The sequence below is a fragment of the Oryctolagus cuniculus genome, chromosome 19, assembly GCF_051225735.1.
Source record: "Oryctolagus cuniculus isolate XC-2025 breed Fujian yellow rabbit chromosome 19, ASM5122573v1, whole genome shotgun sequence".
NCBI lineage: Eukaryota > Metazoa > Chordata > Mammalia > Lagomorpha > Leporidae > Oryctolagus > Oryctolagus cuniculus.
The window spans coordinates 10,262,648-10,323,595 of NC_142885.1; the positions used below are offsets into that span (position 1 = coordinate 10,262,648).

Sequence of the window (60,948 nt, forward strand, 5' to 3'; positions counted from 1 at the left end):
AGGGAGAAAGTGTTCCAAAAGAGACTTAGAGATGACGGGAGATGGTTATGTGCCAGATGCTAGAGAATTGGGTTCCAGGAGCCTAAGAAAGCTCTAGTGTCCACAGGCTACATGGTGAAAGCCCGGAAGCCCAAAACCTAAACTTACAGGTTACACGGTAAGATTAGTTAAACCCGGAAACCCAGGCCCATAACCCACTGGCTACACAGTAAATATCCGGAAGCCAATGGATGCAGAGACGTCTGCCACAACTTCTCCTCTAAGTCAGGCTACGCAGTAACACTGGTTAAACACCAGTTAAATCTGAAAGCCCAGGACTCGCTGCCTCACTTCTCCTCTTTTCTCTTCCAGAAGGGAAGTTACTACTGTTCTGCAGGACTCTCCACTGTGATGTACGGTGTGATCCCCAGACCTTATGTACGGGATGACTGTCCTTTTCTGTAATGATGCCTGGCCACAGTATAGGGCACCAAAGAGTATAGCCAGAATAAGAGGTTAAACTATGAAATAATGTGACAGCTAGATCGATTTTTTGGTGTGCATGATAAATGGGCAGAACTCCCCTTCTAAACCAAATTGAGGGAATTATAGGAAGTTGTATTGGTGACCTCCAAAGTATACAAGCAGGTCACCACAATTGATCTTACCTAAAAGGTCATAGCTCTCCTCATGGGCACGGTTTTAACTTGCAGGAAAATACTAAGTGTCAGAATTTGCCCATGACCAGTTTTCTAGCTCAACCTGCTATTAAAGAAATCTTCAAAAATCAGGGTTGTGTTGAGCACCCCTTGACTGACATCATAGAGGCTGCTTCCATGGTCCACTTTATTAGAGACCAGGAGAATGAGGAGCAAGCTAGCAGCAGGAGCAATGTAAGGATAGGCAACAGGCCAATCAATGGCTGCTTCACACGGTGATCTGCGGTCAAGGAGACCCAGCAAGGCCAGTGCGCCCCAAACAGCACCTGTTTCCAATATAAGAAGCCAGGTCATTGGGCAAGCAGCTGTCTGACAGAAACTGCCTCCTGTCAGCTCTGCCAAGAGCAAGGCCACTGGACAGGGAACTGCCCTGGGTGTCGAAGGACTCCTGGTTCAAAACCGCAGACCCTGTGGCCCCGAGTTAAAAAGCCTTTGGCTCTGCCCAGCCTCTGCCCAGCTTCCAGCTCCAGCCACTGCTATTGAGGGGATGGCCTAGGGTCAGTGAAACATAAGTTGCCTATTTGTACCAGCCTCCTATTCAGCTCTCCTCCTAGTCCAGCCATGTAATGCAAGTCAACAGGGTACCTCCCTTAAAGGAGATTTGCATCTCTTACAATTCTCTTCCAGCACCCCATGGATAGGTCTGGGCCTCACACACCCAGCCAGGCCTTAAAAGTCTATCCAAATAGTATTCAGCTTAGAAAGTCCTCCCTATAAGTTCCTAAAAACAGGGCTTTCAGTAACAGCTAACTCAGATAGTCCTGCACCTATTTGGACAGGTCCTCACTGAGGACTTAAAGGGCCTACCTCTTGAGGGGGGTGCACAATAATCCATAATGTGGATGGTTAAATGTAAATGATTTGTTAGTCTGTCTCCTTTCCTAGTCTGAGACTCTAGTCTTGTACATTGGCTTAACTTCCTAGCAAAACTAGCTACTAGGTATCCAGAGGAAAACAAAGCATAGCTAGTCCATTAGAGTGTTGATTATTTTATTTTTTTATTATTTTTTTATTATTTTTTATTTATTTATTTTTTTTTGACAGGCAGAGTGGACAGTGAGAGAGAGAGACAGAGAGAAAGGTCTTCCTTTGCCGTTGGTTCACCCTCCAATGGCCGCCGCGGCTGGCGCGCTGCGGCCGGCGCACCGCGCTGATCCGATGACAGGAGCCAGGAGCCAGGTGCTTTTCCTGGTCTCCCATGGGGTGCAGGGCCCAAGCACCTGGGCCATCCTCCACTGCACTCCCGGGCCACAGCAGAGGGCTGGCCTGGAAGAGGGGCAAGCGGGACAGAATCCGGCGCCCCAACCGGGACTAGAACCCGGTGTGCCGGCGCCGCTAGGTGGAGGATTAGCCTAGTGAGCCGCGGCGCCGGCTGTTGATTATTTAACCCTTATCCTCACCCCTGGGGAGAGAAAACCTGCCCCAGAGAGGATATGGGCCATGCAGCAAATTCCTACTTCTGCAAACTTCAGGCAGTCCCAGCTTTTCTCTATCAGGTTACAGGTTCCTAGATACAGGGAAATAGCACAGTTCCTAAACCAGGCTCTCAACAGGCAGCCAAAGCAGAGCCCCCTCCTTTGGGGGAAAGAGTAAACCACAGCCTTTGCTCAGCTAAAGGATGCTATGACTGCCAAATCCAGAGACCCTCCCAGCTGTACATCACTGGGAGGCAGGAGTCACCTTAGGAGGGTTAACTCAGGATCTGGGACCTGTTAAACAACCTGTGGGCTACTTTTCTAAAAACCTTAGACATGACTGCACAAGGATGGCCTCCACTGCCTAAAGATAATGGCAGCAGCTTCCTTGCTGACAGAGGAGGTATCTAAAATTACACTGGGACAAGATATCGCCCATTATACCTCACATCAAATAAATTCTCTATTGGAGCAAAAGGGCTCTCACTGGCTCACAGATAGTAATAATCTAAAATATCAGGTCCTCCTTCTAGAAAACCCTCAGGTAAAAATAAGGCATTGCTCTACTTTGAATCCAGCTACCTTAATGCCAGTTCCAAGGGAAAATGGTCCCCTCCACTCCTGTATTGAGACTATAGACTTGATCTCCGCCAGCAGAAGAGACCTAAAAGACAGCCCCCTGACTAACACAGATGAAGTTTGGTTCATAGATGGAAGCAGCTTTGTCAGACGGGACCTGCTTCTCAGGGTATGCAATAGTTATGCCACAACACGTTATTGAAGCTCGTGCTCTGCCCCCAGGAACTTCTGCTCAGTTAGCAGAACTGATCACCTTAACCAGAGCTCTAGAACTAGATAAGGACAGGAGCAAATAACTCCCAGGGGTCTCAACCTCTACCTTTATTTAAACCAAAGCAGCGAAAGGGATCTTACCCCAGGGAAGGCTGGCAAATAGATTTTACAGATGCAACTCTGTCAAGGCTATAGGTACCTGCTTATACTTATAGACACCTTTACTGGATGGGTAGAAGCCTTCCCAACCAAAATTGAAAGAGCTCTGTGGCCAAAACTCTCCTGAAGGAAGTTATTCCATGCTTTGGTCTCCCCAAATCTTTATAAAGTGACAATGGGCCTTCCTTCAACTCCCAGATTACACAAGGGATTGGTAGGGCCCTAGGAATAATCTGGCACCTTCACTCTGCATGGAGACCTCAGTCTTCTGGTAAGGTAGAGAGAGCAAACCAGGCTCTATGGAAAACATCACAAGGATAGAAATGTGTGCTTGGTAAGGAAGGTTAAGAAGGAAAGAGTTTTTTTAAATAAGGAAAGGACATGGTTTGTAAGAATGACTTCATCCTAATGGCTAGTTTACTCTAGACTGGAATGGAAATGATGGAATGTTTAAAGTAAGTTGAAGAGGGTGTGTGGAAGTCACAGAAGGTTATGAAAGAAAGAAATATTGGACATGCTAACTGCTGCTCTGAGAGGTATCTGTGCCATGTTCCAGGCAGACTGTTGTCTCTGGGTCAATCAGATTGGACAGGCACAAACCCAAATTCATGCTTTTCCTAGACAAAGCCAAGCATCTTCAGGACCAGGCCAAGCAGGGCTGGGATTTCTGGACTGACATCTGGTCATGGAAATCCTGGCTATTTCCTCTCCTTGGCCCAATAACTTCTGTAATCTTGCTGCTTCTCTTTGGACTGTGTGTTTTTAATGCCCTTGTTCATTTTGTCTCTAACAGGATAAAAGCTGTCGAACTCCAAATGGTCATCAGACAAGGCTTCCAGCCCATTCCATTGGACGACCTGAGCAGCCCTCTGGACCAAGCAGGACAGTCTTTCCTAGGCCACTGTTGCACACCATAAAACAGATAGCAACAGGAAATACCCAAATCCTCCTCAACACCCATATGTCAACTTTGAAGAAGCTACAGAAAACGGCACTCCATCCATAACCCCAAAGAAGAATTTTGGGTATTTGCCTCTTGAGGGGGGAATGTTAGGTAGGCAGTTAGATATGAGCTTCTGTGTGTGTGTGACAAAGGAATAAAGAAAAGACGTCTATGTCCAGCATATGCATCTGCATCTGCATCTCAAAGTCATCCAAATAACGTTTCTGGGGCAGCCCAGTATTTGCATCCTGCCCTGCCCCTTCTATCCGATAACCAGCCAGGTGGGGGTCCCCACCCCTTCTGCCTGATAATCTTCCACAATCTCCCAGATGCAGCCCAGTATCTGCATTTCAAATACCCTGCTCCAAACCTGGTCCGGATCCTGGGTTAGGACTGCACCAGCTAGGCTTCCTCCTGTCTGATACCTTCAGGGGAAAATTCAGATAGGAGCTTCTTAATATCTACATCCATAAAGTCCTTTGTTTCTGGAGGAGATGTGTGAAGACAGAGACCCATCTCCTTAAACCCCTCCCCACCAGCCTCAACCGGACTGGTGCTCAGTCCCCTGCATCTCTGCTGAGTCGCCTGCCTGCCTGCCTGCCTGCCTGCCCAGGTGTAATCTCTCCACTCAACCATGTAACCTCGTTCCTCCCCCCAGTCCCAGTGACTGGGCACTCTCTCTCAGGTCCTGTCTGGAGAGGTGTACATCTATTCTTATGCATGTCCCTTCCCTAATAAACTTTGCTAATTTACTTTTCCATTACTCTCTGTCTCACAGCTGAATTCTTTTTTGTGTGAAGACAAGAACCCTGCCATTCTCCGGTAACAAGTCCACACTCAGGAATACTGCCCTTAACCTTGATGAGCTGGGTCAAGCTAGGTCAGGAATGCAGACATCTGGGACAGAAAGGGTGCCCAAAGGGTGGACTTTGGGAGCACTGAGGGCACGGGGAGGTGGAGCAGTCGTGCTGTGGATCCTTCATCAGACATCAGACAGCAGCGTCCCTGTCGGCTCCACTCCATGGAAACCAGGCTGGGTGGGAGATGCTCAGTGTGCAGGGGCCGCGTGGGCATGGACGCAGGGTGTGCAGGGAGGCAAGGAGAGCCCCCCACACATTAGGAGAGACCAGGGCAGAAATGTGGTGAGCTGGAGATGGGAGAGAGGAACCCAGGGAAATGGCCAGCAGGGCTGGAGATGACTCTGAGAGGCTGAGAGTCCCCTCTGAAGGGAGGCCACCAGGGCGGGGTCAGGCCCACGCTGCACACTCAGAGGGCTCGAGACAGCCCCAAGTCTGGGGAAACTGCACGGTGGGCAGTGCAGTGGCCAGCGGGAAGCTGGCTTCACTCCCGTCCCAGCAAAGGAGGAAGCACAGAGGCTTTGTCAAGGCCCGGACTGCAAGCGCTCCCAGGCCAAGGTGCTCACCCACCGGCTGTTTTCTTTGTTGTTTTCCCCATTGCCTTAGCTTAGAGGATAAGGAGGCTCCCACAGGGACAGCCTGGCAGGTGCATGGGCAGAGAGCCAGGGCCTAGGGCTGCGTTTGCTTAGCACTAAGTGCCCTGGCCCAGCCTGAGAGCCTGGGTGGACACCAGCTCTGGCTCCTGACCCAGCTCCTTGCTGATGACAGCGGACCAGCTGCCCTGACTGGTTGCTGTCACTCACAGGGAGTCCTGGGTGGAGACACCGGGTCCTCGCCTCAGCCCCAGCCCTGAAGCTGCTGTGGGCATTTGTGGATGACCCAGAGGATGGGGGCTCCCACAGCCATGGGTGCCTGAGCCTCTCAGATGAACACTGCATCCATTTTTACAAGAGCCAAGTGAGGACACAGAGCGGCCAGCAAGAGCACTGAGCTGTCACGGGGCCTTGAAGGGTCCCGGAGGGACGACGGGGACAGAAATCCACAGTGCACAGGGGACGGCAGAGTGCACAGAGCTCGGTCAGCCCAGCCACGTCAGGACCTGGGGCCTCTTTTCCCAGTCCCGCCCTCGCGGGCTCCCACACAGCCCCTAGCAAGACTCAGGGAGGAGCGGGGCCACCCTCACTCTGCTCCACTCACTCTCCCCAGCCCCACACCAGGCCCAGGCCCAGGCCAGAGCCCCTGCAGCCTCCTTACCAGGGAGGGCGAGATTCGCACCCTGTTGCCCAGAGTGGACACTTGATTCCCATCAGAGGGACGCACTTCCATCAGCAGCTTCAATGACCACAACGCTTCTCGCCCGGGTGACCTAGAGGCAAGGGCACCGCCCAGCATTGTCCACGGGATGAGGGAGAATTGGACTGGAAAGGGAAGGATGAAGTAGCTGCCCAAGACATCCCACACGTGCTGCCTGTTGATGTCTCAGGTGCAGACACAGAGCTCGGTAGCACGGAGGATGCTCTGTCCACACCCACTGTGCTGAGTGTCCCCTTCTATGTCCCTGTTGTGAGACCTTGGTCCCCAGGGAGGCAGGCAGGGGAGGTGTGGATCCCTTGGTGGGAGGAGCTGGGGTCGCCTGGGGTCATTTGCAAGAGGCCTCAGTGACACCAGGCTCTCTGTCTCTGTGTGACCTGGTTCCAGTGGAACTTCAAACCTGCCACTCTCCATGGAGGCATGAACATGACCTCAGTACCACTGAGGCTGAGATCTGAACTTCGAACAGCGTTTCTTAGCAACTAGCTGTGACACCAAACTGATGAAGACTTACTCTAGGACCATTGGTCTCAGTAATGCCACGCCGGCAATGATGACAGCAAGAGTGGTTGTAGGAGTGTCCCTGGCTCTTATCTCTGCCCATCTCAGCCTTTATTGGAGGGACAAAGCAAGGTAGGGAGGAGTGTATCAGAGCAGAGGACGTGGGGTCTTAGTAGAAGGTGAGGTGGGTGGAGGCAGGGACTCCACAGCTCTCCTTGTGCTCCTCAAACAGCCGCTCCAGGGCGTCCATGTAGAGCCTGTGGTAGTGGTCAACTTGTTCCTCGCTGGGGCTGCTGCACTGGGGCACGGGGATGGGGCCGCCCACTGCAGGGGAGGGAGACACGGGTGAGCCAGAGCTGCCGCTGGCCGTGCCACCCACAGGAACCTCCTCCCTGCAGATGGGGACTCACCCACAGTGGTGATGGGCACGGGCAGGGGAAGCAGACCACAGGACTTGTGCGAGAAGAGACCACGGCCCCAGAAGATGCAGGGAGCTATGCTGGTGACCCTCTTGCAGGTGACCTGGCACAGGTACTGCCAGGAGCGTTTTGAGAAAGCCTTGCACCTGAAGGTGTCGTTCTCCCCAAAGGAGTACACAGGCACCAGGGAGGCCCTGGGAGGGGCGAGGAAGAGACAGGACACTTCTCAGGGTCTGGGTCTGCCCTGGCAAAGCCCTTGGGTCTGTGAGTCCCTCCCCTGTCTCCTGAGGCTACTTCCCAAGGTCATTGGAGACACATGACCGTGGCTGCACAGAAAGTTCTGGAAGGAAGCCTCAGCTGTCCTGACCAATGGCTGTGTGGTGGGCTTGGCGTATTCCTGTTCTCACTCAGTGTTTACAGCTGCAGCCTGGTGGCAAGGCAGGCATCAGCCCTGTGTACAGGTCAAGGTCAAGTCCAAGGGTTCCCCTTGACGTGGACTTGGGAGAGAACCCAGAGCTTCTGAAACTAAGGGACACAATGTTTGAGTCCACAGGGATGGGATATGGGACGGGGCACTGCAAAGGTTGAGACCCAGGTCTCAGGACTGACAGGAACCTCCATGTGCAAGTGACACTGCTCAGCACTGGGGACCCACAGCCCCACCAACAGGGACCTGCTGTATGGGTAGGGAGAAGCCATCCCGGTGTCGAGAGACCTGAGCCCACGCACCCGTGCCTCAGTGCCAGGCGCACAAAGCCTTTGCGATTCAGGAGTTCCAGGCGGTGCCGCCTTCGTGCCGTGTACAGGGCCTCCTGGGCTCCACCAGGCACGATGACCACTGCCTGGCCCCGCTGGGGCTGAGACAGTACAAAGTCCAGGCTGTGACGGCTCGCAGGGCGCAGTCCTGTGTCATGAGCAGTGGGAGCAGTCACCACTCCCTCGGTGGCTCTCAATACCCTCCCCCACCCGTTAGCAGGGAAAGGGGAGCCCTAACACTCCATCCCACATCTCATGCCCATGTCCAGCATGTCCAACAGTCAGGGCAGGTCCAGGGAGCCACATGGGTGCCTCAGTGGGGGTGGGGCACACTCTGGCCTGGAGCCACTTTCTCCCATTAAGAGTGAGGCTCACCACCAGCCATGATGTATTCTCGGAACAAGGGGACATAGAAGAAGATGGCCATCATGGCTGTCCAGGGCTGCAGTCCCGGGAAGAGCCGGGAGAAGTTGTTGCTCTCAGTGAGAAAATTACTGAAGGCTCCGGTGCACATGATGCCGTGGGGGTGGGATCCCAGCACGTAGTTCTGGCTGGGGGGCAGCTCTGCTGTCTTCACCAGCTGCAGGAGAGGAGGGAGGCAGAGAGGGGAGGCAGCAGCTGCAGGTGCTGCCTCTGCCCCCTGCTGACCTCAGAGGTCATGGCCCTGGGATGGGGTCAGGTGCACCTCTCCGCCCCTGCCCCTCTGTGAGCCTAGGCAGCAGGTCTCAGGCTGCAGACAGGGAAGGGGGAGCAGGTGCAGGGGAGTGGGGTGGGGAAGGGGGAGGAGGCGTCTATGTGGAGGGTGACCCCTCACCTTGATAGGAAAGTAATCCCTTTGGTATTTCCAGATGGCCCAGGTTGTTGGCCACACAAATCGCCTTCCCCCTGCGGGCAGAGATGCAGCTGGCAGAGTCCCCGAGGTACCCTCCCCATCGCTCCCCACCAGGAGCCTGCCCAGAGCTCACCTTGGCTGGGTGTGTCCCTGTCCAGGTAGAGCCACAACATGTAGAGAACAGACAGGGACCAGAGCCGTGTGAAGAGGAGGTGGAAGAGAAGAAGGAAGAAGAATGGGACTGGGTTAAAGTGAGAAAGAAAAATGATTTCTCATCAAAACTGCAGGCTTCAGCCCAGCTTCCCCTCCCTGCACCTGCTGCAACACTGGAGGGGGCACGTCCTGGGGTCCTGTTCCTGCCCCTTGCCACCGTTGTCCTGAGCAGGGGCACTGCCCTCCTCCCTGCAGCCCCTTATCCCCTGGGGCACCCAGGCAGCGCTGCCTCCCCACCTCTCACCTGAGTACAAAGTCAGCACAAACTGCAGCGCGCCCAGCTTTTCCAGCCACTCCTTCTGCAGGGTCTTCGCCTTACGGCTGATCATGGGGCGGCAGTGCACGGGTGCTGTGGAGTCAGCCATCCTGGTGCCACCATCCTCCTGCAGGCCCCACATGCGTTCACAGGTGTTCCTTCTCCCAGAATCCATGCTGTGGTCAGGGAGATGTCTGTGTCTGGAGCCCCTGAAGTGCCCAGGCTCCCTTTGGGACTGACCTTGGCTGTCTTGGTCCCTCAGTCTTGGCTGGTCCCTGGGAGGAGCTTGGAGGAGAAGTGGGAGTATGGGGGAGGGATTGGCAGCTGTAGCTGGGAGCCTGGAGCTGGGAGCCAGTGTACAGGGAGTGGAAAAGCAGAAGCCCCGTTGTCCCACTGGGTCTGGGCCCAGGCCTAGAGTGGCCTTTGCTGGACCCTATGCTGACCTCTTGGGGGTCCCAGGGAATGTCAAGGCTTCCTGGGTCCCCGGCACAACTTTGACCTTTTGCAAAATACACCCGCAGGTCTCTTCCTACTGTTCCTCCTACGCCCTCGCTGCGGTCACCCAGGGCTCTGATTGGGACCAGAGGTCAGGGACAGTGTGGGTGTGGACCAGGTGCCTGCTGGGGAAGCCAGAGCTCCCCTGTGCTCCTAGAACAGCTGTGTGGTCCTCTCTGTCGATTCCCTGCAGTCGTCCACCTGCGCCCAACTTCTGCTGGCATCGCTGCACCGGGATCTTGTTCCCACTGTGGGTGGGTGAGCGGTTGGTGGCAGTAGTGTGGCGACACAGTTTAGGGCTGGGCCAGTTGCCCACGACTGGCCCCATCAGCAGGAGGTCAGGCCAACAGATGTAGGAATCCGTAAGATGGATGGGCTCCTCTCCAGATAGAACCTGACAAAGAGAGCCCAGTTCACATTTAGGCTGAGGCTTTTATGGGGATGGGTCTTGCCTTCCCGCCTTTTCTCTCCTCCTCTCCTTCTCCTCCGAAACAAAGGACTTGTTGGGTGTAAATACAAAGAATTCCTGTCTGACTTTTCCCCCCTGAAGTCATCAGACAGGGGAAGGCTGGCTTGGGTCGCCCCGCCTTAGAGGAAGGATGGTTATCAGGCCAGGTAGAAGGGGCAGGATCCCCTGGAAGGTCATCAGGATCCGGGCAGGAATTGAAGTGTAGATACTGGGGCTATACCGGGAAGGTTATCGGGATGACTTTGAGATGCGGACGCTGGACCGCTGTAGATGTCCATTCCTTATGCTCTTGTCACACACACATAAGCTCACTTCTGACTCCCTACCTAACAAATTTACAATTCCCTTCTAATTACAGACCCCCAGGTCCATGGCTCCGAATTTGCCTCCAGCACCTCCAGGGACCACTCGGGACCAGCATGGACACCTGGCTGCCTCAGGCCGGGACAACAGACAGGGCACAGGGGCCATGGGACAAGAGCAAGGAGGGCCCTGGGAAGGTTTGGCTGGGACCAGAAGCCGCTCCCTTGCCGCAACCGTGGGAGGATGAGGAGGCTCTCACCCTGGGACGTGATGGAACCAGCAGGGCAGCAGGAGCAGGTGCAGCTGCAGGCCAGGGAGGAGGTGGGAGGGGCTGAGGCCTCCAAGCAGAATCCTCTGCACCAGGAATCTGGGAGGAAGTTCCTGTTCCAACTGGGCCGTCCTCACCAGCTGGGTAGCCAGGTGCAGCCACACCCGACCCAGAGGCTGAGCTTGGGGGATGAAGTAACTCCCCTGAGGCCTCTCCCCCAACCCAACAGTGTCCTGGCACCTTCACCGAGATGGGGAAGTAGTCCCGGAAGTGTCCCCAGACGGCCCAGTCCTGGACCCAGGCAGAGCGGGTGTGTCCCTGTCCCAGTACAGCCAGACCAGGTGGAGGACCCCAGGGGTCCAGGCCCGGCTCAGAAACACAAAGATCAAGGCCACCAGGCACACCTGGGCTGGAGGAGGGGGCCCACTCAGAACCCAGGAGCTGCAGCCGGGTGTCCCCTCTCTCTGAGTGAGAGACACAGCTTCCATCCGCTGGTTCACTCCCCAAATGGCCACAACAGCCAGAGCTGGGCCGACCCCAAGTCAGGAACCAGGAACTTCTTTTGGGGTCTCCACGCGGGTGCAGGGGCCCAAGCACTTGGGCCATCTTTTCCTGCTTTCCCAGGCCACAGCAGAGAGCTGCATCGGAAGTGGAGCAGCCAGGACCTGAAACAGTGCCCATTGGGATGCCAGCACCGCTTTACGCACTCTGCCACATCGCCAGCCTCCGCTGCTTTGAGCAGCTTCCCCTTGTGACCCAAGCTGCTGGCCCTGCCCCCTGGACCTGCTCCAGTAACCCACACACCCGGTGTCCAGCACCTCGCGGTACCCAGTCACGGGTAGGGGGGCCGCAGGAGCTGGGCGAAGCTCCCCTCCAATGTTTGGTCAGGAGGAGGGAAGGGCCCCCGCCAGGGAAGGGGCGGGCTCTGGAGCGGAGAACCACCCTGGGGCAGGTGCACAAGCCTGAGTGATTTACTAAAGGCCTCCAATGGGGAGCAGATGGGAGCAGTAGGGGCTGTGCTGCGGGGTCTCCCCTCTGCTGTTTTCCCTGCAGGGGCACATGGCAGTGGGGGGGTACAGTGAAGGGGTGGGGGGGTGAAGTGCAGGTGGTGGGAGGGGGATTCCTGAGGAAGCCATCTGTTGGCAGGTGCCTCTGGACATGGAGTGGGGGGCAGGTACAGGTGGCGCCAAACAGCACCAGAGGGATGAGGAGGGCAGCCAGCAACCCCGGAGGGACCCCAGTGCCGTCCTCACTTGGCTCCAGGTCTCTGGCCACAGAGGGGACGCGGCAGGATGCGCAGCCCATTTCCAACAGGGGGTTGGTCCCAGCTCAGTCCCGCACCCCGGAATACTGCCCTCAACCTTGATAAGCTGGGTTGAGCCAGGGCCGGAATGCGGACATCCGGGACAGAAAGGGCGCCCAAAGGGTGGACTTTGGGAGCACTGAGGGCACGGGGAGGCGGAGCCAGGGGCGCAGTTGAGTGGTGGGTCTCCCTGTGGATCCCTCCGCAGACATCCGACACCAGCGGCCCTGTGGGCAACACTCCATGGAAACCAGCTTATCGTGATTGAGTCAGGCAGCAGGGGCCGCGTGGGCATGGGGACAGAGGCTGCAGGGAGGCACGGAGAGCCCCCCACAGCAGAAGAGACCAGGGCGGAAGTGCTGGGAGAGGAGATGGGAGGGAGGGAGGAACCCAGGGAAATCGCCAGCAGGGCTGGAGACGACTCTGAGAGGCTGGGAGCCCCCTCTGAAGGGCGAGGCCACCTGGGCGGGGTCAGGCCCACGCTGCACACTCAGAGGGCTTGGGGCAGCCCCAAGTTTGAGGAAACTGCACGGTGGGTAGGGCGGTGGCCGGCGGGAGGCTGGTCTCACTCCTGTCCCAGCAAAGGAGGAAGCACATTGGCTTTGTCAAGGCCCAGACTGCAAGCGCTCCCAGGCCAAGGTGCTCACCCACCGGCTGTTTCTTTACTGTTTTCCCCATTGCCTTAGCTTAGAGGATAAGGAGGCTCCCACAGGGACAGCCTGGCAGGTGCATGGGCAGAGAGCCAGTGCCTAGGGCTGCGTTTGCGTAGCACTAAGTGCCCTGGCCCAGCCTGAGAGCCTTGGTGGACACCAGCACTGGCTCCTGACCCAGCTCCTTGCTGATGACAGCGGGACCGGCTGCCCTGACTGGTTCCTGTCACTCACAGGGAGTCCTGGGTGGAAACACCGGGTCCTCGCCTCAGCCTTGACCCTGACGCCACTGTGGGCATTTCTGGATGACCCAGATGATAGGAACTCCCACGCTGTGGGTGCCTGAGCCTCTCAATAAACACTGCATCCATTTTTACAACAGCAAAGCTCAGCTACCGCAGAGGCCATGATTAGAACATCTAACAGAATCTCTTAGAAATTGGCTTAGAGACCGAAACTGAAGAAAACTGACTCTGGGACCACTGATCTCAGCCCTCACTCAGTACTGCCACACCCGCAATGATGACAACAAGAGTGGTTGTAGGAGCATCCCTGGCTCTTATCTCTGTCCATTTCAGCATTTATTGGAGGAACCAAGAAAGGCAAGGGGGAGGATTCCAGTGCACAGGGCTTGGGGTCTTAGAAGAAGGTGAGGCGGGTGGAGGCAGGGACCCCGCAGCTCTCCTTGTGCTCCTCAAACAGCCGCTCCAGGGCGTCCATGTAGAGCCTGTGGTAGTGGTCAACTTGCTCCTGGCTGGGGCTGCTGCACTGGGGCACGGGGATGGGGCCGCCCACTGCAGGGGAGGGAGACACGGGTGAGCCAGAGCTGCCGCTGGCCGTGCCACCCACGGCAGCCTCCTCCCTGCAGATGGGCACTCACCCACAGTGGTGATGGGCACGGGCAGGGGCAGCAGACCACAGGAGTTGGGCGAGAAGAGACCACAGCCCCAGAAGATGCAGGGAGCTATGCTGGTGACCCTTTTGCAGGTGACCTGGCACAGGTACTGCCAGGAGCCTTTGGAGAAAGCCTTGCACCTGAAGGTGTCGTTCTCCCCAAAGGAGTACACAGGCACCAAGGAGGCCCTGGGAGGGGCGAGGAAGAGAGAGGACGCTGCTCAGGGCCTGGTCTGCCCTCGCAAAGCCCTTGGGTCTGTGAGTCCCTCCCCTGTCTCCTGAGGCCACTTCCCAAGGTGTTTGGAGACACATGACCATGTCTGCATAGAACATTCTGGAAGGAAGCCTCAGCTGTCCTGACCAATGGCTGTGTGGTGGGCTTGGCGTATTCCTGTTCTCACTCATGTTTACAGCTGCAGCATGGTGGCAACGCAGGCATCAGCCCTGTGTACAGGTCAAGGTCAAGTACAAGGGTTGCCCTATAGATGGACTTGAGAAGAGAACCCAGAGCTTCTGAAACCAAGGGACACAATGTTTGAGTCCACAGGGACGGGATATGGGACGGGGCACTGCAAAGGGTGAGATCCAGGTCTCAGGACTGTCAAGAACCTCCATGTGCAAGGACACTGCTCAGCGCTTGGGACCCACAGCCCCACCAAAAGGGACCTGTAATTCGCATATGGAGAAGGCAGCCAAGCCTTGAGGCTTGCTGCCCACTCACCCGTGCCTCAGTGCCAGGCGCACAAAGCCTTTGCGATTCAGGAGTTCCAGGCTGTGCTGCCCTGGGGTTGTATACAGGGCCTCCTGGGCTCCCCCGATCACGATGACCACCGCCTGGCCCCGCTGGGGCTGAGACAGCACAAAGTCCAGGCTGGTAAGGCTCACGGGACGCAGTCCTGGGTCATGAGCAGGAGGGAGCAGTCACCACTCCCTCAGTGGCTCCCGATTCCCTCACCCCACCAGTTAGCAGGGAAACGGGAGCCCTAACACTCCATCCCACATCTCATGCCCATTTCCAGCATGTCCAAGAGTCAGCGCAGGTCCAGGGGTCCACATGGGTGTCTCGTACGGGTGGGGCACACCACATCCTCCCACACAGAGCAGGGCTCACCATGCATCATGATGTATTCTCGGAAAAAGGGGACGTAGAATAAACCAGACAGCATGGCTAGCCAGGGCTGCAGCCCCGGGAAGAGCTGGGAGAAGTCATTGCTCTCAGTGAGGAAATTACTGAAGGCTCCAGTGCTCAAGATGCCGTGGGGGTGGGCCCCCAGCACATAGTTCTGGCTGGGGGGCAGCTCTGCTGTCTTCACCAGCTGCAGGAGAGGAGGGAGGCAGAGAGGGGAGGCAGCAGCTGCAGGTGCTGCCTCTGCCCCTGCTGACTTCAGAGGTCAAGGCCCTGGGATGGGGTCAGGTGCACCTGTCCACCCCTGCCCCTCTGTGAACCTAGGCAGCAGGTCTCAGGCTGCAGGACAGGGAAGCGGGAGCAGGTGCCTGGGATTGCAGTGGGGAAGTGAGGTGATTGAGGCGTCTCTGTGGACAGTGACCCCTCACCTTGATAGGAAAGTAATCCCTTTGGTGTTTCCAGATGGCCCAGGTCCTTGGCCACACAAATCGCCTTCCCCCTGCGGGCAGAGATACAGGTGGGAGAGTCCCTGAGGCACCCTCCCCATCTCTCCCCACCTGGAGCCTGCCCAGAGCTCACCTTGGCTGGGAGTGTTCCGGTCCAGGTAGAGCCACAACATGTAGAGAACAGACAGAGGCCAGAGCCGTGTGAAGAGGAGGAGGAAGAGAAGAAGGAAGGAAAATGGGACTGGGTTAAAACAAGAAAAAAAAATGATTTCTCATCAAAACTGCAGGCTTCAGCCCAGCTTCCCCTCCCTGCACCTGCTGCAACACTGGAGGGGGCACCTCCTGGGGTCCTGTTCCTGCCCCTTGCCACCGTTGTCCTGAGCAGGGGCACCGCCCTCCTCCCTGCAGCCCCTTCTCCCCTGGGGCACCCAGGCAGTGCTGCCTCCCCACCTCTCACCTGAGCACAATGTCAGCACATAGTGCAGGGCGCCCAGTTCTTCCAGCCACTGCTTCTGCAGGGTCTTCACGGGGCGGCGGGGCACCGGGTCTTGGCAGATGTCCATCCTGGTGCCACCCTCTGCCTCAGGGCTCCAGGTGGGGTCACAGGTGTCCCCTCTCCCAGGGTCCAGGCTGTGGCAAGGAGATGCCTTGTCTTGAGCCCCTGAGGTGCCCAGGCTCCCTCTGGGACTGCCCTTGGCTGTCCTGGTCCGTCCGTCTTGGCTGGTCCATGGGAGGAGTGCAAATAGATGTGGGTGTAGGGGAGGGGTTGGCAACTGGTGGCTGAGAGCTGGAAGCTCATGTGCAGGGAGTGTAGAAGCAGAAGTCCAGTTGTCCCACTGGGTTTGGGCCCAGGCTGAGAGTGGCCTTGGCAGGACCCTCTGCTGACCCGGTGGAGGTCCCAGGAAAGTTAAGGCTTCCTGGGTGCCCTGGACAACTTTGACCTTGTGCAGAAACACACCCACGGTCTTTTCCTACTGTTCTTCCTATGCCCTCCCTGCAGTCACCCAGGGCACTGGTTGGGATCAGAGGTGAGGGCCAGCGTGGGTGTGGACCAGGTGCCTGCTGGGAAGCGAGGGCTCGCCTGTGCTCCTGGAACAGCGATGTGGGCCTCTCTGTCGATTCCCAGCAGTCCACCTGCACCCAACTTCTGCTGGCATCGCTGCACTGGGATCTTTTTCCCGCTGCGGGTAGGTGAGCAGTTGCTGGCAGTAGGGTGGTGACAGAGTTTAGGGCTGGGCCAGTTGTCCATAACAGGCCTGGGGGGCAAGGTGCAGGTCCAGGTGGGCCACCCATCAGCAGGAGGTCAGGCCCACAGGGAGCTGCAGTCAGACTCAGGGTGTGAGTGAGGGGGAGGCTCACGGATGGGCTGGGTGGGCGTGCAGAAGGGCGGTCAGGTGGTGGCAGAGCTGAGGCAGGGACAGGCTGGGCAGCCGCTGTGGCTCATCCTAGCAGGCACACCTGGGATCCCAGGGGGTGTTTGGGAACTCTGGGAGAGTTCAAGAGCAGACAGGTTCCAGGGAGGGCCTAAGGTAGCATGGGCATGGCTGAGCCCCTTCCCCCTCACCCCCAATCATAGCCACTCCCTGGTCCTGCCACTCCTCACCTGTTCCATTGCCAAATTTACAATCCCTGCTAATTACAGACCCCCAGGTCCACGACTCTGATTTGCCTGCAGCACCTCCAGGGACTGCTCCGGACCAGCATGGACACCTGACCACCTCAGGCCAGCACAACAGACAGGCCGCTGTCTTGAGCACCTTCCTCTGTGCCCTCCCCCCACTGCCCTGACTCCCTGACCCGCCCCCTCTATTTCCATCCCTCTGCTGCCCTGCACACTGGAGCCATGTGAGCCCCAGCAAGGAAGTGTCATTGCCACCTGAGCTCACGGAGCTGTGACCTTAGGATCTGGCAGAATGACCAGGGAGGGGCCAGGACCTGGGGGATGGGGAGGGGGGTTTGAACTTGTGGGGGGGCGGGTGCTCGGGCTCAGTGGGGAGCCGGGCTAGGGCGGGGCTATGTACAGGAGTAGCCTGAAACCCTGAGCTGCCAGGAAGTGGCCCCAAGACTCTGGACTTGGGGGAGGAGGATTCCCTGGGAGCAGTCTCAGGGCCTCCCCCACTGTGGGAGTCCTCAGCACATCACAGAGTGTCACTTCTTCTTCTTTAAAGATTACCTTTTGAACAGCAGGATTAGAGAGGGAGAGAGAGAGAGAGAGCATCCATCCACTGTTCACTCCCCAGATAGCTGCAACAGCTGAGGCTGGGCAAGACCAAAGCCAGGAGCCTGGAACTCCATCCGGGCGGGTCTCCCACATGGATGCAGGGCCCAAGCACTCGGCCAGCCTCCACTGCTTTCCTAGGCTTATTAGCAGGGAGCTGGATCCCAAGTGGAGGCAGTGGCCACACCCCCAGCAGGTGCCTCTGTCACACACCCTCCTAGCCCCAGGGCGATTCTCTGACTACATTCACCTCCTCAGAGAGGACTGGGGGAAGGCAGCTGTGCCCTGGCTGCGGCCCCTCCCCAGGCCCCACACCCCCTCTCCTGTGGGGAGGAGACAGGGGAGGCAGCCAAGGGGCTGGAGGGAACCTGGAACACAGAGGGAGCCCGTGAGGCCGCCCCACGGAAGGATCCCCTGAGGTTGGGGTGGGGGCGGAGACTGGGAAGGTGGCCTGGCCTGGAGGAGGCGTGGGGCAGCCACAGAGGGGCCGCGGGAGCAGAGGGGCTGTGCTGCAGACCCGGGGACATGGGAGGGAGACTCCACAGGGAGCGAGCTGCTTGGCACCGGGCCCTGGGGACAGGTGGGAGCGAGAGGGCGAAGGAGGGGCCAGAAGCCAGGGTAGCCATGCGGCGCCTGAAGACAAAGCGTCTACCTGGGTGCTGGGTCCCCAGGCCCGGGCAGTGGACCTGGGGGGAGCACCACTGCTCTTCTCCTTAGGGGGCGGTACCCAGATCTCAGGCCCTGCCCCCGAGAAGCCGGGTGGGGGGTAGGGGGGACGGTGCCCGCGGCTGTGGTCATCTGGGAGCCCCGCGGGTCCAGGGAGGATGACGTGCGTCTTGTCCTGGGTCCTGACTGGGACTTCGGATGCCAACGCCAAATGCATGACCCAGCTCCGTGGGGACTAAGCTTGGGCTTTGGTGGCTCAGCGTGCAGTGCACACAACACCTGGGCGTGGGGCCGTGGCTGTACTCAAGGCCGGGAACCCGAGCGGTGGAGGGAACCCCGCAGAGGGGGGCGATCTGGGGGACCTGGAGTGGGCGGGACTTGTGAGGGTAGGGGCCTCCCTGGTACTGGGGGTGGGCAGTGTCCCGGGCGTGGCGGAGGAGGAGTCAGGGCTCCATCCTTGCTCCCCGCCTCCTGCCGGGGGACATCTGTCTCCATCTGAGTTCCGCTGGCTGAAGTGGGAAAAGGGGGGCCTGGGGCCCCAGTGGGTGCGGCGCTACTGCTGCTCTAATGATGGGGTGGCCCAGGCTCTCAACACCTGCGGGGCTGCTGCCCCACCCACAGCTGAGAACGCGCACCTGCAGTCCCCCTGGTCAGAGCAGCTCAGGGACAGACACAGCCCCTTGCTGGCTGTCAGGAGGAGGAACGCTAGGCCCAGGCTGGCCAGGAAGGAACAGACAGGTCACTCCGCCTTGTCACGGAGGATTTCTCCCGTCTCTGATTTCCGGCAGTGTCAGCGCACCGCACAATTCACGCCACTGCGGCTGGACGGGGTGTGCTGCTGGGCTGTGGGACAGCCCCTCACAGAGCTCAAGACTCCCAGGACAGAGTCACTAGTGGCCAAAGGGAGAGGCAGTCAGATTGTAACCCCGCCCCTTCCACCAGAGCCCGCCCCTTCTGCAACCTGACTCTTGGGTTGCTCCAACATTCCCACTTCTTTCCTGGGGTGAGCAGTGTTGCAGAGCAGCCCGGACCCTGCTGGGGACACCTCATCCCAGACCAGAGTTCCTGTGCTCCACCGCCGCTTCCAGCTGGTGCCTCCCTGCGTGGCTACATGCCGATCCAGGTGGAGTCTGGGCTCCAGGATTCAGCCTGGCCCAGCCCTAGCAGTTGGAAGCATTAGGGGGGTGGAGCAGCCAAAGGGAGGACACTAAAACTTGTCTGTGTGTGTTGTGTGTGTGTGATGTGTGTGTCTGTGTGTGTTGTGTGTGTCTGTGTGTGTTGTGTGTCATGTGTGTCTGTGTCTGTATGTGCGTGTGTGTGTGTGATATGTGTGTGTCTGTGTGTATTTATGTATGTTTGTGTTGTGTGTCTGTATGTGTGTATGTGTCTAAGTGTGTGAGTCTAAGTGTGTGTGTGTGTGTGTGTGTTTCTTTGTGCCTTAAAAAAAATGGGGACTGTGTGAGATCAGTGCAGGACGCCCCACTGCCCATGATCCTGCCTGGGGCCTGGCTTCTGACCTAGATGTGTGTGTGTGTGCCTGATGATGTTCCTGGGCTGTGACAATGGACAGGAGATAACAGTGGGACACAGGTCCCAAGGGGAGGCGTGGCGCAGGAGCTGGGTTACACACTGAGGGCCAGGACAGCAGCCCAGGAGCTGTCACAGGGGGAGGACACCTGTCCGTGAGCCCCAGCCCCTCCACCTACTGACTGTGACCTTGACCAACCCAAGCCTCAGTTTCCCTCTGGTGACAGGGGCCCGCCACTTCAGAGTCCGGTTTCCTCTTCAGCTCTTTTGAAACCACAACCCAGATGAGTGCACAGAGTCCAATCACAGACAGACACCTGAGGGTCGCTCGGAAGAATGCCAGAAATGCAGGAGGCTCACGGCGCAGGCAGCGCAGGGCTGAGAACAGGCGTCTCTGATCTTGGGCACAGAGCTGCCACCAGGGCCTCCCCACCCTCCACTCGGCCTTTCTCCCCTTTCCCCTCCCCCCAGCCCTGAGCAGGCTTCTAGAAGACTTGCTGGACAAAGAGGAGAGAGGACAGGGAGGAGAGGGAGCCTGCAGAGCCAGTGGGGGGATGGGGCCAGCAGGCCACAGCCACAGGGGCAAGAGGGGGCATGGGTGTGGGCGTCTGTGCAGCTGTCTGGGGTTCTCCGGGCTTGGACAGCGAGAATCTCCCGGGGCATGGGTCTGAGCCCAGGGCTGGTGCTGTCCCCTTCCACCCACCACCTGTGCCAAGCCCTACAAGCCTTGGGGTAGGCTCCCTGCTCTTTGTGGAGGGTGCCCCAGGGCATTTGTTGGAGTCTGAGCTAAAGGTGATGGAGGCTCCTCAGCCCCACCCAGAAATGCAAATCACCTACCTAGGAAAACCTGTTGGACCACAGGAAACTCTCCCCAGCTGAGGAAACTCTGCAGTTCCCTGTGTGTTTCTCCCATTGTGGTCCCTAAGCAATGGCTGGCACCTGGCTGTCCAGCCTGCTGCTCCCTCGGGAGCACATGGCAGCAGTCACTCTCACTAAGGAGGGACCCTCGCTACAGGATTAGGCGTATGTCCTTCTTGCTGGGTGTCCAGCAGGTGGGCTCCTTCTCTGGTGAATCATCTCACCACCCAGGATTGTACCCCCTGTGGGTGTCTCTCATGCAGCTCAGCTTGAGCAGAACTGAGAAGCCCCACCCAGTGGTCTGTTTTAATAGGTCAGGAATAAAGCCCCCTGGCTCCTGTGGACATCCTTAGGTTTCAGGAAAGGGGGCATTTTGATCCACAAGTGACAGGACAGAATTGTGTGGGGGCTTAGTGGCTTCCAGCTCAGCAGACCTAGCCAGCTGCCTCCCTATCCCGCGTTGTCCCCACCCCAGAGATCTGTGGCCCTTTACCTTAAGGGAGTCCAGGGGCACAAGATTCCATCTTCTCTGTCTACTCCCCGCCAATCAGGGTCTTGGTCCCTGTCTATCCCAGGTCCCAGTCTATCCATCTCATCGAATGGATCTGTCTCCTGAACCAGAATTTTGTCCCCAGTTACTGCCAATGGCCGTGGCCACCACACGTTCCTCTGAGAAGCTGTCAAATTCTGAAACACGCCCATCTGCCAATTTGCAGCTGGGATTCCTCATAGGAAAGGAAGACTATAATCCATTGCTTCCCAAGTAGTCGGAGCTGATACCCTGTCCCTGCCCGCATTACGTCACCACCTAACTTGGAAGATTCGGAACGCCTCTTTCAGCGAACCTACTGGTGTTAGGGTGAAAGGGAGAGACTCCCGGGATCACTGCACCTGTCCTCCCTGTTCTATCAGGGTGTAACACAAGGCTAGCAGGTTGCCCATGGCTGCCTTAGATGGAGCATCCACAGACAAGTACTTGCCGTCACACTGGCCTCAGGTGGGGCTCGGTGGCCCCAGGCAATAGACAGGTTGTTTAAAATGGCTTTGTGAGGCCTTGCAGGAGCTTCCACTATTAAGACAGAAGAACTCCCTAGGGCGTCTTCCTGCTGATAGCGGCTTCCTGAGAGAAACAGGAGAAGACGTGGGTGGAACGGGTTGGCCATGAAGCGCAACAGCCTGACCACGATAGCAGCGAAGGCTTTACTCGTCTGTTTGCTTGTTGAGCGGCATCTGAGGTCTGTGGTTGGCTCACACGAGTAGGCGGCCTTGTCCTCCGTGTGCATCTGTGGGACTCAAGGGGTAAAAGTTTAATCCTTGACAAATGCCCCAGCTTGGAACAGCCTGTCACTCGACTGCCGGAGGACTGCTCAGCGGCACCTGGTGAGAGCCCCGCCACTCGGGCTGCAGCTGGCCCGGGAGAGCCTTTTCCGCTGGTCTCTCATAAGGCTGCGTCTCCTAGTGCCGGCACTGGGGCTGCTGGTGACTTTTGGGGTCTGGCCCTGGCAGGATTTTGCCCCCATGCCCCATCAGAACCTTTCACCGCTGACCTAGATTGATAACCTGCTTTATCTAATCTCCAGTTCTGAGTCAAAGGTGTCACAGGTGACAAAGGGCTTCCCATAGTGCATTTCAAACAGCCGAGTGGTGACCAGTCTCAGGTGCCATTCTCATCCCGGGGAAGGGTCGTCTATGCCATGTGTCTGAGGTGTCCCAGGCCATAGCAGAGAGCTAGATCAAAAGTGGAGCAGCCAGGTCTTGAACCCGGCAGCCATATGGGTTGTCAGGGCTTCAGGCCGGGGCATTAACCTGCTGAGCCACAGCGCCAGCCCTTCTCCCTCTCCCCTCCCCTCCCCTCCCCTCCCCTGCCTCTCCCCTCCCTCTCATTCTGCCTTCCCCCTCCCTTTCTCCTTCCCCCTCCCCTCCCCTCCCTTCCCCCTCCCTATCCCACTCCCTCTCTCCCTCTCCCTCCTCCTCCCCCTCCCCTTCTCCCTTTCCCTCTCCCTCTCCACCTTTCCAATAAAAATAAAACAAATCTTTAAAACTTAAAACAGCAACAAGAGGACGTGGCAGCCAGTGGCGCCCTCTGTGCACTGGAGACCTGAACTTGCTGATGGGGAGGAGGAGGTGTCAATACTCAGGTGTGTCCCAGCCCCACCTTTGGAAATGTGTGAGGCTGGGCCGTGTGTTGCTTTGGGGTTAGACAACCAGGAGCTTGGTTGTCCTCAGTCCCTTGGGTGACCCTGGAAAAGTGACCAATGTGGTGTCGCTGTCCCTGTGATGGGCTGAGCAGAACTTGCCTCCCCAAAACTCAGGCAGGTGTGGAAACCGTCACGACTGAAAAGTTGCTGGATTAAGGCTGAGAGGTGATCTGATTGTGGTGGGCAGGAGGTGGAGCCGGTGGGAGTCTGCGGGTCACAGACCGGGCCTTCCCTGGCCCAGTGGTTCTCATGAGAGGGGTCCTTAATGTTGGAGCTCAAGTTCTGCCTAGCTGCAGGTGCTTCCCGCCAGCCACGGCCTCCACAAACAGCTGACGCTGAACCACAGCACTGAGCTGCAAGCTCCTCCCAGGTGTTTAGTTAAAATACTGGAGTGAAGACTGATATGAGCCCAAACGCAGAAATAGATTGGAGTTTCTCCTTCCTTCATCATAACTCACTGAGCTCCTTCCATGCGTCAAGAACCGAACTAAGTGCCAGAGGTACAGACAGCATGTCGGACTGGCGAGGTCCCCCCTGGATTTCAGCAAGTAGGCCCCTCAGTGTTTTGTGTGCTGTTCGGTTCTATGAGGGTGAGCACAGGACACCTTCCTACGCCCCTTCCTTTGTCTTTGTCCTCTAAGTGACCCCAGGTTAGGCACACACCGCCCAGAATTGTACCCCACTTCTCAGCTCCTCCTTTTACTTTCGGTTCGCCCAGCGAATTCACATAAGGACTGATCATCCCAGAATTCGGAACCAAGTCATCTTCCCTCACTCGAGAGAGGTGACGCTCTGGAGACACTGCGTGGGCATACGGCCTTGACCTAACGAATCAAGGAAGTCCCCCACTAAGCACAGGACATGGGTATGATCTGATACACCACTGTCTGTTTGTCTAACGTAGGGAACCCCTGCACAATGCCATCAGCCACTGAGGTGCTAGGAATTTGTTTTGTTATGGCAGCAGTGCTGTGGGTGTCTTTCCTTTGGCTAGAGTTGGCGTGGCACGCTGCTCTTAAACACTCAAACATGGGAAAGAGACCCCCCTCTCAGAATCCCACACAGATTACCAAACAGAGTGAATCTGTGAGTGATAGGAGCCTGTCACTCCAGCCTCTGCCTCACATGCAACAGTTTATGACTTAGGGAGAAGGAGCTCAGACTGTGAAAATCACAATGTAGCCAACAATATAGCCAACAAGGTAGCAAACAAGGTAGCAAACAAGGTAGCAAAAAATGCAGAAAACAATGTAGCAAACAAGGTAGCAATGCTTCGTTAGCCACTCCCCAAATACTTGTGGGGTAAACACAGACAACCTCAAGGCAATAACCCATACGAGGTCATCCCATCCACACCCAGTGAGGATCCCCACATTTGTGACAGTCCCCAGGCACCCCAGGCTCTCAGGGCAGCCAGTAGACCACATCCCTCCCACATGTCTGCCATAAATGTAGGAGTGGATGCAGAATTCAGGCCCTGGATTCCAATGCCGGTAAAAAGGCTTCTGCTAACCAAGGGTCGAGCATATGCTTGTGTCTTTCCAGAGAATGCGGGATGGCCCATTTGTGTACCAGCCAGAAACATCAAGCCTGCAACTGACAGCCAACCAGAACCAGCTGAACAAGGCTGAGAGTCCGCCTTGGTAGCAGACGCACCTGCCCTATCATCCTACCCTAAGAAACTGCCCATAGCCACATCCGCTACTGCTTTATACCCCCACTAGCTCTGGTCAGCCACTCAAACAGCCCACAGCCTGTGTGCGATCACGCCATTCCTGATAACCATTGTTCCTCATTCCTACCCCTATCTGAGAAAGCACTCCTGTGGTCTCCTGTTTTGTGTGCTGGTTTGTCAATGACAGGTAAGATCCCCTGGGGGCAACCTAAGACAGGCACAGCTGCGTACAGAGACCACATGGAAATGGGGTCAACAATGGTATGGCCAAGAATCATGCCTCCCGTTGCTCAAAAATAAATGAAAAGGGGGAAATGTGGTGGAATGAGAGGGCCATGCCAGGATGGCCGCTGGCATGCAAGCATCAGTTATTCAGCAATGGCTTTAAAACCCACCTGCAACAGATGGCTTCTGATACTGCCTGGCAACAGGTTATGATTGGTTAGAGCATAAACTGCCCCTTGACTGGATTGGCTGCCTTGGCTATATAAGCTGCTGTACCAACTGAAATAAAGGAGACTGCAGGCTGCTCGCCTCTGGCCCGCTTTGACCCGACTCCCGGGGTCTGTGTGGTGACTCCGCACCTCTCGCCCCCACCATGCTCCTCTTCTCAGAACAAATCAACCACAACAGCCTGGGTCTCGGCAGCAGAGCCAGAGGGAGGGGAGGGAGGGAAAGGGAGAAGCTCATATCAAAGCGTGCAGGAGCAAGGCCTGGTGCCCTGAGTGCCCGGATGCAGAGACCCTCAGGAGGGCAGGGGTGAAGGTTCAGGGCTGGTAGGGGGAAGGGCACTGCAGAGAAACCCCAGGGACCAACGGTACCACCTGCCACAGTGCTGCACCCCTGCCCAGGGAGCGAGCACACACTGGCTCTCCCAGGTAAAAGATTCAGATAAGCAAATCAGCACCTAAGGGAAAGAGGCAATGGGTGGGACCCCAGGCAGCAATTACCATGGTCCTCTCCAGCAGCCACAACATGGAGCCTTCCTGGGGCATTATGGTTTCCACAGTACTTTCCCAAGGTGTGTCCCAACTGACTGCTGAGGGCTGAGCTGGAGCTGGGTCCAGGAGGAGCCTTGGCCTCTGCCTGCTCACCTGAGCAGCTTGGAAGGAGCCAGGTGGAGGGTGTTGTGCTGGGAGGGAGGCGCCAGCCCCTGCCTTGCCTTGGCCTGAAGCCCCTGGCCTGCCCAGGCATTAAGGAACCTGGAGCCCTTGTCTGTGTGCCACAGAGGGGATGGGCGGAGTGCCAGGGAAGGAAAGATGGGGTGGGTGGGAGTCCTCCCCTCCTCCCTGTGACCCTGGGAGCTCCCTGTCCCCACCTCACCCCAACCCCCACCACCAGCCACCTGACCCCAGATGCCAGGCTCCTGTAGGAAAGAGCCTCCTTGGCCAGGGCTGTGGCATAGCAGGAAAAGTCGCCACCTGCAGGGCCACCATCCCCTATAGGCACTGGTTTGGGTCCAGGCTGCCCCAGTTATGATTCAGCTCTCTGCTATGGCCTGGGAAAGCAGCAGAAGATGGGCCCAGTCCTTGAGCCCCTGCACCTGTGTGGGAGACCCGGAGGAAGCTCCTGGCTTTGGATTGGCGCGACTCCGGAACTTGCAGCCATCAGCAGAGTAAATCAGGGGACCGAAGACCTCTGTCTCTCTCTGACTCTCAAATCTGCCTTTCAAATAAATAAATAAAATCCTCAAAATTAAAAAAAAAAAGAAAAAGAAAGAGCCCCCACCCCTGTCCCTTCCTGAGAGCAAGGAGGGGCGAAGCTCTGGGCAATCCCCCCTCTGGTCTGTCTCCCTTGGTGCTGCCCCTCCCCTGCACACCCCCACACCCACACCCTCCTCCCAGGGTCAGCCCAGACTGACAGAGCCAAGACTTCCAAAGATCAGTCTCAGAGGGAGCCTGGACACTTCTGGGGCTCCCAATCCATGCATCTCCCCAGCCACTGCCTGGACCCTGGGAGAGGGGACACCGGTGACCCCACCTGGAGCCCTGCAGGCAGAGATGGCTGCCAAGATGGACATCTCTGCAGCTGCTGTGTCTCCTGGCCTTTGAAGCAGTGGCTGGAAGTAGTGGGCATCTTCCATTATGTATTTGCTTTTCTGTTCCTAGGTGAGAATAAGGGGGAAGGAGTGGAGGGCTCTGCCTGGTTAGAGGGCATTGGAGGGAGGATCGCATTGTGGGAGGCTTGGACACCTGGGGACTGGACAGGCCATTTGCCCCTGCAAGGGGATCCCTGCAGGTGGAGGACGAGAGGTGTGGCTGCATAACTGGGGTTCCTGAGAAATTCATTTTTCTTCTTCAGTGTTCTCCCGTTCCTTTTGCTGTGGTTCTTCTCCTCTTCCTCCTCTTCACACGGCTCTGGCCTCTGTCTGTTCTCTACTTGATGTGGATCTACCTGGACCGGAACACTCCCAGCCAAGGTGAGCTCTGGGCAGGGCTCCAGGTGGGGAGAGATGGAGAGGGTACATTAGGGACTCTGCCAACCCCATCACTGCCCGCAGAGGTAAGACAGATTGTGTTGACAAAAAGATGGAGGATTTGGAAACATCAAAGGGATTACTTTCATTTCAAGGTGAGGGGTCACCTCCCCAGAGAAGCCTCCTCCCCCTTCCCCACCCCACTCCCTTGCACCTGCTCCCCCTTCCCTGTCCTGCAGCCTGAGACCCACTGCCTAGGCTCACAGAGGGGCAGGTGTGGAGAGGTGCACCTGACCCCATCCCAGGGCCTTGACCTCTGAAGTCTGCAGGGGCAGAGGCAGCACCTGCAGCTGCTGTCTCCCCTCTCGGCCTCCCTCCTCTCCTGCAGCTGGTGAAGACAGCAGAGCTGCCCCCCAGCCAGAACTACGTGCTGGGATCCCACCCCCACGGGGTCATGAGCACTGGAGCCTTCTGTAACTTCACCACCGACTGCAATGACTTCTCACAGCGCTTCCCAGGGCTGCAGCCCTGGCTAGCCACACTGGCCGGCCTCTTCTACCTTCCAGTCTTCCGAGACTACATCATGGCTAGTGGTGAGCCACAGGCTAAAGGGCAGGAGACAGCCCCTGGCCAGGGCGTTCTGCACTAGGACTCCACACCTGTCCTGAGCACTGGCAATGCTCTCCTTTAGCACTGGGTGGGCTGGGGTTGGAAAATGAGATGTGGGGCTCCCCTTCCCTTGCTAATGGGTGAGGTGAGGGACTCGGGAGAGCCACTGATGGAGTCGTGACTGCTACCCACTGCACATGACACAGGACTGCGTCCCGTGAGCCGGCACAGCCTGGACTTTGTGCTGTTTTAGCCACAGTGGGGCAAGACAGTGGTCATTGTCACTGTACACGGCCCCAGGGTGGCACTGCCTCGCACTCAAAAAACACAAAGGCTTCGTGTGCCTGGCGCTGAGACACGGGTGAGTGGGCATGTAGGAGCGGAGGCTGGGCTGGGTCCCGGGTCAGACCTCAGAATACCTGCAGCTGACATAGCGCTCTCAGGAGCCGACAGCACACCCTGCACCAGGACGCACCTGTCGGCCCTGATGCCACCTTGTCAGACCTGGCTGTGCCCACTTCTCCTCAGTGAGCAGCCTCAGATTGACACCAGCAAGGACGTTGGGCCCAGAGCCCTGGGTTCTCCTTGTGACCCTGTCTCAGAGACAAAGCCATGTTCTTCACCTTGACCTTGACCTGTAACAGGGCTGTCGCCTGCCTTGCCACCAGGCTGCAGCTGTAAACACTGAGTGAGAACAGGAATATGCCAAGCCCACCACACAGCCATTGGTCAAGACAGCTGAGGCTTCCTTCCAGAACTTTCCGGGAAGACATAAGAGCTTCCAGACCTTGGGAAGTGGCCTCAGGAGACAGGGGAGGGACTTTTTGCCCCCAGAGTGCCAGTGTGTCCGTCTAGGACACTCAGCAGCGTCCTCTCTCTTTCTCGCCCCTCCCAGGGCCTCCCTGGTGCCTGTGTACTCCTTTGGGGTGAACGACACCTTCAAAGGTATGAATTTCTCCAAAGGCTCCTGGCAGTACCTGTGCCAGGTCACCTGCAAGAGGGTCACCAGCATAGCTCCCTGCATCTTCTGGGGCCGTGGTCTCTTCTTGCACAACTCCTGTGGTCTGCTGCCCCTGCCCATGCCCATCACCACCGTGGGTGAGTGCCCATCTGCAGGGAGGAGGCTGCCGTGGGTGGCACGGCCAGCGGCAGCTCTGGCTCACCCGTGTCTCCCTCCCTGCAGTGGGCGGCCCCATCCCCGTGCCCCAGTGCAGCAGCCCCAGCCAGGAGCAAGTTGACCACTACCACAGGCTCTACATGGACGCCCTGGAGCGGCTGTTTGAGGAGCACAAGGAGAGCTGCGGGGTCCCTGCCTCCACCCACCTCACTTTCTTGTAGGCTTGGTTCAGCCTCCCTGCTGAACCCCTGAGCCCCGTGCACTTCGACCCCCAGCTCCTGCCTTGCCCCGCCCCTGCTATAAAAATCCATTCTGCCAGTGAGCAGGGCAGGTACAAGCCACCCAGCCTTATTCTCTCCCCCTCCACCCAACCTGTCTGATAAGTCCTTGTCTGGCCTTTGGATGCAAAACCCTGAGCCCAGCCTTTGCGGATCTGTGCTCAGGACGGACTGTGGCGCTGGGACAGGAGTAAGGAGCTGCTGTGGCCAGGCGGGTGCGCCCACACCGTGCTGCAAGGAGCCTCGTGGGCGCCTGCCTGAAACTCGGCCGCACCCCTGCGCCCGTGGGGCCTCTCCAGGTTTGGGAGAAGGAGCTCTTGAAGCAGTGCCTGAACCCGCCAAGCTGCTGGCTGTGCTGCGCGCCACGAAGTGCTGGGCCACCGCGGTTCCCAGGCCGCCTGCGCCCCCTGCTGCCCTTCCATGCCCATCCACTACACCTGTGAGCCCCAGACTGGCCCTTCAGCTCAAGCAGTGTCCCAGGAGACAGGCGGGGTCCCTGTCGCGCGCCGGCCAGGCAGGTCCCCGAGGTGGTCCTCAAGCCTCGCTCTCCCGAGTGGTCCTTTGGCTACTGCCCCAGTGCTGAACTCTGGCCCTGCCTCTCCTGGCTGCAGGAAGGGGCCGCTGTGGTCCCTGCAGCGGCTGCGGTGACCTCTGTGCAGAGATGCGGGCGTGCAGGGGCTGTAGGCAGCTGTGTGAGGAGCCCGGGGCGCTCTACCGCCTCCCTGTGGACAGGCATCTCCTCCTCACCTAGCCTGGTCGGAGTCTGGCCCCAATGGGAACCTTCCATGCTGGGTCTGGTGTGGGGGTGGGTGCAGAGGGCCTGGAGGTGAGAGGGCAAATTAAAAGGTGGAAAGAGACAGGATGAGTCTGTGTGTGTGGTGCGTGCAGGCTCCCCGTGGAGCCTTGAAATTCTCAGACCATGGCAAAGAGGTCAACACACAGGGTCCGAGCATCAGCTGGCTGTGCTGTTCTTAGCTGACGGGGAAGACATGGGGACCTGGGGTCTGCCAGAGGAGAAGGCGGACAAGGGGCAGGTGGCCGTGCGGGTGGCCTGGACACCCAGGCAAAAGGACAGGGGTAGGACCACAGGAGACGCCACTGCCCGGTGGTCTCTGCAGGCAGGGGTTGTGGGGGGAGCTGGGTGCAATCACCAGGCTCCCAGGGGAATTCACTTGTCTTTCTCACCGTCCCCCAGGCTCTTGTTCCTTCTTTCTTCTCTTCCTCTCCTCTTCACACGGCGCTGGTCTCTGTCTCTTCCCTACCTGATGTGGCTCTGCCTGGACAGAGCTCCAGGTGGGGAGAGGTGGGGAGGGTGCCTCAGGGACTCTGCCAGCCGCATCTCTGCCCGCAAGGGGAAGGTGGTGGGAGTGGACAAGGAACTGAGTGATGTGGAAACACCAAAGGGATTACTTTCCTATCAAGGTGAGGGGTCACCTCCCCAGATACGCCTCCTCCCCCTTCCCCACCCCACTCCCCTGCACCTGCTCTCCCTTCCCTGTCCTGCTGCCTGAGACCCACTGCCTAGGCTCACAGAGGGGCAGGGGTGGAGAGGTGCACCTGACCCCATCCCAGGGCCTTGACCTCTGAAGTCAGCAGGGGCAGAGGGAGCACCTGCAGCTGCTGCCTCCCCTCTCTGCCTCCCTCCTCTCCTGCAGCTGGTGAAGACGGCAGAGCTGTCCCCCAGCCAGAACTACGTGCTGGGGGCCCACCCCCACGGGGCCATGGGCACCAGGGCCTTCTGTAATTTTGCAGCACCTCCCAGGATTGCCCTGTGCTTCAGCCATGGCTGGCCTGGCTGGCCGGCTTCTATGTCCCCATGTTCTGGGAGTGCATCATGCCTGGGGGCGAGCCGTCCCTGAATGGGAGGAAGCAGCCCCTGCAGAAGCTGTTTCTCACCACAGCAGGACCCTCTCCCTGCCTCCAGACTGAGGGACCTGCCCGGAGCCCTGACTGTGCCGTGCGGTGGGCTCAGGCTGGGAGCTGGAGGGTTTGGGGCTCCCCCTCCCTGGGCTAAAGGTTGAGGTGGGGGAATAGGGATGCCCAGAAGGGGCAGCGACTGCTCCCACCTACCTGGCCTCAGGACTGCGCCCCGTGAGCCGTCACAGCCTGGACTTTCTCCTGGACTTTCCCCAGCTATGGCAGATGGTGGTCATCCTGATATGGGCGCCCATGGGGCCCTGTCTGTGGCACCAGGGCAGCTCTGCTTGGATCACAAAGGTGTCAGTCGCGGGTGGGTGGGTTTGCAGGTCCTGATGCTGGGCTGGCGTCCACTCAGCCCCCTGACCTCCCAGTTCCTGTAGGTGGCACTGCAGGTCCCCAGAGCTGAGCAACTGGACAGTACTGTCAGCTCTGGTGCCTTCTGTGATACACAGTGTTTCAGGCTCCCAGGCTCTGTGCCACCGCTCTGAGCAAGACCCGGTCACTCTGGAAAGAACAGGGCCCTAGGGCTTCCTTTCTCACCGTGTATGAGGCAAAGCCTTGGACTTGACCTTGACCTGCACACAGGGCTGACACCTACCTGTCTTGCCACCAGGCTGCAGCTGCAAAGACTGAGAACATGAATACACCAAGCCCACTACACAGCCATTGGTCAAGACAGCTGAGGCTTCCTTCCAGAAAGTTCTCTGCACAGTCATGTGGGAAGTGGCCTCAGGCATCAGCTATTTGTGATGAGAAGGAGGTTTATTCAGCTCACGGTGTTGGAGATTCAAGGTCATGGTGCTGTAACAGCTCAAGTTCTGGTCAGGACCTCTGGAGTGTGGTAGGTGGCCATTACAGCAGAGAGGGAGAAGAAACTGGGCCCTGCAATTCCTTTCTTTTTCTTTTTCTTTTCTTTTTTCTTTCTTTCTTTCTTTTCTTTTCTTTTTTTTTTTTTTTTTGACAGGCAGAGTGGACAGTGAGAGAGAGAGAGAGACAGAGAGAAAGGTCTTTTTTTTTTTTTTTTTTTTTTTTTTTGCCATTGGTTCGCCCTCCAATGGCCACCGCGGCCGGCGCGCTGCAGCCGGCGCACCGCGCTAATCCGATGGCAGGAGCCAGGTGCTTCTCCTGGACTCCCATGTGGGTGCAGGGCCCAAGGACTTGGGCCATCCTCCACTGCATTCCCTGGCCACAGCAGAGAGCTGGCCTGGAAGAGGGGAAACCGGGACAGAATCCGGTGCCCCGACTGGGACTAGAACCCCAACATTCCTTTCTAAGGTGACTCCAGCACCTCCCACCAGGCCGCAGGTCTTCAAGGCACACACACCTCCCTGGGGACCGAGTTCCCGACACACAGATGTTGAAAGGGACAGAGACCACGTGGAAACCGCAGCAGAGCCTGTGTGTGGTCAGGGCATCCCCCGGCACCTGCCTGTCCTACTCAATCCCTGGCACCTTGTCTGCGCCTGGGACTTACACAGAAAGAACATGTGGCCGTATCATGGGAATGCCACTTGGTCGTCCACTGTCCAACAAAATCTCTTCTCGGGAGATCTTCCCCTCGTCCCTGGGCCAGCGTCCAGGCGGCCCTCTGGCTTGTCGGGGCCATTCCCGGGCGATGAGCTCCACGGCCACGCCAGCGGCAGCCTGGGGTCGCTTCCTCTGCTTAGAGTCCATGCTCCACCCTCGGTCCAAGGCTGGGACTTTGCCCTTCACGGCAAGGGAGGCTGCAGGATGCTCCAGGGCCTAGGAGTGGAGCTGTGGAGGGGGAGAGCAGAGAAGAGGATGTTTTTAATTTGGGGCGCACAGAGAGAACCTGGCAGACAGCGGCCGCGGGAGCGCCTACCCTCCGGTTCACTCCAAACGCCCACAAGGGCTTCAGGCAGCCAGGCCTAGGGGAGGACCTGGTGTCTCTGTCCAGGATTCTGTGTGGGTGGCAGGAATCCAACCATGGGAGCCATCCCCCTGCCTCCCAGAACCGTCATTAGCAAGGAGCTGGGTGAGGAGCTGCATGGGTGGGGGTGGAGCCAAAGGAGGGGCGGGGCCTCTCTGTGGGCTGGGGGGAGGGTGGAAGGGCCTCAACCTGCATTCCAAGCCCAAGGAGCCCTGGGTGAGGGGTGGGGGTGGGGAGGGCTCAGCAGGAGGGAGGACAGGACCACAGAAGTCAAGAGGCCCAGCTGGGACAGAGAAGCCAGGATGACCCCGCTGAGGACGGGAGCTGACCTGAGCCCAAGCCAGGCCCACGTGGGAGCTGCCTGGGGTTTGGGAAGCCAGCAGGGCCAGTTGATCCAGAAAGTGGGGACATCACGTCTGAATGGCCAGAGCAGGACACCCGGAGGGAGCAAGCTTCCTGGTTGAAGGATCCGATTGGGGGCAGAGGCCAAGGCAGGAAGCACAAGGGTGCTGGAGGTCAAGGCCGGGCCCTGCTTCTGGGAGAGACTCATCCCTGAGTGTGTGCCGCAATGTGGGCTGCTCAAGACAGGGCAGAGGACTTCCTGGGGGCCAGTGAGAGGAGAGACAGACAGACAGACAGAGGTGGACACGGAGGGGGAGGCCACACAGAGGCGCCGGGGTTCCTTTAGGAGAGGCCCAGCCTCACACCCACCGTGAGAAGGATACTGGGGTTATATATATTTTGTATTTTTTAAAAGGTTTATCCATTCACTTGAAAGGCAGAGTTACAGAGAGGAAGAGCCAGAGGCAGAGAGAGAGAGAGAGAGAGGTCTTCCATCCACTGGTTCACTCCCACGATGGCCACAACGGCCAGAGCTGCGTCAATCTGAAGCCAGGAGCCTCCTCCAGACCTCCCATGTGGGTGCAGGGGCTCCAGCACTCGGGCCATCCTCCACTGCTTTCCCAGGTGCATTAGCAGGATCTGATGGGAAATGGAGCAGCTGGGACTCAAACGGCGCCCATGTGGGACGCTGGCATTGCTGCAGCTTAACAACTCTGGGCCCAGATTTTTAAAGAATCCTTACTTTAGAGAGACATACAGAACTATTTACCGATGCAACGAGAGAAAAATCTGCAACTGACTGTAAGGTGGTTGGGGAGGTGGGAGGTAGCTACAAGGCGACCAGGACAGCATTGATGGCAGTGGATCATCGCCGACGCCACAGAGGGCGTACCGGGGCTGCCCTGTTCTGATGCCTCTGTTTCTAAACAGATGACTCATTTTAGATGACAAAAAAAAATACATACTGTGCATAACATGGTGTTTTTGAAATCCATGTTCTCTCCAATTGTGTGTCAAATATATGCCCAACCAATTTTTAAAGATTATTTACTTATTTGAGAGACACAGACAGCGAGACACACCTGTCTCCCATCTGCTATTTTCTTCCTAAAATGCCCGCGACATCCAGGACTGGCTCAAGGCTGGGAATTCAGGCCAGGAACTCCAGGTGGTTGCTAGGAACCCAACTACTGGGGCCGGTGCTGTGGCATAGCCGGTAAAGCCGCCGCCTGCAGTGCCAGCATCGTGCATGGGCGCTGCTTCGAGTCCTGGCTGTTCTACTTCCAATCCAGCTCTGCTGAGACCTGGGAAAGCAGCAGAAGATGCCCAAGTCCTTGGGCCCCTGCACCTGCATGGGAGACCTGGAAGAAGCTCCTGGCTCCTGGCTTCTGATTGGCCCAATTATGGCCATTGTGGCCAACTGGGGAGTGAACCAGCGGATGGAAGTCCTCTCGCTCTCTCTCTTTCTCTCTCTCTGCCTCTCCTTCTCTCTCTGTGTAACTCTGACTTTCAAATACATAAATAAGTCTTAAAAAAATAGAAAAAAGGGAAGCCAGCTACCGGAGTCACCACGGCTGCCTTCCTGTGGAATCCATCAGACCCCTGGCAAACCACATCGATATTGTCTGAGTAAACCAGCAAGGGGAGAACACGACAGCCGCGGTGGCCTCTGTGTCCTGGAGACGTGAACCTGCGGGCTGGGGGATGGGATGTGACATTCCAGCTGTGTCACACCGCTCCTCTGTGGCTGGCTTTGGGTTGTGTTAGGAGCCTGGGTTTCCTGTATCCAATTGGACGCCCTTGGGGACGTGGTCAGCCAGGTGTCACTGTCCCTGTCACCCCGTGAGCAGGACTCATTTCCCCTAAAGTCCCGCAGAGCCTGCACACCAATGGCTTTCTGTCCACGGTTGATGCATGAGGGGTGGAGACGTGATGTACAGTCATGCTGACTGGACGACAGGTGCAGCCACCTACAGATAAGGGAGCTGTGGCTCCGGGACTCAGCAGGCAGGGGATGGCAGCCGGGACATCGCTCTTCTGCCAGGCTCTGCAGCTCCCTTTCCCGCGGGGCTCAGGGGAGGCTCTCGGCTCTCACTGGCTGCGGGCCAGTCACCTAACCCTGTGGTCTTTGGTCTCCTCCTTAGCTGCTAGGACACGGGCTGGGAAGATGGCGAGGCCTGCAGAGCCCGAACCGGGGAGGCAGGGGAGGGGAGAAGGCTCAGTTCAAAGTGTGCAGGGACAAGTCCAGGTCCCCTGCGTGCCCCTGCAGAGACCTTCAGATGGACAGGGTGAAGGTTCAGGGGTCACAGGGAGAGCGGGGTGGGGCGGGGGGAGGGTAGTGTGGAGGATCGCCAGGGACCCACGGCACCCCTGGCCCAGGGAGCGCTGAGCACACACTGGGCTCTCCCAGAATAAAGCCCCAGCGGGCACAGGCCACTCGCGCTGCAGGCAGAGCCACCAAGGACGTCCCAGCCGCGGAGCGCTGACCCTCGCTCTGTGGTTCCAGTTGCAGTCAGTCCCCAGGGCCTGTCCCCCACTGACTGCTGAGGGCTGAGAGGGCAGGGGTCCTGGGTTTGCGGGCAGAGACCCCGACTGTGGCCCTCACCACCCGCGGGGTCTCCCCCAAGTCACAGAGCCTCCCAGAATCGGCTTCCCTGCCTGTGATGACCCAAGTGTGCCTCCTGCCATGCGGCGAGGACCAGGCCACATGCCTGATTGGTTGATGGAACAGGAAGTGGGTGAACTGTGAACCAATCAAATAATTTCCAGATGCAAAAGCTGAGGGGTCTGGTGAAAGGAGCGGGTTACAGTCTGATCGCCTCTCCCTTTTTGTGTAAGGTTCATTTATTTATTTTAAAGGCACAGTTACAGAGAGGGAGGGAGAGAGAGAGAAAGAGAGAGACTGAGAGAGGGAGGGGGGGTGAGAAAGAGAGAGAGAGAGTTCTTCCATCTTCTTCCATCTGCTGGTTCACTCCCCAAATGGCTGCAATGGTCAGAGCTGAGCCAATCTGAGGCAGGAGCCAGGAGCTTCTTCTGGGTCTCCCACAGGGCTGCAGGGGCCCAAGGACTTAGCATCTTCTACCGCGGGAGGGTCCTGGGCTGACCTCAGCAGCCATCACCACTCGGTCACGTCCACAGCACTTGACAGCCAGGAAGGGGCTCTATCCATCCCTGAGCCGCTCTGACCAGGGGGACTGCAGGTGCGGGTTCTCAGCTGTGGGTGGGGCAGGCAGCCCCGCAGGTGTCGAGAGCCTGGGCCGCCTATATGGGAGACCAAGCTTATGCCGGAGCAAGCCCCAGCCACTGAGGGTGTTTAGGAAGTGAACCAAGAGGCAGCAGATTCACATCAGCATCAGCATCAGCATCATCATCATCTCTCTCTCTCTCTCTCTCTTTCTGTTTCACATCTCTCTCTGTCTCTCCCCCCTTCAAATAAATAAACTAATATTACAAAGATGCACAATTCCCACACAGTGCCTGGGTTCAATACACACCTCTGGCACCTGACGCTCATAACTGCCAGCTCTGAGCTAAGCAGCAGCCTTGCTTCACAGGGGGAGCAGGGGCCCAGGAGGGGGAGACGTCTCCCAGGTCCCGGGGCACAGTCAGCTCTCCTGGCAGGAGAATGCAGGGTGCTGAGACCCACCCCAGGCGGCCCCTCTGCAGCAGACAGGACGGGGTGGCAGTGCCTGGCCGCACTCCCTCCAGAACCAGCCTTTATTGGAGGGGAGGTCAAGGCGGGAGCTGGGGTCGCAGTGCACAGGGCTCAGGAGCTGAGTTGGGAGGCTGAGCCAGGCCTAGAAGAAGGTGAGGCGGGTGGAGGCAGGGACCCCGCAGCTCTCCTTGTGCTCCTCAAACAGCCGCTCCAGGGCGTCCATGTAGAGCCTGTGGTAGTGGTCAACTTGCTCCTGGCTGGGGCTGCTGCACTGGGGCACGGGGATGGGGCCGCCCACTGCAGGGGAGGGAGACACGGGTGAGCCAGAGCTGCCGCTGGCTGTGCCACCCACGGCAGCCTCCTCCCTGTAATGGGCACTCACCCACGGTAGTGATGGGCATGGCCAGGGGCAGCAGACCCCAGGAGTTGGGTGAGAAGAGACCACGGCCCCAGCAGATGTAGAAGGGCAAACCAACGATCTTATGGTAGAGTGACTGGCACTGGTGCTGCCAGGAGCCTTCGATAAAAGCCTTAGTTTTAAAGATGTCATTCTCCCCAAAGGAGTACACAGGCACCAGGGAGGCCCTGGGAGGGGCAGAAGAGAGAAGACACTGGTCAGGTTCCGGTCTGACCTCCCCCAAAGGGTACCTTGGGGACGGCTTGTCTCTCCTGTTGCCTCCTGAGGTCACTTCCCAAGGTGTTTGGAGACACATGATCATGGCTGCACAGAACATTCTGGAAGGAAGCCTCAGCTGTCCTGACCAATGACTGCAGTGGGCTCGCATACTCATGTTCTCACTCAGTGTTTACAGCTGCAGCCTGGTGGCAAGGCAGGGATCCGCACTGTGTAGTGGTCAAGGTCAAGTCCAAGGCTTTGTCTCCAAGATAAGGTTACAAGGAGAACCCAGGGTGTCTGGAACCTGGAGCCCTGCTGTTTTCAGTCTGAACCTGCCCTGTTTAGAGCGGTTAGGAGCCTGGGACAGGGCACAGCACAGAGAAGGCACGCAGGCTGGAAGGAACCTCTAGGTGCAAGAGGCGAAACCCTGGGGACCCACAGCCTCACCTGCAGGGGCTGGGACGCCTGGGCAGGGCAAGGCCAGCCCGGCCTTGGCACCTGCATGCCCACTCACCCATGCCTCAGTGCCAGGCGCACGAAGCCTTTGCGATCATGGAGCTTGACTAAGTGCCGTCCTGGGGCCGTGGATAAGAGTTCCTTGCCTCCTCCAATCATGATGACCATTGCCTGGCCCCGCTGAGGCAGAGACAGCACAAAGTCCAGGCTCTGGCGGCTCACGGGACGCAGTCCTGGGTCATGAGCAGTGGGGAGCAGTCACCACTCCCTCTTTGGCTCCCGATTCCCACACCCCAGCCGTTAGCAGGGGAAGAGGGAGCCCCACATCTTGTGCTTTCCGAGCTCTGGATCCCCATCTCAGTCCCTGCTGAGCCTGGCGATGCTGAGGGCAAGTCTGGTCCTGATGGGGGCAAGAGCTCCTGGGGCAGATGAGGGCCAGACCTGCTTCCTCCCCTTCACTTGGCTCACCACTCAGCATAATGTAGTCCCGGAAGATTGGGATGTAGAAGACCCTGGTCAGTGTGGCTATCCAGGGCTGCAGCCCCGGGAAGAGCTGGGAGAAGTCATTGCACTCAGTGAGGAAATTACTGAAGGTTCCGGTGCACATGACCCCGTGGGGGTGGGCCCCCAGCACATAGTTCTGGCTGGGGGGCAGCTCTGCCGTCTTCACCAGCTGCAGGAGAGGAGGGAGGCAGAGAGGCAAGGCAGCAGCTGCAGGTGCTGCCTCTGCCCCTGCTGACTTCAGAGGTCAAGGCCCTGGGATGGGACAGGTGCACCTCTCCACCCCTGCCCCTCTGTGAGCCTAGGCAGTGGGTCTCAGGCTGCTGGACAGGGAAGCGGGAGCAGGTGCAGGGGAGTGGGGTGGGGAAGGGGGAGGAGGCAACTCCGGGGAAGGTGGTGACCCCTCACCTTGATAGGAAAGTAATCTCGTTGGTGTTTCCAAATCCTCCAGTGCCTTGTCCACTCCCACCGCCTTCCACCTGCGGACACAGATTTGGGTGGCAGAGTCCCAGAAGCACCCTCCCCATATCCCCCCACTTGGAGCCCAGCCCAGAGCTCACCTTGGCTGGGTGTGTCCCTGTCCAGGTAGATCCACAGCATGCAGAGAACAGACAGAGACCAGAGCCGTGTGAAGAGGAGGAAGAGCAGAAGAAAGACGGAGAAAGGGACTGCGGAAAGGTGAGAAAGAAAAATGAATTCCCCTGGGAAGTCAAGTTCTTAGCCAGCTCCAGCCCTCCTCCACCTGCATGGAACAGTGGGCAGGGACATCTGCCCTGGTCCTGTCCCCATCCTTTGACCCACATGTCCCGGCCAACAGCCCAGCTGTTCCAGCCAGTCCCTCTCCACCAAGCAGCCCCAGCACCTCCGCCTCCCCCTTATTCTCACCTAGGACCACAAAAGCAAGCACATAGTGCATGGCGCCCAGGGCTTCCAGCCACTGCTTCTGCAGGGTCTTCACAGGGCGAGGTGGCATGGAGGATGTGGAGTCAGCCATCCTGGTGCCACCCTCTGCCTGCAGGGCTCCAGGTGGGGTCACAGGAGTCCCCTCCCCCACGGTCCAGGCTGTGGCCAGGGAGATGCCTGTGTCTGGAGCCCCAGGAGTGTCCAGTCCCTCTGAGACTGCTCCTTAAATGTCTGGGCTGACCCTGGGAGGGGCTGGAAGGGGAGGAGGGTGTGCAGGGGGAGGGCAGCACCTGGGTGCAGGGAGTGGTCAGAGCCTGGCTCAGCCCCATTTACCCCTAGACAGTCACAGGTACCAGGAGCCCGACTGAGACCGCACAGAGCGGGACCCCACTCTGGCCTCTTTGGGGGTCTCTGGGAATTTCGGGGCTCCCTGGGGAGCCTCTCCAGATCTTTCCAGGCATCTTGGACCACCCACCATGCAGGCAGACACCCAGACGCCGCAGGTGCCTTCCCACCTTGAATTTCACTCCCCCAGCAAAGGCACCAGTTTGGGGCCAATGTCAGCACCTTGCCCAGGGGAGGACCAGATGCCTGTCTGTGTGGACGCCGTGGTGCACCTGCTCTGCTTCTGCAGCTGTGGGAGCCATTCCAGGTAGAGTGTGTGCAGCACGTCCTCCTGACGCCGCCTGGGCTGTGGGCATCGCTGCACCGGGACTGGGGACTCCTCTGCAGGTGGACAGCAGTCACTGAGATCCCCTGGTCTGCCTGTTTCACAGGAGCCACGGCCATCGAGTTCAGGACTGGAGCAGTTTCCCAAGAAACATCCTGGGGTTCTCGCAGGGCCGGACAATGCTTTCTCCAGAGGCGCGACCCTGAATGGGGAGGGCGGGTCACAAAAGGGACCTCTGGGGCCGTCGCGGGGCTGATACGGGAACCCAGGACTTTCCAGGATTCTCTGGGCTCACATTCAGTGTGGTTGGCACAGAAAGGCGGCAGGAGGCCCAGGGGGCCTTGGGACAGTGGCAGGGTCATGCTCAGTGCGGCTGCAGGGTCACCTGGGCCTGGCACACCCCTGGAAGGCAGCAGGGAGCCCCGGGGGAGCAGGGGTGCGGTGAGCCCTGGTGCCTGCCCCTCTGCTCCCTCCCTCCCCCACTGCTCATGGCCTCCGCTCCAGCACTGGCCGAAGAATCCATTCTGATTGCAGACCCACAGGCACAGGGCTCTGGGTTCAGTCCCAGAAGATCGGGCTCAGCCATTTTCACGAGGTAGCAAGCAGAGACTGCATGGCCCCCACGTGTCCCTGTGGCGTTACTGGGTGGGGTCGGGGGTGGGGGGTTGTGGTGGTTCTAAGTCTCCTCTGAAGCTTCATCCCCCACCCCCACCCAGCACGGTGTTCCCGGTACCCTCGATGAGATGGAGAGCTTGTCACGGAAATGTCCCCTTCTGTTCATGTGTTGGGAGCTCAGTCCCAGAAAGGCAGTATTGGGAGGTATGTGGGCCTTAAAGAGGTGGGGCCTGGGGGGAGGCGCTGGAGTCTTGTGGGGGTGCCTTAGAAATGGATTGTGGGGCCCCAGTGTCCCCCTCTCTGTGATCCTGGTTCCTGATGTAACCACAAACCAACACATCCCAGATGTCCTGACCAGAACTTAGCTGCTACAGGCTCCATGGCCTTGAACCCCCAACACCGAGCTGAATGGCAGCAGCAGTCCCTGGGAGTTGGGTGAGAAGAGACCATGGCTCCAGAAGATGCGGGGAGCTATGCTGGTGACCCTCTTGCAGGTGACCTGGCACAGGTACCTCCAGGAGCCTTTGGAGAAGCCTTGCATCTGAAGATGTCTTTCTCCCCAAAGGAGTACACAGGCACCAGGGAGGCCCTGGGAGGGGCGAGGAAGAGAGAGGACGCTGCTCAGGGTCCTGGTCTGGCCTCACAAAGCTCTTGGGTCTGTGATTCCCTCCCTGTCTTCTGAGGCCACTTCCCAAGGTGTTTGGAGACACATGACCATGGCTGCACAGAACATTCTGGAAGGAAGCCTCAGCTGTCTTGACCAATGGCTGTGTGGTGGGCTTGGCTTACTCCTGTTCTCACTCAGTGTTTACAGCTGCAGCCTGGTGGCAAGGCAGGCATCAGCCCTGTGTACAGGTCAAGGTCAAGTCCAAGGCTTTGAGACAGATTTGGAAAAGGAAACTTGATTCTGAGCCCAGAGGCCCTGCTCTTGCAGGCTGTACTTGCCCTGTGGGTGAGCGTGGGGGGCATTTGTGAAAGTGTGTCCATGAGGCTAGGGAACAAGGCATGCCAAGGCTGGCAGGACCCTACAGGTGTGGGGAACAGTCGTCCGCTCTGGGGACCCATGGTCCACCACACCTGTGACTGTTCAGGGAGGGCCCAGCCCTCCTCGGGACCTGCTGCCCACTCACCTGGGCCTCAGCGCCCGGCGCAAGAAAACTTGTCAATTCAGGAAATCCAGGCTGTGCTGTCCTGGGGCGGTGTACAGGGCCTCCTGGGCACCCCTCCCCATCACGATGACCACCGCCTGGCCCCACTGGGGCTGAGACAAGACCTAGGCTAACAGGATGTTATCCAGGGTCATGAGCAGTGGGTAGCAGTCACCGCTCTCTCTGTGGCTCCCAATTCCCTCACTCCCACATCTTGTTTCTTCCAAACCCTCCATCCCCCGATCTGTGCCCCCTGCAGAGAGTGGTCAGTGCTCAGGTTGGGTCCAGCTGTCTAGGTGGAGGCCTTTGTAGTGGTGGGGAATGGTCTGACCAGAGGCTGCTTCCTCATTCACTTTGAGGCTCAACACTGAGTGTGATGTAATCTTGGAACAAGGGGACGTAGAGAGGCCGGCAAGTGTGGCTACCCAGGGCTGCAGCCCCGGAAGGCGCCGGGAGAAGGCATTGCTCTTGGTGGAGAAATTACAGAAGGCTCTGGTGCACATGACCCTGTGGGGGTGGCCCCCAGCACGTAGTTCTGGCTGGGGGGCAGCTCTGCCGTCTTCACCAGCTGCAGGAGAGGAGGGAGGCAGAGAGGGGAGACAGCAGCTGCAGGTGCTGCCTCTGCCCCTGCTGACCTCAGAGGTCAAGGCCCTGGGATGGGGACAGGTGCACCTCTCCACACCTGCCCCTCTGTGTGCCTAGGCAGTGGGTCTCAGGCTACAGGACAGGGAAGAGGGAGGAGTGTGGGGCAGTGTGGTGGGGAAGGGGGAGGAGGCATCTCTGGGAAGGGTGGAAAATAATCCCTTTTTTGTTTCCAAATCAATTAGTTCCTTGTGCACCCACATCGCCTTCCCCTGCGAGCAGAGATAAAGCTGGCAGAGTCCCCGAGGCACCCTCCCCATCTCTCACCACCTGGAGCCCTGCCCAGAGCTCACCTTGGCTGGTGTGTGGCTGTCCAGGTAGATCCAATTAGCAGAGAACAGAGACCAGAGCCATGTGAAGAGGAGGAGGAAAGAGCACGGGACTGAATGAAAGGTGAGAAAGAAAAATTAATTCGCCTGAGAACCCCTGTTTGCTGCCCATCTCCTCCACCCGTATGGGACTCCTGGCACGGGCTTCTGATCCTTCCCACCTTTAAGTCCACTCCTCCACACGCAGGCACCAAGAAGACTCCTTCTGGCCCGCAGGGGACACGTGTGCAGTTAAGTGTGGCGGTGTATCCATCCGCATGGACTTCTGCGTGTGGCTTGTGGTCCTCCACAGGTGCCTGAGTTGCTCCACAGCGCCCCACACGGCTGCTGTGTGCAGCGCAGCCGGCTCCCACCTGCAGGAGCTGCAGGGACAGAGCTCTGGGCCTGGACAGCTGCCCAGGTCTGGAACGAGGGACGAGGCTGTTCTGGGATACGCTGCCCAGAGCTAGGAGGCCATGCCCCCTCAGGGACCTTCAGGATAGGCTTGTGGCGGGAGCAGAGGGCGAGGCGTGCGGGGAAGGGCAGCAGGAGGCCCAGGCTTGCTGGAACAGTGGCCGCAGGACATCCTGCCCCCAGCGCAGCCACAAGTCCTGGATTCGGCAACTGCTGGAAGAGCTACTTCTCCTCAAAGGACAAGACAGGCACAGGGAGGCACGGGGGGGTGGGGAGCAGGGGCAGGAGGCGCCCTGCCGCCCCGCAGCTGCCCTCCCTCCCCACCGCACAGCCCGGGGGCAGGGGTCATGGCAGCCCAGCGCCAACTTAACCAAGCACTTCTGCTCCACGAACCACAAGCTCAGGCCATTAGCTGTTGCCTCCAGTGCCTCTGGGAGCCTGCGCGTGACCAGGACACCCCCAGGCAAAACAGCAGGCAGGCAGCACTGGTCTTGGCTGAGAACAAATGAGGCAGGGGTGGGGGGTGCTGGCAGAGGGTGGGGCCTTTATGCCTGGGCATAAAGAGTAGAGGGAGGAGGAGGGTGGGCTGGGAGGCCGGGTCAAGGCGTGTCCTGGTCCCTGGACCCTTGGGGCTCCCAACGACCGTTTCCACGGCCTCCAATTGCGTCCAAGCTTCTCAGCTTCCCAGGCCTGGCTCAGACCCAGCTCCCTGACATGGGGTGGACACCAGACTCGGGGGTATGGGGCAGGGGTCCTCATTCCCCCTCCCAGTGCTCCCCACTCCAGCCCTGGGGGTCCAGACAGAGACCATGTGGGGTGTAGCGGCTTCCTCCCCTCCCACCCCTCCTTCCCCATTTCACTCCCACCTGTCCCCAGGGGCGATGCCCAGCGGACGCCTGCCAATCAGACGGCTTCCTTTGGAATATCTCCCTGCCCCCTGCTCCCACTAAGGTCCCCACATCGGAGACAGGACCCAAGGGAGACCCTCCAGGGCAGCCCTCCTGCACCACTGGGCCCCTTTGGGAAGAGCCCTCCCCCGGCCCGGGGCTGTCATCCCGCTCCCCCCACCTCTGCCCCTCCACCCTGCATAGGGGGTGTGTCCTTGTGTGCCCTGTGTGGATGCCTGGGGGAGACGCTGAGCACTGCAGTCTTTTTGGGGTCTGCTGGGCCTGGGGTCTAGGGCGTCCTATCCGGGGGTCCCCAAGGGCACTCCTCTGGCTCCCTCCCTTACACACTGCAGCTGACCCACTGTTGCCTTCCTGTCTCCTCCTGGGGGTCAGGTCCTTAGCTCTGGGCCCTGAGCACTTTCTGTAGAGAACCTGCCCTGGGTGACTCCACCACCCCCTCCTGGACCCTTGCTAGCCCAGCTCTCCACTTCCTCCGAGGCCCTGCCCCCACGCCCACCCCCCTCATAAGATTCAAACACCGCCCCCCCACTGATGGCCCCACCCCTGGCCATTTCCATGGGGTCCTATTGGTCAGAGCTCCGTGAGCTCAGGTGTCCATCACCCTTCCTTGCCTGGTCTTACCTGGCTCCAGCGTGCAGGGCAGCAAAGGGAGCAGAAAAGAGTCGAGGCCAGTGGCAGGGTCAGGGCACTGAGGTTTGGGCCACTGGGGACGGTGCTCAGGGGCTGTGGCTGCCCTTGTGCGAGGCCCCTCCCCAGGCTGCTGCCTCCTGCAGCCCCTGCCGCAGCCCCCTCTCTGTCTCTCAATGGCTCTTCTCCTTTGTGGGGCTTGGGGACCCCAGATCCCAGGGATGCAAGTGGACCCAGCACCTGCCCCTCTGCCTCCACTTTCCCTTAGGGAGGCAGCCCAGGGCCCCAGGCCCTTGAAGCAGCCTGGGGAGCCTGTGGGGAGAGGTGGGGGTTGGGGTGGAGGGGACTTTGGCCCTGGAACCAGGGCAGGGGCAGAGGGGACACCAGGCTGCAGCTCCTGGGTTCTGAGTGCGCCCCCTGCTCCAGCCCAGGTGTTCCTGGTGGTCTTGATCTTTGTGCTCCTGAGCCGGGCCTGGACCCTTGGGGTCCTCTACCTGGTCTGGCTGTACTGGGACAGGGACATACCCAGGGCCGGAGGCCACCGCTCTGCCTGGGTCCGGGACTGGGCCATCTGGAGACACTTCTAGAACTACTTCCCCATCTCCAAGAGGGTGCTGGGGACACTGTGTTGGGGAAGGTGAGGCTCACAGGAGACTGGGCACCTGCCTCCCCCAAGCATAGCCTCAGGGACGGGTGGGGCTGTGGCCCCTGCTCCCAGCTGGTGAGGACGGCCCAGGTGCCTCCCTCCTGGAATCACCTCTTCCACGTCCACCCCACGGAGTCCTGGTGGCCAGGACGGTGGCAGCTGCTACTTGGAGGCCTCAAGCTTCACCTGCCGGAGGACAAGGCGGGGCCTACCCTGGGGCTTTGGGGAGGGGGACTTGCTGGCTTCATCACCAGCCGCACCCAGCACTGCCGATCTCAGTCCAGGGGTCCCGGGGGCCTGGAGATGGATCCGCTGGGCCTGGGAGCAGCACCACTCCTGTCTGTGCTGAGCTGGCCCTGCTGAGGGGCTGCCTGCCCCACCCACAGTGACAAGGCTCACCTGCAGCCCCACCTGGTCAGAGCAGCTCAGGGATGGACGCTTGCTGGCTGTCAAGTACTGCGGATGTGGCCCAGTGTTGAGGACCTCCCGCGGGCCCCCAGCTCTCACGCCGGCCTCACCCCTCCCCCTCACCTCCCTGGGCCAGGGGTGAGTCACCGTGGCAGGTGGTGCCATAGCCCTGACCTTCACCGTGGCCTCCTGAGGGTCTGTGCAAGGAAGCTCAGTCTATAACTCTGCTGTCTCAATCAACACATCTTCCAACAACAACAAAAGACAGCAGACCAAAGACGCGGATCAGGAAGCAATGGCACTGAGCTGACACATCCTTAGAGGTAGCCTCAGAAGGACCACGTGGGACAGAAGCCCACAGCGAGTAGGGAGCAGCAGAGAGTGCAGAGCTCGGTCAGCCCAGCCTCATCAGGACTGGCGGCCCCAGTTCCCATTCCCACCCCTCACAGGCCCCACTGTGTTCCCATCAGCCCCTAGCAAGGCCTGGGAGGAGCGTAGCGAGAACCCTCACTCTGCTCCACTACCCCATCCCGGCTCCATGCCCAGGTCCACCCCGATGTAGTCTTGGAAGACTGGAAGGTAGAAGAGGCCGGCCAGTGTGGCTAGCCAGGGCTGCAGCCCCGGGAAGCGCTGGGAGAAGGCATTGCACTCGGTGGTGAAGTTACAGAAGGCTCCGGTGTACATGACCCCGTGGGGGTGGGATCCCAGCACGTAGTTCTGGCTGGGGGGCAGCTCTGCTGTCTTCACCAGCTGCAGGAGAGGAGGGAGGCAGAGAGGGGGGACAGCAGCTGCAGGTGCTGCCTCTGCCCCCTGCTGACCTCAGAGGTCAAGGCCCCGGGATGGGATCAGGTGCACCTCTCCACCCCTGCCCCTCTGTGAGCCTAGGCAGCGGCACTCAGGCTGCAGGACAGGGAAGGGGGAGCAGGTGCAGGGGAGTGGGGTTAGATGGGGAGGAGGTGTCTCTAGGGAGGTGGTGACCCCTCACCTTGATAGAAAAGTAATCCCTTTGATATTTCCAGATGGCCCAGGTCCTTGGCCACACAATCTGTCTTCCCCTGCGGCAGAGATAGTGCTGGCAGAGCTCCCCAGGCACCCTCCCCATCTCTCCCCACCTGGAGCCCTGCCCAGAGCTCACCTTGGCTGGGAGTGTTCCAGTCCAGGTAGATCCACAGCATGTAGAGAACAGACAGAGGCCTGAGCCATGTGAAGAGGAGGAAGAGGAGAAGAACCATGGCGAAAGGGACTGGGGAATGGTGAAGAAGAAAAATGGATTTCTCAGGATCCCCAGTTCTGCAGCCACACCTCCCGTCCTCCACCTGCAGGAATCCGCTGGCCTAGGCGATCGCCCTGTCAGTCCCCGGGTGTCCAAGCCTCCACAATGCGATCTTCCCTCCAACGCCCTCTCCCCGGGCAGAGCCCCCATTCCCTTCCCCCTTATTCTCACCTAGGAACAGAAAAGCAAACACATAGTGGGAGATGCCCACTACTTCCAACCACTGCTTCTGCAGGGGCTTCCCAGTGCCAGGGGGCACTGCGGCTGCGGAGAAGTCCATCTTGGTAGCCATCTCTGCCTGCAGGGCTCCAGGTGGGGTCACCGGTGTCCCCTCTCCCAGGGTCCAGGCAGTGGCTGGGGAGATGCGTGGATTGGGAGCCCCAGAAGTGTCCAGGCTCCCTCTGAGACTGATCTTTGAAAGTCTTGGCTCTGTCAGTCTGGGCTGACCCTGGCAGGAGGGGGTGCGGGTGGGGGTGTGCAGGGGAGGGGCAGCACCTGAGGAGGGAGTGGCTTTCCAGCAGGTCAGCCCGCCCACAGGGCCCAGGTGCAGGCAGTGGCAGCAGCCACCTGAAACAGGTTGAGCACTAGGTTGAGTGGTTCCCTCTCTTCAGATCTCTGGGAATGTCCGGTCTCCCCCAGGTGCCACCGCAGGCCCCGAGATGCCCGGGACCCCTCCCAACATGCACACCAACACATCAACCCCAGGAATTCTTCTCTACTTTACTTCCCTTGGTCTCCCTTCCCCTGCAGCCTAAGAAAGGCCTCCCTTGGGCCACAAGGTGGCCACCGACCGCCTAGGAGAGAACAGGAAGGGACACCATCGTGGGCGTCTGCTCCTGGAGCTGCTGCCTGAGCTACTCCGTGTGGAGCGCAGACAGCACGTCCACTGTGTCCTTCTGCATCCGGACTGACTGCAGGTGCACCAGCGGTCACCGGGATCCCCGGCCCTACTCGACACCAGAAACAAGATAGGGACAGATACAGGGCTGGGGCGTTGGCCAAGCCCACCATGAGCCTAGGTCCAGCTCTGCCTGTGCAGCCCAGAGCAGGAGGTCAGTCCCCAGCAGGGATGGGGACAGGCAGCAGGGAGCCCATGGAAAGACCTCTCTCAGCAGGGGCTCAGAACCTCCTGCACCTGCCCTCCCCAGCCTGTGGGTTCCATGGCGGACAGCTGGAGGCCCTATGGTGTAGCCAGGCAGCTCAGCCCTGTCCCTGCTGCCCAATCCTTCCCCACGGCCAGTCCAGAGCCAGGGATGCGGCTTAGCCGGGTGCTCCAGCATCCACTGCCCCAGTCCACTCTGAGTCCATGTCCGCCAGGTTGGAGCTTGGGTTTAACTTCCATCACCTCAAGCACCTCCCACAACCAGGACAGCCTCTGACTGCCCCAGGCCCGGACAGCGGTCACGCAGCCCTGCATCGGCAGAGGACCCCAAACCCAGAGGGCAGGTCCGGCTGGGGGCCTCACACCAGGTTTTGGGGACGAGAGCAGAGAGGGCACTGGGGAGGTTATGCTGGGCTCGGAAGCTGTTCCCTTGCATAAATCACCTGGGAGAGGGGCAGCTCTCACCTGGACATGAAGCAGTTCCAGAACACGGGCAGGTGGAGCCCGCAGGGCAGATGAGCAGGTGCAGCCGTGTGGGAGAAGCTCAGGTCTCCATGTGAAGTTGCTGCCAGCCCTGCCCTCCAGCACTCTGTGGGGTAGAAGTGGAAGAGGTGATTCCAGGAGGATCTGACTGGGTCGTCCTCACCAGCTGGGGAGCAGAGCGGGCAGCACCACCCGGGCCTGAGGCTGAGCTTGGGGGAGAAGGGTACCCAGTATTCTTAGCCTCACCCCACCCCCAGCACAGCGTCCCTGCCATTACATGGAGAAGGGGAAGTAGTCCCAGAAGTGTCTCCAGACAGCCCAGTCCCGGACAAAGGCAAAGCGGTGGCCTCCAGCCCTGGGTGTGTCCCTGTCCCAGTACAGCCAGACCAGGTAGAGGACCCCAAGGGTCCAGGCCCGGCTCAGGAACACAAAGATCAAGGCCACCAGGCACACCTGGGCTGGAGGAGGGGGCGCACTCAGAACCCAGGAGCTGCAGCCCGGTGTCCCCTCTACCCTTACCCTCCCCACTCCCACCCACACCCCCACAGGCTCCCCAGGCACATGGGCTGCCTCCCTAAGGGAAAGGGGAGGCAGAGGCGCAGGGCCTGGGCAGGGGCACCTGCATCCCCAGGATTTGGGGACTCACCGAGCGCTAAGAAGGAGAAGACCCACTGGGAGACAGCGAGCACTTGGAGAGCCCCGCGGAGGGGGCTGCAGGAGGCCGCCATCTTGGAGGGGGGGCCTTGCCAGGGGTGAGTTCTTGTTATTCTTTTATTTTATTTATTTATTTTTAAAGATTTATTGGAGCCAGCACTGTGGCTTAGCGGGTATGGCCACAGCCTGCAGTTCCGGCTTCTCATATGAGCACCTGTTCGAGTCCTGGCTGATCCACTTCTGATCCGGTTCTCTATTTTATCCTGGGAAAGCAGTGGAAGATGGCACAGCTCTGACCCCCCCAGCTGAGCAGGATAAGGAGGCTCCCCTAGAGCGAGCCTGCCAGGTGCAGGGCAGAACCCCGGGGCAGCGGCCGGCGTGTGGCCCAGTGCTGAAGATGGCCTCTCCCAGCCCGAGTGCCTGGGTGGACACCAGCTCTGGCTCCTGACCCAGCTCCTTGCCAAGGACTGCGGGACCGGTTGCCCTGACTCGTTCCTGTCACTCACAGGGAGTCCTGGGTGGAGACATCGGGTCCTCACCTCAGCCCCGGCCCTGAAGCTGCTGTGGACATTTGTGGACGACCCAGAGGACGGGGGCTCCCACGGCCATGGGTCCGTGAGCCTCTCAGATGAACACTGCATCCATTTTTACAAGAGCCAAGTGAGGACACAGAGCAGGCAGCAAGAGCACTGAGCTGTCACGGGGTCTTGAAGGGTCTCGGAGGGACGACGGGGACAGAAATCCACAGTGCACGGGGGACGGCAGAGAGCGCAGAGTTCGGTCAGCACAGCTACGTCAGGACCTGGGGCCTCTTTTCCCAGTCCCGCCCCTCACGGGCTCCCACACAGCCCCTAGCAAGGCACAGGGAGGAGCGGGGCTGCCCTCACTCTGCTCCACTCACTCTCCCCAGCCCCACACCAGGCCCAGGCCCAGGCCAGAGCCCCTGCAGCCTCCTTACCAGGGAGGGCGAGATTCGCACCCTGGGACCCAGAGTGGACACTTGATTCCCATCAGAGGGAGGCAATTACATCAGCAGCTTCAATGACTGCCACGCTTCTCGCCCCGGGTGACCCCAGAGGCCAGGGCACCGCCCAGCGTTGTCCATGGGATGAGGGAGAATTGGACTGGAAAGGGAAGGATGAAGTAGCTTCCCCGGACAGTCCGCACCTGCTGCTTGTTTATGTCAGGGGTGCACAGAGCCGGGGAGCACAGAGGACGCTCTACCCACACCCAGTGTGCTGAGTGTCCCCTTCAATGTTACTCGGACCCCAGGGAGGCAGGCAGAGGAGGTGTGGATCCCTTGGTGGGAGGACCTGGATTCACCTGGTCATTTGCAAGAGGCCTCTGCGTCCCGAGACTCTCTGTCTCCGTGTGACCTGGTTCCAGTGGAACTTCAAATCTGCCACTCGCCATGGAGGCATGAACATGACCTCAGGTACCACTGAGGCTGAGATCTGAACTTCTAACAGCGTTTCTTAGCAAATAGCTGTGACACCAAACTGATGGAGACTAACTCTGGGACCATTGGTCTCAGTAACACCACGCCGGCAATGATGACACCAAGAGTGGTTGTAGGGGCATCCCTGGCTCTTATCTCTGCCCATCTCAGCCTTTATTGGAGGGACAAAGCAAGGTAGGGAGGAGTGTATCAGGGCAGAGGACGTGGGGTCTTAGCAGAAGGTGAGGTGGGTGGAGGCAGGGACCCCGCAGCTCTCCTTGTGCTCCTCAAACAGCCGCTCCAGGGCGTCCATGTAGAGCCTGTGGTAGTGGTCAACTTGCTCCTGGCTGGGGCTGCTGCACTGGGGCACGGGGATGGGGCCGCCCACTGCAGGGGAGGGAGACACGGGTGAGCCAGAGCTGCCGCTGGCCGTGCCGCCCACAGCAACCTCCTGCCTGCAGATGGGCACTCACCCACAGTGGTGATGGGCACGGGCAGGGGCAGCAGACCCCAGGACTTGTGCAAGAAGAGACCACGGCCCCAGAAGATGCAGGGAGCTATGCTGGTGACCCTCTTGCAGGTGACCTGGCACAGGTACTGCCAGGAGCCTTTGGAGAAATTCATACCTTTGAAGGTGTCGTTCTCCCCAAAGGAGTACACAGGCACCAGGGAGGCCCTGGGAGGGGTGAGGAAGAGACAGGACACAGATCAGGGTCCGGGTCTGCCCTGTCAAAGCCCTTGGGTCTGTGAGTCCCTCCCCTGTCTCCTGAGGCCACTTCCCAAGGTGTTTGGAGACACATGACCATGTCTGCCCAGAACATTCTGGAAGGAAGCCTCAGCTGTCTTGACCAATGGCTGTGTGGTGGGCTTGGCATATTCCTGTTCTCACTCAGTGTTTACAGCTGCAGCCTGGTGGCAAGGCAGGCATCCGCCCTGTGTACAGGTCAAGGTCAAGTCCAAGGGTTGCCCTCTAGATGGACTTGGAAGAGAACCCAGAGCTTCTGAAACCAAGGGACACAATGTTTGAGTCCACAGGGACGGGATATGGGATGGGGCACTGTAAAGGGAGAGACCCAGGTCTCAGGACTGACGGGAACCTCCATGTGCAAGCAACACTGCTCAGCGCTGGGGACCCACAGCCTCACCAACAGGAACCTGGAATTTGCATATGGAGAAACCAGCCCAGGGTCGAGACCTGTTACCTACTCACCCGTGCCTCAGTGCCAGGCGCACAAAGCCTTTGCGATTAAGGAGTTCCAGGCTGTGCTGCCCTGGGGCCGTGTACAGGATCTCCTGGGCACCCCCAATCACGATGACCACCGCCTGGCCCCGCTGGGGCTGAGACAGCACAAAGTCCAGGCTATGACGGCTCACGGGACGCAGTCCTGGGTCATGAGCAGGGGGGAGAGTCACCACTCCCTCTGTGGCTCCCGATTCCCTCACCCTGCACATTAGCAGGGGAAGGGGCAGCCCTAACACTCCATCCCACATCTCATTCACATGTCCAGCATATCCAAGAGTCAGGGCAAGTCCAGGGGTCCACATGGGTGCCTCATAGGGGTGGGGCACACCACATCCTCCCACACAGAGCAGGGCTTACCATGCATCATGATGTATTCTCGTAAAAAGGGGACATAGAAGAAGCTGGCCATCATGGCTATCCAGGGCTGCAGCCCCGGGAAGTGCCGGGAGAAGTCATTGCTCTCAGTGAGGAAATTACTGAAGGCTCCGGTGCACATGACCCCGTGGGGGTGGGCTCCCAGCACGTAGTTCTGGCTGGGGGGCAGCTCTGCCGTCTTCACCAGCTGCAGGAGAGGAGGGAGGCAGAGAGGGGAGGCAGCAGCTGCAGGTGCTGCCTCTGCCCCTGCTGACTTCAGAGGTCAAGGCCCTGGGATGGAGTCAGTTGCACCTCTCCACCCCTGCCCCTCTGTGAGCCTAGGCAGCAGGTCTCAGGCTGCAGGACAGGGAAGGGGGAGCAGGTGCAGGAGAGTGGGGTGAGGAAGTGAGGTGATTGAGGCGTCTCTGGGGAGGGTGACCCCTCACCTTGATAGGAAAGTAATCCCTTTGGTGTTTCCAGATGGCCCAGGTCCTTGGCCACACAAATCGCCTTCCCCCTGCAGGCAGAGTTGCAGGTGGCAGAGTCCCCGAGGCACCCTCCCCATCTCTCCCCACCTGGAGCCTGCCCAGAGCTCACCTTGGCTGGGTGTGTGCCTGTCCAGGTAGAGCCACATCATGTAGAGAACAGACAGAGGCCAGAGCCGCGTGAAGAGGAGGTGGAAGAGAAGAATGACGTTGAATGGGACTGGGTTGAAGTGAGAAAGAAAAATGATTTCTCATCAAAACTGCAGGCTTCAGCCCAGCTCCCCTCCCTGCACCTGCTGCAACACTGGAGGGGGCACCTCCTGGGGTCCTGGTCCTGCCCCTTGCCACCGTTGTCCTGAGCAGGGGCACCGCCCTCCTCCCTGCAGCCCCTTCTCCCCTGGGGCACCCAGGCAGTGCTGCCTCCTCACCTCTCACCTGAGCACAAAGTCAGCACGTATTGCAGTGCGCCCAGCTTTTCCAGCCACTGCTTCTGCAGGGTCTTCACAGGGCGGCAGGGCATGGAGGCTGTGGAGTCGGCCATCCCAGTGCCACTCTCTGCCTGCATGGCTCCAGGTGCGGTCACAGGTCCCCTCTTCCAGGGTCTAGGCTCTGGATGGGAGATGCCCATGCTGGAGCCTCTGAAGTGCCCAGGCACCCTCTGGGACTGACCTTGGCTGTCCTGGTCCGTCAGTCTTGGCTAGTCCCTGGGAGGAGCTTGGAAGAGAAGTGGGTGTATGGGGGAGGGATTGGCGGCTGGCAGCTGGCAGCTGGGAGCCAGTGTGCAGGGAGTGCACAAGCAGAAGCCCAGTTGTCCCACGTGTGGGCCCAGGCCTAGAGTGGTCTTTGCAGGACCCTATACTGACCTCTTGGGGGTTCCAGGGAAAGTCAAGGCTTCCTGGGTGCCCCGGACCACTTCCATCTTGTGCAGAAATACACCTGCATGGAAATGCAGCCACAACCAGAGACAAAGAAAGCAAAGTGAATCCCTCCTCCCAACATAAACCTTGAAGTGCGGCTGCTCGTATTAACCAGAGAGGCAGCTGCCCACTGTGATCTTGTCTAGGGAGGGAAGATGTCCTGAGTGCTGCCTCTGTACACTCCCATCACACATCTGTCCTAATTAATCAGCCCCTGGTAGCTCTTTTACAAACATACCAGATCCACCGATCACTAGAAGTGTTGTCCCAAGTCATGTAGGCTGCAATTTAAAGCCACCAATGCTGTAACGGCTAAGGTATGATGCTGATGAACCTGTAAATATCGTAAGAGACTTGGGATCGTTGCTCAGAAATCATGAAATGATTCCAGCCGAGCCCGCTGCTGTAATGAATAGCTTGAGCGGCCTCCGTCTCTGGTGCCTGTTTGGAGGGAGGGCGTTTTCCCACTCAGATTTCTGTAACATTTTGGTGCCTTGGCTGGGAAACCCCTGTTGTGTCCATTGGCAAGTGCTGGGAAACCCCCACGTGTTCAAACAAGGCTGGCCCTTTGAGCCTGGACCTGCAGGACTCAGCTGGGGCCCGGGAGTGCCAGCAGTCTTGAGGATTGGAAGGCGTGCCTCCCGACTCATTCCCCGGGATCCTAACTCCCTGAGCTGTACCCACTCTCCCCACCAACATCCCACAGCCGAACCAGTGGGCAGATCTCCTGGACTTCGGGACCTGGTAAGTGGCCCCGGGCACTCAGTATTGCCGCCTGCCTTTGTGCAGGAGGGGAGACTGATCACCTCCCGGCAATCGCCACAATTGCATCTGTAGGGTCCTCCTAGGGAGGTGTTAGGGTCCGAAAACACCCACCGCCCGAGGAACGACGCCAAGAGACTCTCTCATGCAACCAGCAAAGGGTTAAAGATTTATTGATCCAACATGTTGGGGCTCTCTGAACATACAAGAACAGAGGAGCCTCGAGGAACTAAAGTATAGGGTTTAGAAAGGCAAAAACCGCAAAATCGGGAGTGGGGAGAGAATACACGGTTGCTAAGCGGTTGCTAAAATCTTACAATCAGCAATTATGATCTTAAGACATAGACAAATCACATCTTCATTATTAGCCCAGGTAACCCAGGTGTAACCTTTCTATTTTTAAGCTTGAGCAATCATGCTAGGGGGGTTTTGTGCTCTGCCAAGGGTGATGTAGTGCACTGCTATTGTCCGACTATTTGAGATCATAGTTTCAGACCAGAGTCTCACGGTGTGTGTGGGGGGGTGCTTTCCCAGAATGGAGTCTCAAGTGCTCCAAAATGGAGTCCCTACTGTCAAGGTGCTACTTCACTCTGTCATTTTTACAGCTGCACCAGGAAGGTTTAAACCTGTAAGCTTAAGCTTAATTTTTTTTTTTTGACAGGCAGAGTGGACAGTGAGAGAGAGAGACAGAGAGAAAGGTCTTCTTTTGCCGTTGGTTCACCCTCCAATGGCCGCCGCGGCCGGTGCGCTGCGGCCGGCGCACCGCGCTGATCCGATAGCAGGAGCCAGGAGCCAGGTGCTTTTCCTGGTCTCCCATGGGGTGCAGGGCCCAAGCACCTGGGCCATCCTCCACTGCACTCCCTGGCCACAGCAGAGGGCTGGACTGGAAGAGGGGCAACCGGGACAGAATCCGGTGCCCCGACCGGGACTGGAACCCGGTGTGCCGGCGCCGCTAGGTGGAGGATTAGCCTAGTGAGCTGCGGCGCCGGCCGCTTAAGCTTAACTTTTACACCCGCACATGTACAATTTTAACTCTTCAGAGGCACCCGTCTGACAATGGCAGTCATTATGATTGGTTCTGTTGGGCCCCCTGGTAAGGGCCCTCTCTGGTGTCTCTAATGGAAGAGAGAGCTGCAGGAAAGTGGGGGGGGGGGCACGCGTCCCTGCTCCCCTCTGCTAGCGGCCTCTGCGAGACTCCGCGGGACCTCTTGGTCTCCTGGGGCTGGGGTTCATGACAGTGCGGGGAGGGGTCGGGGAGAGGCCACAGTGGCCAGGGGGAGCAGGAACAGGGGGCTCCTCTCTGCGGGAAGCCACACTGGTGATGGGCCGGGTGCTGTTCCAGCGCCCTCTGCCTGCACAGGGCTGCCAGCACCCTCAGCAGGAACCCAGCTCCTCCTGCTTGCTGCAGGCAGACCCGACCCCACCTTGCACAGGGCCTGACCCCTACCCCCTGACAACCCCGCACAGGGCCTGACTCCGGACACCCCGAGTCCCACACCCCGTACAGGGCCTGAGTCCAGCTCCCCAGGCCACTCACACAGGGCCTGACTCTGACCCCCCCGCCAACTCCTGTCCTTGACCCTGCACAGTGCCTGACCCCGCCCCCATCCCCCCTCACAGGGCCTGACCCTGCCCCCCCAGGGCCTTTAGCTTCCTGCTGCCCCCTCTCCTCGTCCCCTGTTCCCCAACTCTGGGATGAACACCTCTGTCCGTTCTCCTCCTTGGCTCCTTTCCTGCTGGATTCCCAAGCCCCAGGAGCTCCCACGTGGACCTGACCTGGGCTCAAGATCAGCTCCCCATCCTCAGCGGGGTCGTCCTGGCTTCTCTGTCCCAGCTGGGCTTCTTGGCTTCTGTGGTCCTCTCCTGCCTCCTGCTGAGCCCTCCCCACCCCCTCACCCAGGGCTCCTTGGGACGATTCGGAGGGGCTGAGAGTCCCCTCCGAAGGGTGAGGCCACCTGGGCGGGGACAGTTCCATGCTGCACCTTTAGAGAGCTGGGGCAGCCCCGGTGTCTGGGGAAAGTACCCGGTGGGCAGTGCAGTGGCCAGCGTGATGCTGGCCTCGCTCCCACCCCAGCAAAGGAGGAAGCACAGAGGCTTTATCAAGGCCTGGACAGCAAACGCACCCAGGCCAAGGGTGCTCAGAACCCAGATGTTGAGTTTCTGACCCCCCAGCTGAGCAGGATAAGGAGGCTCCCCCAGAGCGAGCCTGCCGGGTGCAGGGCAGAACCCCGGGGCAGTGGCCGGCGTGTGTCCCAGTGCTGAAGATGGCCTCTCCCAGCCTGAGTGCCTGGGTGGACACCAGCTGTGGTTCCTGCCCAGCTCCTTGCCAATGACAGTGGGACCGGCTGCCCTGACTGGTTCCTGTCACTCGCAGGGAGTCCTGGGTGGAGACTCCGGGTCCTGGTCTCAGCCCTGCCCCTGAGGCTGCTGTGGGCACTGCCACTGCCGGTGTCTGTGTCCCTGTGGATCACAAAGGGACTCTGCATACAATTCTACAGCAGCAAAGCCAGGAAGATCAGGCAGCAGTAGACTGAGCTGTCGCAGGGCCCTGAGCAATCCCTGGAAGGACCACGTGGGACAGAAATCCACAGAGAGGGTGGGACAGGGAGGGCAGAGAGCAGAGCTCCATCAGGACCAGGGCTGCTTTTCCCATTCCCGCCCATCACGGGCCCCATCCGGGTCCCAAGCAGCCCCCAGAGAGGCCCCGGGGGCAGTGGAAGGGATGGATGAAGCTGCTTCCTGGGAGATGTCCCACACGCTTCCTGTTGAACCTTGGACGCAGACACAGAGCCGGGGGAGCACAGAGCACACTGACCACAGCCTGTGCCGGGTGTCCCCTTGGACGTCCATGCTGTGGGCCATCGGTCCCCAGGGCGGCAGGCTGGGGAGCTGTGATCCGTAGGTGGGAGGTACTGGGCTCATTTGGGAGGGGCTGTGGCACCCCAGGCTCTCTGTCCCTCTTTGATTCTGGTTCTTTCATTGCTTTAAATTCTTTCAGATTTATTTATTTATGTTGAAAGTCAGGGTTACAGAGAGAGGAGAGAAAACCTCCATCTGCTGATTCACCCCTGAAATGACCACATCAGCCCAGGCTGGGCCAGTCAAAGCCACCAGCCAGGAATTTTACCAGGGTTTCCCATGTGGGTGCAGAGGCCCAAACCCTTGGACCATCTCCTGCTGCTTTCCCAGGCCATTAGCAGGGAGCTGGTGTGACCAGGATCTGATGTAACTTCAATCCACCACTCTCCATGCAGTGGTGACCACACCTGAGGTCATACAGGAGCCATGAACTTGAACTCCAACATGATCTCTTCACAAATGGCCAGCACCAGGTGTTTGCTTACAGAGACCAAAGCTGATGCAGACTGGGACCTTGGTCTCAGCCCTCGTCTCCCCGAGCCCCAGCAGGGATGACGGGGACACCGATGACGAGAAGATGGGTGGGAGCCTCCCCGGGCCCTCACCCTGAGCCCTCCTCTGTCCTAAGCCTTCACGTCTTCATCCGTTGCATCTTCACCTCGGCCTGTGGGGCTGAGCCTCCTGCTGGTGGCACTGGCTCTGGATGCTGCTGAAACACAGCCTGGCCTCGGCTGCTCTCCCAGCTCCAAGGACACTAAAGGCCGGGGAGCCCAGGGGCAGCTCTGTGCTCAGCTCTCTCTGCTCTTGCCCTGGGTCCTCCCATCCCTGCACCTGCTGGGCCCTGACCCAGCTCAGCACTGCCCCAGCTGCCCACTCCCTGCCCCTCCAGGGTCTCCTCCCAACCCTGTCCTGATCCTGCCAGCTCTGAGCTAAGCAGCAGCCTTGCTTCACAGGGGGAGCAGGGGCCCAGGACGGGGAGACGTCTCCCAGGTCCCGGGGCACAGTCAGCTCTCCTGGCAGGAGAATGCAGGGTGCTGAGACCAAACCGAGGCAGACCCTCTGCAGCAGACAGGACGGGGTGGCAGTGCCTGGCCGCTCTCCCCTCCAGAACCAGCATTTATTGGAGGGGAGGTCAAGGCAGGAGCTTGGGGTCCCAGTGCAGGGGGCTCAGGGGCTGAGTGGAGAGGCCGAGCCAGGCCTAGAGGAAGGTGAGGCGGGTGGAGGCAGGGACCCCGCAGCTCTCCTTGTGCTCCTCAAACAGCCGCTCCAGCGCGTCCATGTACAGCCTGTGGTAGTGGTCAACTTGCTCCTGGCTGGGGCTGCTGCACTGGGGCACGGGGATGGGGCCGCCCACTGCAGGGGAGGGAGACACGGGTGAGCCAGAGCTGCCGCTGGCCGTGCCGCCCACAGGAACCTCCTCCCTGCAGATGGGCACTCACCCACAGTGGTGATGGGTATGGGCAGGGGCAGCAGACCCCAGGAGTTGGGTGAGAAGAGTCCACGCCCCCAGAAGATGCAGGGAGGAAAACCAACGATCTTCTTGAAGATGACCTGGCACAGGTACTGCCAGGAGCCTTTGGAGAAATTCATACCTTTGAAGGTGTCGTTCTCCCCAAAGGAGTACACAGGCACCAGGGAGGCCCTGGAGGGGCGAGGAAGAGAGAGGACGCTGCTCAGGGTCCTAGAAGGACACACCAGCACTCTGGGGGCAAAAAGTCCCTCCCCTGTCTCCTGAGGCCACTTTCCAAGGTCTGGAAGCTCTTATGTCTGCCCAGAAAGTTCTGGAAGGAAGCCTCAGCTGTCCTGACCAATGGCTGTGTGGTGGGCTTGGTGTATTCCTGTTCTCACTCAGTGTTTACAGCTGCAGCCTGGTGGCAAGGCAGGCGACAGCCCTGTGTACAGATCAAGGTCAAGTCCAAGGCTTTGTCTCTGAGACAGGGTCACAAGGAGAACCCAGGGCTCTGGGCCCAACGTCCTTGCTGGTTTCAGTCTGATGCTGCTCACTGAGGAGGAGAAGTGGGCACAGCCAGGTCTGACAAGGTGGCATCAGGGCCGACAGGTGCATCCTGGTACAGGGTGTGCTGTCGGCTCTGGAGAGCGCTATGTCAGCTGCGGGTATTCTGAGGTCTGACCCGGGACCCAGCCCAGCCTCGGCTCTTGCACACCACTCACCCGTGCCTCAGCGCCAGGCGCACGAAGCCTTTGTGTCTTTTGAGTGCGAGGCAGTTCCTCCCTGGGGCTGAGTACAGGGACTCCTGGGCACCCCCGATGACAATGACCACCGCCTGGCCCCGCTGGGGCTGAGACAGCACAAAGTCCAGGCTGTGCCGGCTCACGGGACGCAGTCCTGTGTCATGTGCAGTGGGGAGCAGTCACGACTCCCTCAGTGACTCTCCTGAGTCCCTCACCCCACCTGTTAGCAGGGGAAGGGGAGCCCCACATCTCATTTTCCAACCCCAGCCCACCCTGTGCTAAAGGAGAGCATGGTCAGTGCTCAGGGCAGGTGTGGAGTCCTGGTGTGGAACGCCCTGGCCAGGGGCTGTCTCCTGCCCTTTAGCCTGGAGCTCACCAACAGCCATGATGTAGTCTCGGAAGACTGGAAGGTAGAAGAGGCCGGCCAGTGTGGCTAGCCAGGGCTGCAGCCCCGGGAAGCGCTGGGAGAAGGCATTGCACTCGGTGGTGAAGTTACAGAAGGCTCCAGTGCTCATGATGCCGTGGGGGTGGGATCCCAGTACGTAGTTCTGGCTGGGGGGCAGCTCTGCTGTCTTCACCAGCTGCAGGAGAGGAGGGAGGCAGAGAGGAGGAGGCTAAGCTGCAGAGGCCAAGGCCCTGGGATGGGTCAGGTGCACCTCTCCACCCCTGCCCCTCTGTGAGCCTAGGCAGTGGGTCTCAGGCTACAATATGGGAAAGGAGGAGCAGGTGCAGGGAAGTGGGGTGGGGGAAGGGGGAAGATGTGTCTCTAGGGAGGTGACGCCTCACCTTGATAGGAAAGTAATCTCTTTGGTGTTTCCAAATCCTCCATCTTTTTGTCCACATAATCTGTCTTCCCTCTGTTGGCAGAGATGGGGGTGGCTGAGACCCTGAGGTACCCTCTCCATCTCACCCACCTGAAGCCCTGCTTAGAGCTCACCTTGGCTGGGTGTGTCCCGGTCCAGGTAGATCCACATCAGGTAGAGAACAGACAGAGGCCAGAGCCGTGTGAAGAGGAGGAAGAGCAGAAGAACCATGGCGAAAGGGACTGGGGAATGGTGAAGAAGAAAAATGGATTTCTCAGGATCCCCAGTTCTGCAGCCACACCTCCCGTCCTCCACCTGCAGGGATCCCCTCCCTCCAACGCCTTCTCCCCGGGCAGAGTCCCCATCCCCTTCCCCCTTATTCTCACCTAGGAACAGAAATGCAAACACATAGTGGAAGACGCCCACTACTTCCAGCCACTGCTTCTGCAGGGTCTTCCCAGGGCCAGGGGGCACTGCGGCTGGGGAGACGTCCATCTTGGTAGCCATCTCTGCCTGCAGGGCTCCAGGTGGGGTCACCGGTGTCCCCTCTCCCAGGGTCCAGGCAGTGGCTGGGGAGATGCATGGATCGGGAGCCCCAGAAGCGTCCAGGCTCCCTCTGAGACTGATCTTTGAAAGTCTTGGCTCTGTCAGTCTATGCTCACCCTGGGAGGAGGGTGTGGGTGTGGGGGTGTGCAGGGGAGGGGCAGCACCTGAGCAAGGGATGCAGGGCATGTCCATGCAACAGGTCAGCCCGCCCACAGGGCCCCAGGTGCAGGCAGTGGCAGCAGCCAACTGAAGCAGGTTGAGCACTAGATTGAGTGGTTCCCTCTCTTCAGATCTCTGGGAATGTCCAGTCTCCCCCAGGTGCCACCGCAGGCCCCGAGATGCCTGGGACCCCTCCCACCATGCACACCAACACACCAACCCCGGGAATTCTTCTCTACTTTACTTCCCTCGGTCACCCTTCCCCCCCCCCCCCACAGGCTAAGATGTCATCCCTGGGCCACACAGTGGCCACCGACCGCCTAGGAGAGAACAGGAAGG

The 60,948-nt window shown here is 59.1% G+C and overlaps 7 protein-coding genes across 7 annotated transcripts; 1 reads left to right on the plus strand and 6 right to left on the minus strand.

The window, feature by feature from the left end:
• Window positions 1-6,845: 6,845 nt before the first annotated feature.
• LOC100338028 (2-acylglycerol O-acyltransferase 3-like) lies at window positions 6,846-9,261 on the minus strand. The gene is made up of 6 exons (XM_070064471.2): window positions 9,141-9,261; window positions 8,666-8,736; window positions 8,227-8,431; window positions 7,825-7,999; window positions 7,087-7,289; window positions 6,846-7,000 (listed from the first exon to the last, which is right to left on the minus strand). The coding sequence occupies exons 1-6, from the start codon at window positions 9,259-9,261 to the stop codon at window positions 6,846-6,848; spliced, it is 930 nt and encodes a 309-aa protein (XP_069920572.2).
• A 3,915-nt stretch (window positions 9,262-13,176) lies between these two features.
• Window positions 13,177-15,428, minus strand: LOC100338285 (2-acylglycerol O-acyltransferase 3). Its single transcript, XM_089321062.1, has 5 exons — window positions 15,089-15,428; window positions 14,646-14,850; window positions 14,256-14,430; window positions 13,521-13,723; window positions 13,177-13,434 (listed from the first exon to the last, which is right to left on the minus strand). Exons 2-5 carry the CDS (start codon window positions 14,698-14,700, stop codon window positions 13,280-13,282), a joined length of 588 nt encoding a protein of 195 aa, XP_089177188.1. The 5' UTR covers window positions 14,701-14,850; window positions 15,089-15,428; the 3' UTR covers window positions 13,177-13,279.
• Window positions 15,429-25,199: 9,771 nt separating this feature from the next.
• On the plus strand, window positions 25,200-28,698 carry LOC100338537 (2-acylglycerol O-acyltransferase 3). Its single transcript, XM_089321957.1, is given in 8 exon segments — window positions 25,200-25,247; window positions 26,550-26,667; window positions 26,749-26,819; window positions 27,053-27,257; window positions 27,480-27,552; window positions 27,554-27,634; window positions 28,169-28,371; window positions 28,457-28,698. Coding segments are annotated over 8 exon segments (954 nt in total). The 3' UTR covers window positions 28,612-28,698.
• Window positions 28,699-36,220: 7,522 nt separating this feature from the next.
• LOC138846891 (2-acylglycerol O-acyltransferase 3-like) lies at window positions 36,221-39,151 on the minus strand. The gene is made up of 7 exons (XM_070063911.2): window positions 38,935-39,151; window positions 38,610-38,717; window positions 38,458-38,528; window positions 38,017-38,221; window positions 37,607-37,781; window positions 36,859-37,061; window positions 36,221-36,773 (listed from the first exon to the last, which is right to left on the minus strand). The coding sequence occupies exons 1-7, from the start codon at window positions 39,041-39,043 to the stop codon at window positions 36,619-36,621; spliced, it is 1,026 nt and encodes a 341-aa protein (XP_069920012.2). The 5' UTR covers window positions 39,044-39,151; the 3' UTR covers window positions 36,221-36,618.
• A 6,694-nt stretch (window positions 39,152-45,845) lies between these two features.
• Window positions 45,846-46,891, minus strand: LOC149120343 (2-acylglycerol O-acyltransferase 3-like). Its single transcript, XM_089321958.1, has 3 exons — window positions 46,783-46,891; window positions 46,451-46,581; window positions 45,846-46,088 (listed from the first exon to the last, which is right to left on the minus strand). Exons 1-3 carry the CDS (start codon window positions 46,889-46,891, stop codon window positions 45,846-45,848), a joined length of 483 nt encoding a protein of 160 aa, XP_089178084.1.
• A 3,525-nt stretch (window positions 46,892-50,416) lies between these two features.
• On the minus strand, window positions 50,417-53,045 carry LOC100339034 (2-acylglycerol O-acyltransferase 3-like). The gene is made up of 7 exons (XM_002722829.5): window positions 52,806-53,045; window positions 52,483-52,590; window positions 52,332-52,402; window positions 51,889-52,093; window positions 51,499-51,673; window positions 50,762-50,964; window positions 50,417-50,675 (listed from the first exon to the last, which is right to left on the minus strand). The coding sequence occupies exons 1-7, from the start codon at window positions 52,996-52,998 to the stop codon at window positions 50,521-50,523; spliced, it is 1,110 nt and encodes a 369-aa protein (XP_002722875.3). The 5' UTR covers window positions 52,999-53,045; the 3' UTR covers window positions 50,417-50,520.
• Window positions 53,046-56,901: 3,856 nt separating this feature from the next.
• On the minus strand, window positions 56,902-60,554 carry LOC100339280 (2-acylglycerol O-acyltransferase 3). Its single transcript, XM_008250710.5, has 7 exons — window positions 60,291-60,554; window positions 60,039-60,146; window positions 59,888-59,958; window positions 59,478-59,682; window positions 59,081-59,255; window positions 58,348-58,550; window positions 56,902-58,261 (listed from the first exon to the last, which is right to left on the minus strand). Exons 1-7 carry the CDS (start codon window positions 60,409-60,411, stop codon window positions 58,107-58,109), a joined length of 1,038 nt encoding a protein of 345 aa, XP_008248932.2. The 5' UTR covers window positions 60,412-60,554; the 3' UTR covers window positions 56,902-58,106.
• Window positions 60,555-60,948: the final 394 nt, after the last annotated feature.

Bases quoted from the DNA above. Each gene is read 5' to 3' on its own strand.
- LOC100338028 (XM_070064471.2), bottom strand. From the start codon at position 9,261: ATGGCTGACTCCACAGCACCCGTGCACTGCCGCCCCATGATCAGCCGT. The intron at 8,432-8,665 runs GTGAGGGGTCAC...CCTCTCCTGCAG, and splicing joins GGGATTACTTTCCTATCAAG to CTGGTGAAGACAGCAGAGCT. The intron at 7,290-7,824 runs GTGCGTGGGCTC...CGCCCCTCCCAG, and splicing joins CGCCTGGCACTGAGGCACGG to GGCCTCCCTGGTGCCTGTGT.
- LOC100339034 (XM_002722829.5), bottom strand. From the start codon at position 52,998: ATGGGCATCTCCCATCCAGAGCCTAGACCCTGGAAGAGGGGACCTGTG. The intron at 52,591-52,805 runs GTGAGAGGTGAG...ACTTCAACCCAG, and splicing joins CGTGCTGACTTTGTGCTCAG to TCCCATTCAACGTCATTCTT. The intron at 52,403-52,482 runs GTGAGCTCTGGG...CTCTGCCTGCAG, and splicing joins CAGGCACACACCCAGCCAAG to GGGGAAGGCGATTTGTGTGG.
- LOC149120343 (XM_089321958.1), bottom strand. From the start codon at position 46,891: ATGGACTTCTCCGCAGCCGCAGTGCCCCCTGGCACTGGGAAGCCCCTG. The intron at 46,582-46,782 runs GTGAGAATAAGG...ACCATTCCCCAG, and splicing joins GTTTGCTTTTCTGTTCCTAG to TCCCTTTCGCCATGGTTCTT. The intron at 46,089-46,450 runs GTGGGGAGAGAT...CCTCTCCTGCAG, and splicing joins AGCTCTGGGCAGGGCTCCAG to CTGGTGAAGACAGCAGAGCT.
- LOC100339280 (XM_008250710.5), bottom strand. From the start codon at position 60,411: ATGGCTACCAAGATGGACGTCTCCCCAGCCGCAGTGCCCCCTGGCCCT. The intron at 60,147-60,290 runs GTGAGAATAAGG...ACCATTCCCCAG, and splicing joins GTTTGCATTTCTGTTCCTAG to TCCCTTTCGCCATGGTTCTT. The intron at 59,959-60,038 runs GTGAGCTCTAAG...CTCTGCCAACAG, and splicing joins CCGGGACACACCCAGCCAAG to AGGGAAGACAGATTATGTGG.
- LOC100338285 (XM_089321062.1), bottom strand. From the start codon at position 14,700: ATGCTGTCTGGTTTATTCTACGTCCCCTTTTTCCGAGAATACATCATG. The intron at 13,724-14,255 runs GTGAGTGGGCAG...CGCCCCTCCCAG, and splicing joins CGCCTGGCACTGAGGCACGG to GGCCTCCTTGGTGCCTGTGT. The intron at 13,435-13,520 runs GTGAGTGCCCAT...CCTCCCCTGCAG, and splicing joins CGTGCCCATCACCACTGTGG to TGGGCGGCCCCATCCCCGTG.
- LOC138846891 (XM_070063911.2), bottom strand. From the start codon at position 39,043: ATGGCTGACTCCACATCCTCCATGCCACCTCGCCCTGTGAAGACCCTG. The intron at 38,222-38,457 runs GTGAGGGGTCAC...CCTCTCCTGCAG, and splicing joins GAGATTACTTTCCTATCAAG to CTGGTGAAGACGGCAGAGCT. The intron at 36,774-36,858 runs GTGAGTGCCCAT...CCTCCCCTGCAG, and splicing joins CATGCCCATCACTACCGTGG to TGGGCGGCCCCATCCCCGTG.